The sequence below is a fragment of the Melanostigma gelatinosum genome, assembly GCF_949748355.1.
Source record: "Melanostigma gelatinosum genome assembly, chromosome: 18".
Lineage (NCBI taxonomy): Eukaryota > Metazoa > Chordata > Actinopteri > Perciformes > Zoarcidae > Melanostigma > Melanostigma gelatinosum.
In genome coordinates, this window is record NC_136651.1 from 18,132,951 (window position 1) to 18,204,593 (window position 71,643).

The 71,643-nt window shown below is 44.1% G+C and overlaps 3 protein-coding genes across 3 annotated transcripts in view; all 3 read left to right on the forward strand.

Annotated features, from left to right (window-relative positions):
- Positions 1–2,287: 2,287 nt before the first annotated feature.
- On the forward strand, positions 2,288–56,945 carry unc13bb (unc-13 homolog Bb (C. elegans); the record flags this gene model as incomplete). The annotated part of the gene is made up of 39 exons (XM_079289877.1): positions 2,288–2,321; positions 7,809–7,908; positions 9,877–9,994; positions 10,701–10,824; positions 13,403–13,476; positions 13,759–13,816; positions 15,421–15,646; positions 28,574–28,867; positions 28,987–29,077; positions 37,252–37,298; positions 37,522–37,600; positions 38,411–38,485; positions 39,083–39,302; positions 39,404–39,631; positions 39,764–39,905; positions 40,113–40,282; positions 41,955–42,070; positions 42,434–42,597; positions 42,708–42,858; positions 43,004–43,072; positions 43,558–43,647; positions 43,890–44,027; positions 44,113–44,243; positions 44,413–44,498; positions 47,119–47,245; positions 47,414–47,510; positions 48,200–48,343; positions 48,881–48,958; positions 49,258–49,335; positions 53,099–53,187; positions 53,281–53,427; positions 53,785–53,908; positions 54,010–54,063; positions 54,174–54,251; positions 54,897–55,044; positions 55,257–55,313; positions 55,565–55,657; positions 55,753–55,912; positions 56,660–56,945. Coding segments are annotated over 39 exons (4,785 nt in total), but the record flags the coding sequence as incomplete, so codon positions are not given.
- On the forward strand, positions 33,926–36,684 carry LOC306792254 (uncharacterized protein; the record flags this gene model as incomplete). The annotated part of the gene is made up of 2 exons (XM_079289327.1): positions 33,926–36,167; positions 36,635–36,684. 2 exons carry the CDS (start codon positions 33,926–33,928, stop codon positions 36,682–36,684), a joined length of 2,292 nt encoding a protein of 763 aa, XP_079145453.1.
- A 5,515-nt stretch (positions 56,946–62,460) lies between the features above and the next one.
- LOC306792359 (putative phospholipid-transporting ATPase IM) overlaps positions 62,461–71,643 on the forward strand; it is a gene marked incomplete at both ends in the record, with an annotated part of 10,033 nt that continues 850 nt past the window's right edge. Inside the window, 25 exons of the mRNA XM_079289430.1 lie at positions 62,461–62,515; positions 62,647–62,705; positions 62,782–62,895; positions 63,172–63,270; positions 63,386–63,447; positions 63,587–63,659; positions 63,800–63,870; positions 63,965–64,047; positions 64,551–64,709; positions 66,456–66,544; positions 66,638–66,831; positions 66,976–67,184; positions 67,268–67,311; positions 67,411–67,573; positions 67,849–68,037; positions 68,312–68,427; positions 68,519–68,683; positions 68,953–69,064; positions 69,236–69,368; positions 69,478–69,628; positions 69,713–69,896; positions 70,015–70,238; positions 70,877–70,960; positions 71,115–71,360; positions 71,588–71,643. The exon at positions 71,588–71,643 is cut by the window's right edge and continues 83 nt beyond it. Of these exons, the coding sequence (XP_079145556.1) occupies positions 62,461–62,515; positions 62,647–62,705; positions 62,782–62,895; positions 63,172–63,270; positions 63,386–63,447; positions 63,587–63,659; positions 63,800–63,870; positions 63,965–64,047; positions 64,551–64,709; positions 66,456–66,544; positions 66,638–66,831; positions 66,976–67,184; positions 67,268–67,311; positions 67,411–67,573; positions 67,849–68,037; positions 68,312–68,427; positions 68,519–68,683; positions 68,953–69,064; positions 69,236–69,368; positions 69,478–69,628; positions 69,713–69,896; positions 70,015–70,238; positions 70,877–70,960; positions 71,115–71,360; positions 71,588–71,643 (3,134 nt within the window). The remainder of the gene's footprint in view (positions 62,516–62,646; positions 62,706–62,781; positions 62,896–63,171; positions 63,271–63,385; positions 63,448–63,586; positions 63,660–63,799; positions 63,871–63,964; positions 64,048–64,550; positions 64,710–66,455; positions 66,545–66,637; positions 66,832–66,975; positions 67,185–67,267; positions 67,312–67,410; positions 67,574–67,848; positions 68,038–68,311; positions 68,428–68,518; positions 68,684–68,952; positions 69,065–69,235; positions 69,369–69,477; positions 69,629–69,712; positions 69,897–70,014; positions 70,239–70,876; positions 70,961–71,114; positions 71,361–71,587) is intronic.

Consider the following 71,643-nt stretch of genomic DNA (forward strand, 5'->3'; position numbering starts at 1 on the left):
TCTAATGTGAAAAAGGCCAATGAAGCTCAATAGGCTAACATGGAGGAAAAAAAGGGGAAAATGTTGACTCAGTTGTTGTGCAAGTTACTACAAGGATTGTTATTTAATACTGATGCTTCAATATGACCTGTATACATAAACGAGACCATCAGCGAGAAGATTGGCTGTTATGTTTAAAGGAACAATATTCGACATTCAGCACGTCAGTACAGCAGCAAACAACTATTTGCTATCTTAAGATGTAGTGGAGTAAAGTCCTCCGGAGCTCTTCCTGACAGCGTCGTCGTTGAAGGGTACCATCCACCCTCCGGTTCTCCCTCAGGTAAAACCGTGAGCTTTGTCAGCACGTTTGCCTGCAGTTTGTACTGTTAGCGCTGTTGGCACGTTGGCTTTCGCCTCGTTGAGAGCCGGCAATGCTCCCAATCTCGTATTATGCACCTTTTAAAAATAAGGTGTAATAATAATAATAATGTATTTTATTTGTAACGCACTTTTAATTTTTTTTTTTTTTATCTCAGAGTGCCACAGAGCCAGTACATAGTAAAAACATAGTAAAAAGCATAGTTAAAACATTAAAAAAACCTATAATAAAATAAAAACTCGTACAGCACAAAATAAAATAGTTGACGTGATGAATTGACGTCATTCCCTGCATGTCTGAAGTTGAACAACCAAAGGACTGCTCCAGAATCAACTGACCTAAAACATGCACATGCTTAAATAGGTGGAGGCACAGTAGGTTAATAGGGTATTTGTGCAACTCGCCCTGCCAAATAGTGAGCTAAATGGCCTCTAAAGCCACGGAGGGCCCAGCACAGCAAATGATAAGCATCAGTTTCCACTATTGTGGCCCCCCTGGTTTAATGCCCTCTGCTCCGTATCCCACGGACCCACGGCTGAAAGGCCTTAGTGGAAAGCCAAAAAAAATATCACACCGCCGGTCTCCCTCCACATTTCACTGCTCCCTTTCCGCTTCACAGTACAAGACAGGAAATGCTTTGGAAGAAGTGACGAGTTCCTCTTTTTTTTCTCCTCCTCCTTTTGTGATAACTGTTTTTCCCCACCACCGTTATCCAGAAAGACAAACACTGGGAAAAACATTTTTTGGTGAATGTTTGTGGCTAAAATTGTAAATCGCTGTTCCAGGAAAACCCAGTAACGACTTCCATCTCCTGCGTCGTCGTTTTAAGGCATGTTACATGAAAATATGAAAGCTTCATTTGTGCCTGCATCATCCCGTCCTGCCCATCTGCCGCCGCGGGGCTCCGGAGCTTTAGGAGTTTATATGCCTGAACACATATCTCGGCCGCAGCAATCACAATTAATCCCCTGCAAAGCGCTCGCAATCCCATAAACGTTATTGTATGCGTCAAGGGGCTAAAGATGATCTAAAAATACACCCAAATACACCACGAGGCTTGTTTTCCCGCTTAAATATCTTTTTTATTTTAGGTTTTACGTAATTGCCGCTTTTGCCAAACATTCTTAGTTTTATTTATTATTTATTTATTTTCTCATCTTAATACCCATCTGCCCTGGCCTACTTTTGGCATTGTTTCTTTGTGCGTTTTCTTGACCAGCTGTTGTGTTTTGTGATACAGCTGTCTGGGCTTATGCTCCTTTATTTCTATTAAAGTTGGTATTGTGCAATCAGATCAAAATGCATTCGTCATGATCAAAATGTGGGCGCCGATCTTCACTGTATTATTTTCCTCTCATGTCACGTGAAAGCTCTCACTCGATGCGAGGTTTATATTATAGCTTGATGACAAATATTATAACGCTCTAATTTCTACCTGAGTGTCCACGCTTCCCTTTGTGACAACACCAACTTCCCAAAGCTACACGTGAAGAAAGTACATCTGATGTCAGATGAAGATCATGTGAAGAACTATTTGACTTGTGAGCTCGAGCAGGGTTTTCACAAAGGGTTGCATTGGTGTATCACTGATACACAACAGATTGTGTATCAGTGAAGCTTAGTTCTGCATGTATTTTCTCTTTATTGCAAAGCGTTTTGAAAAACAAAGGGCTCCATGTTGATGGAGCCGCACACGGTGTTCTTCAGCTTTGTCCGCGAACAAATGAATCGGTCGGGCCTCAATAACGCGAGATCCTGTCTGCTGTTCATGACTCACGGCCAGACGTGTTTACAATTTCTGGCTTTTTTTTTTTCCTTCCACCGTTGCACTCTGAACATGACATGCGAGCGGAAGAATCACGTTTCAGTGGAAACATCCCCCCCCCCCCCCACCGATTGACCTAATCATTGTTTTTGTTTTGTGTTTCAGTGAAAAAAGCCAAGCTCCAAGGACCACCAGGTGAGTGCTTCTCTTTTCACTTTTGTTATGAATGTTTGCTGTGTTCGTCTGTCGTCCTCGTTGAGTTTTGGAAGCCTTGAAGCTTCCCGTTCAGGAGCCACATTATTCAGGAAACGGTGTCAGTACACGTCACGTGCACTCCAATGCGGGTTTATCATTCGAATTTTGTTGAGTCGGCGAAAGCTCGGGGTTGATTTTTGCATGATGTAACTCCAGTGTCCTTCTGCACAGGTGAGCTTAGATTGGTGGCCGCTAAATCCAAATCCACCTCAGCAAATCCCCTCTAGTGTTCAGCCTCCCACCTCCCTCTAAGCCCGGGACAGGAAACGCATTCTCAGACCCTGACTGAACACCCCCCCCCCCCCCCCCCCGGGGCTCGCTGAGGATAATTGCTAAAGTTAATTAAACTGCAGGTGTCTGCATTTGGTCAGCGTGGGACTTCCCTTAGTCCCTCTTCCGTCACCTTTTGGGAAAACATAATGATGCCTTCACGGTCATGAGCATCACGAGCGCTGAGATATAGTTTGTTTTTTTAGATCGTCAGCCTAATCGTCGGCCTTCTCTGCCCCCCCCCCTCTTGGCCACGCCACATGTGACACCTGTCCCAGAGCAAACATCAGGGGACTTCAGTTAAGCCTGTTGTCTCCCTTGGGTGAAATGTAAAGTCACGCTTTTTTATTTGTTTTGTTGGCTACAGGACAAAGTCCATCTGGCATGACGTTTAGAATACCAAAGGTTATACTTCCACTGTTAATTCGTGCAAATATGTACATGTTGCCGTGTGAGTGACATGAGCACTGTGCGTATGAGAAGCCGGGCCGGGGCCGCCTTCTCGCTTATTTTTTATTTTTCATTTTTAACATTTATTAGAGGGCCATTTCTTCCGAATTGGGGCACGGGGACAGGTTCCACTGTGTTGTGATGCTGCATATTCCTGCTGCCTCGGGTTCAGGTTAGAACATAATAACATAATCCGGGCACTTGTGATTCCTGATCACCCTGACTCAGCGAAGGGAGATGTGGGATTTATTAGAAGAGGCCTCAGAGTTGACACAGGGCTGGTCTGGGATGTGTGTGTTTGCCCTGCACTTTTCACCACACCTTGGTTGGACAGCTCTCAGGCCTCACGCTGAGCCCTTCCTGCAATGACTTGTTTGTGGAGAGTACTGCGTGTGAAGAGGTGAAGGTGCCCTTGGATGGGCTTTCCACTGATTGTCACGGGAAATTGGGGGATTGATAAGGGCTGTGTGTGTCGCTGGATTTGTGTCAGGAAGTCCGAGTGTTTGCCTGCACACATTTTCTGTCTGTCAGGATTTAGATTCCCCCCCAAAAACAAAAAAACACAAGCTTTTTCTTGCAACAATCCTCTATTTAAGCGTCCTGTTCACATTCTGATCAGTCCACAACTGTTGTGTAGTGAAGATGGAGAAACGTCTCCGTAGGTGGTCCCAACCAAAAAGACCTGCTCGGTTGATGTTCTTGTGTCACATGCAATATAGATGAGCGGTCTGAATTTGAAATGTCAGCCTTCCAGCCGCCTGCGTTTCTTTGACTAATTTATTGAAAAACTCATCATCCCTCAATAATGGATGAAGATGCTCGACCGAGGGCTCGGGGGCGAGTGGGTGCTTTGCAAAAACATGAAGAGCGCAAGCGGGGCGCCGCATCATCCCACAACTCTGCCTCCTCTTTACGACACACACACACACACACACACACACACACACACACACACACACACTGACTTTTGTGTGATGGAGAGAGAGAGAATGAGAGACGTGTGTGACGTCATGCAGCTCAACACGTTACGTTACACATTATTATGATCATCATTATTAATATTATTGGCATGTTATCAGTCACTTCTGCATTATTATGGATATATGATTATGAAGTGAGCCTGAATGAAGTACGATAACATTGTTCAACATTGATATGACGGGCGAAAAATACACAAAGATGAAAGTGTTTTTATATGACATTTGCTTTCCCAATTAATTTCAGTCTGGTTATCGTAACTGCGATTATAATTGCATCACTTAAATATAACTTGGCTGAATGTTGATTCTAGAGCAGCAACAGTGATGTTAGAAACAGCAAAGTCACGATATGAACTCATTAATATCTCATTAATATCTGTATGTCATATTCCGGAGTAAAGTTAGGAAAGAATAAAGAACACAGACATCGGTGGGTATCAGTCAATATTATGTGAGGATCATGTGATCGGTCGCACGAAGCGTTGGTCACACATGATGTGTTCGAGGACGCTCCGGAAGATACAAATCTGACGATTGTGAGTTTTTACAGCTTCTGGCTGTGATAAACAGTTTAAAGGAAACATGCTTTTCCAGGTTTTGTGGTTGAGAGGGTTAACGTGATGTTTTTGCCGGACAGATCCAGTATGTCAGGCTTTAGTGTGCAGGCATACACTCAGTGTGTTGGTTGTTTTTCCTGGCAGTTATTGCTGCTTTCTCCTCAACAGTGCAGATTGTATCAGCCACATTGTGGGCAGCACCTGCTGGAAACGTCCCACAGCCACTAAGTGGCTCTTATCTAATCCATACATCCTCTTCCCTTATCTCATCTCCTCTAATCATGGGAGCCGGCCCAAATGTAGCACAAGGCACGGACTATCGAATTAGGGGGAAAGGGTTTGAGCATGCCCCAGGCTCCTTTGTAATAAAGCCTGTGTTTTGTCCCAGTGCCCCCCCTCGGGACACTAATAAGGTCTGTCTCCTTTCACTCAGGGTGCTTGTAGGAGGGACCTTCTTTCTTGTTTTCTGGGGGCCTCGTTGAATCTTTATTTATGTTGCGTGTCAGCTGACTGTCGTCAGAATCCAGCTGTATCAGTTGTTTATTGTCTCATTGTGTCGCGCAGTTGCGTCGACTTATCTGGCTGCAGAGTAAATGTTTCAGCACGTCGCCGGGGCAACCAGGAAAATAATCTTTGTTTAGTGTGGTCAGGTGATCGGTCAAAGGAACAGCTGATGCCTTGCTTTGACTTCCCATAGACCCAAAGGTTGTGTGAGTGTGTGTGTGTGTGTGTGTGTGTGGAGTTTTTAAAGCTGATAAGATAATTGATTTATGATGAACTATTGTGATCATAAATTCCAAAAACATTCTAGTTCCATCTTTCAGATCTGCTGCTTTTCTTTGTCCCATGTGATGGTAAAGTGAATATTCTGGAGGTTTTGGACTGTTGGTCTGGTACAGCAAGCAATGAGAGGACCTCACTTTGGACCAAACAATGGAGAAAATAATCAAAATAATCTCGAGCTGTAGCCCTGATGATTCTACTCACTGATATTTTGGAAGTGCAAATCTCAAATTTAGTCATTGAAAACTGAAAAAACAACAACTGGTGAGTTGTTGTTTGGAGGGCTGGCTATTCTGGCGGTCTACTCTCTTTTAACATCACATACAGACAGGAACATGGATAGGAATTGACCACAGCGTTTAACCCACGCTAAGCATTTTGAGGAGCAGCAGTGAGCTGCTTACAGTGTCCTGGGGAGCAACATGGGGACACGCCGGGGATCGATCCGCCAACCTCGTGGTTGAAGGAGGACCCGCTCGCTCCCCTGAGCCACTGCCGGTTTATTAATACAACACCTCCCAATAGATCCGTCCTCCAGTAAGGCAAAAATGTTCTTTATTGCTGTTGAAATGTTTCAGAGACCTATTGAGTGCACGTTTTTGAGGCTACAATGTCTTAAATACATTGTGTTCTGGAATGAGAAGGTTTTCTGTTATTAAGCCCTTGTTGATAGAAGTGTGGAGACTTTACTACGACCAAGTTATCTGTCCCTTTGATATCTTTGGGCCTGTTAGAAGAAGAAGAAACCATTTTTATTGTCATATACATTTACACATACACGAAATTTTCTCTGCATTTGACCCATCCCTGTATATAGGGAGCAGTGGGCTGCCATTGATCGGGGAGCCGGGGGTTCAGTGTATTGCTCAGGTACACTTCGACACGTGACACGTCCCAGTCGGGGATCGAACCGTTGACCTTCCGGTTCCCAGCCGACCCTCTTAATTCAGTGAGCCACTGTGGCCCCCTGTTTTAGGCAGCCCTGTTCAATGTTTCGTGCCTGCTTACTTATTCATTCCAGTCCAATGTTTCATTTTATTTGATACATCGTCTATTGAGGTGTATGAGTGACATAATGTGGGATAATGACATTCCTGGTTTTGTTTTTCCGCCCTTTGTTTCAGTAAAGTTTTTGTTGATACAGGACTCTTGCAAGGCAGTGAGTAGCACTACGTTGCACTAATTTTGTCCTGATTTGCCACGTATTCAGTTGATCTGCTAAAAACCTATTTCCTCCACATAGATTTTGAAATTTGTAATATTTTTATATTTTATATATTTCACAGTATAAAGGTGCACATAATGTGATGGGAGATTTGATCCATACTGCCCATCCCAGTCTGCCGTACAACCCATACTCAAGATTCAGCCTTTCAATCTAAGCTGTTTCCTCCAGCTGCATGCTCTTGTGCCCCAGGTAGGGCGTCGGATTCATGCTGCTGAAAATTGTGTGTGTGTGTGTGTGGGGGGGGGGGGGGTCGCAGGGAGGACCACCGGCGGTGCGGTGAGGTCGGTTATCTACCAGAGCGAAACTGAGCACATCGGCAGGCACGTGTCGAAGCTCCCTCGCCCTGAGGGGAATGAAGCAGTTGCGGCTGTGTCACCGGTCGTCTAATCCTCCCCCCCCCCCCCCTCCCCTCATCCCTCAGCCATCACCCCGCCCGCGCTGTTTTGTGGCGCCGCTGATGGAGATCACCGGGTGGGGAAATTGTCTTTGCAGTGCCAGTTAAACAAACACCAAATTGAAAAAAAACAACGGAGTTCATTTACTCCTGTTTGTAAAGGCTGTCACCTTTTGACCTCACTGAATTTCCCTCCTTCAGCCTTGATCGTATCGGGGCTGACGGAGACCTTTTCCGCAGCAGTGAGAGGTCAGGAGGGACTTCCACTCCGTTGCATTACCAGCGGACCTTCTGCCTCTGAGACGTGTGTGTTTAGTGGGCAGGTATTAGGAGTGAGTCCAAGAGAGGCTGTGGTCCACAGTGCAGGAGAGTCATAACAGGCAGTTGGATCCTGTACTTGTATCCGCTGCATGGGGCTGGCTCTCTGTGGAGATTAACGGGGTCAGTTTGCTGGCCTGACCCGCCGGGCGTGACATAGTGAGAGAGGGGGGGGTGGGGGGCTTGGACTTATCCCTAGAGCTCCTGATGTCTTTTTCTACCACACAAAGCCAGAGTAGAACTGGCACGGTTAGTATTACTAAGTATTGAATGTTTTGTGGCTCAGGATACACAATATTCCTGCAGATATGTTCACGCTGTACCAACAGTGTATCTTCTCTACTGCTCATCTTCTCATAGTCACACACACACGTCTCTCTCTCTAATGCCGCCCCTCGTCATGTTCCCAGTTACAACTGCAATCTCCCTTCTTCTCCTTCGTTTCAGACAAGTTCAACACCTACGTGACGCTGAAGGTGCAGAATGTCAAAAGCACAACCATCACGGTGCGGGGCAACCAGCCCTGCTGGGAACAGGATTTCATGTTGTAAGTTAATAAACACGCACACGGCAGTGCCCTTCACAAGACCTGCTTGAGTGTTTATCTACATGCAATGTACACGGTGCGACCGATTTATGTCAAAACTTATGTCAAAAAGTTTTTCATGTATTTTAATTTCCCCACCCTAGTTCTTAAATCAACAGGAGAGGTGTCTTGTTTTTCAAGCTATGCGAGTATCATGTCAAACAGCTGCCGCTCATTTCCTCCCCGTGATTCGTTGGTTTAATTTCCTCATTTCACTTTCCCCGTGAAAGGTATCTATGGCGACGAGGCAGCCAGCGCGTCGTTGCGTGTGTGTCTGTCATTGTTTGTCTTTTGTGAACTCCCTCATTGCAACGCTGTTTGTTTTTCCAGACCTCCATCCTTCTGCTGTCCCATTAATGATGTGTCAGCGAGGTGTTACCAAACATAAAACACAACCATTCGTCGGCGTTTCCGGCCAATTCTCAGGACCACCTGTTACAACCAATTGCACATATTCAACGTAAATTCTATTCAAGGGAACTCCACATTTCCAAACCGTGAACCTCAGCAGCTAACTTGCTGACGCTGCATTCCCATGGCAGACGGCAAACCAGATATTATTTCGGTCCTCGGACTGCTTTCGTCTCGGAGGAAAACGGTGACTTGTGAGAATCCGGCACAGTAACCCCTGGTTCTGAAAATCAAAGCCCGAAAATACCGAACTGGAGCAGTCCACAACCCAATGGGTGGCGAATACGTCCACATCGTACATACTGTCTGTAATGCAGATGTTTTATCTTTGGACTGAGTGAAGCTCGCTGTTTCCACCTGTTCCTAGTCTTTGTGCTAAGCTAACTGGATACAGCTACATATCACACAGACCAGTGCTATCGTCTAACTCTAACGGAAATAAATTAAAATGGTGTATGGGGCGAAACAATTAAATCACTTATATTGTTTTGGACGCAGTGTTTGGCTAACACCACTCTTAATTAACCGGCTCCCGTCCAGCAGGGTGTGCCAGTATTAACACAGCTGAGAGAAGAGTTTAAAAAGCTAACGGATCTACCAGTACATTCACTGCCGAGTACCTCTCAGCCGCTGCTCTTCGGCTCACTTTTATTGTTTTTGTTTGGGCGGCGTGTGGGGCTAACGGCTAGCTTCCACTACACACACTGCTGAGTACGTTGCTGCCACTCAGCCGCTGCTACGCGGGCAGACAGATTGGTCTTTTAGTTTTTTGGCAAGATTGTATGAAGTGTCTTCCATAAGGAATTTGAGCCAGTAGCATTTATACATCACTGCTTGTAAATGAAGTGTGTTTTATGGCCCCTCAGAGAGGGGGGGGGGGTTGTATTGATTCAATATAGCAGTTGCAAACACACCTGGCGTGCACCTTTCTAGTTTATTCTGTGGCGTTTTCAATGAGCACATGAGTTAGAAAGCCTGCCCCCCCCCCCCCCCCCCTGCAGTTCTCTCAATTAGCTGCTGTCTTTGATTATCTTTTCTCTCATCTTCCTTTTGTGTGGCTGGTCGATAGTTGTGAACTGCCACAGATGAGAATATGCAAATGGCCTTGTCAAGCGGCTCCTTTCACAAATTGCTGTGCCATTTTGTTGCTGTCATCAAGCTGTTTTTGAGCCCTTTGAATAGCACGCTGAATGACACAAAACAAGGCCTGAATGTATTATGACAGCTATTACGCAACAAAAAGACGAGGTAGCCTTTGTTATGAGCCGCTGGTCGGGCCTGCCAGTAATTATGGAGACACTTTCAGTGAGTGCGAGTCGAGTGACATATTTAAAAGCTTTCTCGCTTTAAAAAAAAAGAAATTGGAATAACAAAGCCTCAAAACTACGCAGTCCTTGTTTTGCTCTTTTATCCGCTTACATTTCCCACGCTGTTTATAAGCGAGGGCTTTTTAACATGTTTTTTTATGGAAGCTTGACATTACTTGATACATGAATGCCACCCCTATTTTCCCCTTAGCGAGATCAACCAGCTGGACCTCGGCCTTATCGTCGAGGTGTGGAACAAAGGCCTCATCTGGGACACCATGGTGGGGACGGCTTGGATGCCTCTGAAGGGCATCCAGCAATCAGAGGAGGTCAGATCACCCACCCACCCACACACGATTCACATCGTCAGCAGAAAAGTAAAACATGCAGTGGGAAGGAGTTCCTTCCAAAACACTGATTGATTTTAATTTTTTTATCAAACAGTGGTGTTTTTTTTTTACCATTTCCCTGCTGGCATCCTTATAGACGATATTTTACCTCCATAGACATTCATATTCAATGTGGCCTCAGTGTTAATTAGCTTAGAAATAATACAAATGCTCAAAGATGTATGTACCTCAGATATATTACTTCAGGAAATGATGATAATGGTATAGAGTAGAGTATTGAACACATAGAAGGTCCAATTCTCTACCAAGGTCAATCTCATTATGTCTGTTTGTCATCACTTGCAATTGCCATTCAACCCTCATCTACCTGCATGCACGTCTTTTATTATTGCTCTGCTGTGTTGAAAATGTAGTGTGAGGGTGTCTTGAGTGATGTTTCCACTTCTGTTAATTGATTAATTCCCTCTTGTATTATAGTTTCTGCATGCTTATAAATGATGAATAACTTTGTTTGTAACTCATTTTCATGTTTTTAGGGGGACTTTGTAACATCTGTCCAGAGACTACAGATATAAAAGAAATAGCCTCTTGGCTAACTCTGGCGCATTGACAGTGATGTGTTAATAATGTGCACTGTCCCTACCGAAGAAACCAATCCAAAAACATATACCTATCTCCATTGCAGGAGGGCTCGGGTGACTGGATCCTTCTGGACGCGGAGGTCCTGATGAAGGCGGACGAGATATACGGCACCAAGAACCCGACGCCCCACCGCGTCCTGCTGGACACGCGCTTCGAGCTGCCTTTTGGTGAGACATCAAGAGCTACCAAACCGTTATTTATTTCACTTTCTCTGTGTTTTAGCTGCGAATCTTCAACGAATGAACCACACTTTTGAAAAGTTCAGTTGGTTATTTAAGATGTTTTCCCCCCGAGCTGTCACCTCAAGTACCTGCTCAGGACAGGCGTGTAGAGGGGGGGGGGGGAGGGGGTATTAGTGATTCCGGTTCCCTCGGGGCGAATCAAAACCTTGATCCGCTGAGTGACACAAAGGCCACACGTGTTTTTTTTCCTGCCGAAATGTCAGCGGCCGCTTCACGAGGCTGTGCTGGGAAGAGCCACCCAGCCTGGAGCGCTGTCAAACTAACTGATGAGGTCCTGTAACCCGCTGTCCTGTAGTCTAATGCAAGCATCGCCTCACCTCAAGTAAAGAAACAAAAGGACCACACGGACAACAACGTGCACGAGTAGAGGACGAGGTCACAGTTTCTCCTCAATGAAATTGAATCATAAGAAAATAACATTACCTCATTGGGTGATGTGAAGGAGGACACTTGAGTTGACCAGCTAAATGCGCTCTTATATATTCGTCCTCTATCTGCTTCCACTGGGGATTAGGACTTTCTGTCCTTTTTAAATTGAGGGCACTGATTCATCAATGGCAGATCTCCCTTTATTAACTTAGGTTCAGTAATATCATTTGGTCTTTGCCAGGTTGTTCCATTGTGGCCAACAGGATTAAAGAACCATTAGGAATGATTTTATATTTTTATATATATACATATATACCACAAAGAAGTGGAGAGTACGACTGTGGGACAGTTTAGGTCACTTCCTCACTTTTTTTCTGGAATGATCCACAGCTACATTTGTATACAACTAAAGCTGCATTCATTGTTTTTGGGTGTTTTTTCTGCCACTTGGGGCAAGAGGAAGTCGACAACAAGCTCACAGACACAAAAGCCTGGCATGTTATTGTCTCATACATTTGTAACATGTTGGCAAACAATTGCCTTTTTAAATGTCCGTCAACATGAGCCTTCATTTGGCGTAGGGCTGGGCGATACGGCCTAAAAATGAAGTCTCCGATTTTAATGAATGATTTGTCTCGCTCTTCAGCTGCTAGATGTTCCACAGGCTGTTGATTATAAGAGCTTCAATGTTTTCCATGGTGGAAGTCACTACGTACTCACTACACCTCGTTCGGTTTTCAGACAGCATGCTCAACCCTAGAAATTAATTAATTTAACAATATAAAAAACCCTATGCCCTGGATTTAATTCGATTTTATTGTTTCCCAGAGGACAGTTCAATGCTCTGCGAGGTCTCCTGCTCTCTGTGTGTTCCGGCTACAGCATCTCTGTTATTATCGGCGCTTCATATCGGGCTCAAACGCTCAAAAGGCATCAAAGCCGAAGCAGTGCTGGTGTGTTTTCCGTTTTAAGAGGAGGCCTTTCAAGGCAGGAGGCCACCGCGACTCTCTGTGGCACCAGAGCCATTCATTCAAGCTGCGGTCCGGTGTGTCTTTGAAGCCCTGGCCTTTGTGCGCGTGGCCTTTAATGTGCGTCTGTCTGCAGCGCAGGACTGGTCAGAGCACCTGGTCTGATACTTCTTCATTTATCTTTGTATTTATTCACATGGGACTTGGTTTAGCTTAGCAGCACATTTTTGCCCCGACACAACTAAAAATTACAAATGATGAAAAGCCTTTTCTGCATCATACAGTTTAATGAACATTTGAAAATGAAAAAAAGATAAGAAACTGAAGGAGATGTAACACATCTTTAACAACGTCAAATGACCTTTTCAATCAGACAACTATGAAATACAATCTCAACCATGCACACAATCCTAAAAACTTGAAGCTCATACACAAAAATACTCAAAGCACATTTCCACTGTTTTCTGTCCATAGAAATTATAAATCAACCCGGCCTGATGTTTCTACATCAGGCCTGGTTGATTTATAATTGAATGCAGTCCAGAACTGAGTAGATGGAGTTGTTCATGCTGTGCAGATCCTTCTTTCCAGAGGGTTTCTGCTCTCACAGAAAAGGCTCATTGTTCAATTTGTCTGCATCTAAATGGCACAATACAGTCTCCTCCTGCCCATGTTTTCCTGGAAGCACTGTCCATGAATTCATCAAAAAGAGAGATGCAATTTCATGTGGTTTTGAAAGCACAGCAGTACTCCAGTCTCAGATATGGTTGGAGAGGTTAGGTTCAGAGGGAAACAAGAACACACACTCCCGTCCTGTGCTTGGATGTGACGGTTGTGAGACAAATGTACACTTGATGTTCTTTATTTATATATATATATATATATATATAGTGTGTGTGTTATAAACTCGCTTGTAATACCTGTTTTAAATGTTTCCGATGTTTCCGGCCCTCGTCCTATACCTTTTGTGGCCGTTACTACAGTAACAGTAACTTAACTCTTTTCATTTCCTCCCCCCTCTAAGAGGCTCATGAGAAATTGAACGGGGCGTTAACGTGTTATGAAGGCCTCCTGGAATCTGATGCTTGAGATCAGAGGGAGCAGGATGGTGACTTCAAACTTTACATCCATGTTTATCTGCTGTGTCATACACATTTCTGTACCAGACATCCCAGATGACGAGGCACAGTACTGGACGGGCAAGCTGGAACGCATCAATACCATGGGAATCCACGATGAGGTGAAGTGCAACTTAACAACGTTTTACTAATAAATACACCGCACGTCTTGCTGGTTTGAATGTTTCCATTTCACAGTTAAGGAAGCAGATCACGTCTACCAGTTGTCTTGTCAAAAAGGACGTGCTTGTATGTTCCTGTTTCCTACTTGCTCTAATGACTTACAACTGCTTCCTTTATCATGTTTGCTGTGAGTGTTGATGAAGCTGCGCTCGTGAACTACTGTGAGAAGTAACAGCAGCACGAGAGACGTGCTTGACGCCTGCTGTTTGTCTCCTCTGCAGTACTCTCATCAGGAGGACGTTCAGAGTCGCCCGCTGCCATTTGCGGCCTCCCAGTGCTGTGAGTGTGCCCGCCCTTCTCCCCTCGGCCTCTAGAGGGAGCCGGCTCTCCACCGTTCTGCCTCTCAGGCTGTGATGTTATTTCCTCATCATGATGTCATGATGTTGTGACAGTTGAACACTCTTACTCAGAGTTGAAAACTGAGGACTAGACAAAGTCGATATTTCTTTTAGCAAACACAACCGAGAGCCCATATGAATGATAAACATTGTCCCTGTTGGGCTTCCCTCATCCTCCCACTATGACGACACAGGGACTCTTTTCTTTGTTTTCACAACCCCTGCATCTTCTGACTGTACCTCTCACTTTGTAACGTCTGCACTTCCACCAGGCAACTATTTCGGATGGGCTGACCCACTGAGTATGTAAAACAACACTTTGATGACATTCTCTCTTCCCGGCCAATCCTCAGTGCCCTCTGCATGTCCCACTTTCACCGTATTCCCCAATAACATGTCCTCAATAAGGCTTCAAAGCATTTTTTTTCATTATTTCACTCTTGGCACTTGATTTTCCTCAGTGATTCCCCTAATCCCCCTTTTGCCTTTTTTGTTCACTTCCAATCCCTGCTTTTGCCATTTTCCTCTTTACGCTCTGTGCTGATGTCGTAGAAATCTCATTTCAAATATATACTTCAATTATTGGTTTAGCACGCGCCCTACATCGGGACAACTCATCAAAGCAGTGATGTTTGTTGCATGTTTTTAAATCCAATGATAATACTGAGATCAATAATATTAAGATACAAGATATTTCTAGAAGTCCGCTTAACAACAGGAGCCCTTATCAAATGTTAAGGGGCCAAACTGATGGGTGGCGGTTTTTGCTAAACTGTATTCATGCTGCGCGTCACCTTGACATTTGTTGTCCTCCCGAGAGATATCAACAGAATCAGTTCATCCTTGGCCCTCTCACTTTATCGCTGTGAATAGATACACTCTGCTGTCCCCCCCAGCACACCGCAAACCGGCTCCTGAAAGAAGTTTTCATGGGGGAAGTATTAGGGTCGGCAAGGTCACTTTCAAAAGATGATGCGTGTGTCGGTGCTCTTCTTATGAGCGACACGAGTGTAACATGTGTAGCACAATATAAACGCTGTCAAAGTGTCCCGTTTGTAGTAAAACACATGCAGATTAGATTTCTACACACGCTCCTCCCGAACTGCTAGTCTAAACTGTTTTGCCACATCCGATTTCTATGAAGCTATTCTTGTGTCTGAACAGCATTTGATGAAAACGTGTTGTCCCTATCTTTCTTGTAGAAAAACAAAAGAGCACCAAATGACACATAACTGAAGCTATATCTGTGAATTATTGATGACACAGCAACAGCATCTACAGGAAAACACAGATTAACAGCAGCTCAACGTCTTCCATAAAGCAGGAGAGCTTGCACGCTTAAATAAAGGTGCACCACCTTTGCCCTCTCAACCCTGGAAGCTGGCATATGCTGACCCCAGTCTGTTTACTTCTTCAGCTCGTAATGGTTTTGTTATGTTGCCAGATTTTAAGTAGGCATGCATCCTCAGCTTTTAAAACGGGTTGACGATTAGCAACGATTATTTAAATGTCACATATTGAGCGCACCCTGTCTGCATGTTGCAGCTCTGGATGACCAGGACAGCGCCGTGGACGACCGGGACAGCGACTACCGCAGCGAGACGAGTAACAGTCTGCCTCCGCGTTACCACACAACGGCTCAGCCCAACTCCTCCATGCACCAGTATCCCATGGGGCCTCGGCAGCAGCACCACCACCACCACCACCCGGACTCCTGCACAGACTCTGTCCACAGTCTAGACCTGGACTACAGGGACCAGAGGGGAACCAGGTAGTCGCAATATAGAAAGTGTGAAAGCAGACAACCAATGACCACTTGTTAATCAAATATGTCAGGCTTATCTTAGTTCACGCAGTATTTTATATCTCGCTCTATAAGATATACACATCACAGACAACTTTCCGATTCACAGTGGCAGGAGAAGTGATTTTAATTCTCATGCTTCTTACATTTTATGTCTCTGATAGTTTGCATGACTAAGAATCCAACTGATGCCTGATGATTTCCTATGCGCCACAGTAGAGGGTTCATTTTGCTGCTTTAATCGACCAGGAGGGGTTTGTTCTGTCCAGGGGAACAGGGTTTTGTCACTTCCTGTTTCCAGCCGGAGTGCATTCATTCGTTGTTGTATTTGTCCACTCACTTGTACGTCACAAGGAATGTTGGACTATTTGTTTTGTATGACTAAAGTCAGAATGTAGTTGAGATGTCCACACGTGTGTGGTGACTGTTATGAAAGATTATTTATATTCAATGAAAATAACAAAAATTCTATTTAAATACAGAGGCAAAAAGAGGAAAAGACAACATTAGTGACACTATTGCTGTAGAAAGAATAATACATCGTTGTTACTACACAGCTATTTTGAGGCCAATTTTGGCCAATAAGACAAATGGTCTCTTTGCATAGAATCTACTTTTGTGCTGTCGTGGATTGTCACAGAATACATGTGTACCAGTGAGACTGCTGCAAATCTGCCTGTGTGGACTGATAGGAAGTTGATCCGGATAATTCGGCATCAGAAAAAAAAAAAATGGGATTACAGCCAGGGAAAGCTCATTGTTGGTGTTTCTTTTTGTCTTGAGGGTCTGTTGCGTTGGTTGAAGTTCAGTAGTTAGAAAGGCTTCGAACTTGATTTGGCCATATCACTGATAATCCCTCTGGAGGGAGTGGGTCGGTGACACACACACATACACATTTCTTTGGTGATTGAAAACACCATATGGCGGTGACTTACTGTAGTATGCTTTTCTCATGACTACTGTCGCAGGCTGAGTGTTGAAGCGCTGATATGCATGACTGTTGCTGCAGGGATTTACAAAGATCTAAATTCACAGAGGCTCATGCAAACATAGGGACACACAAACACTCACGCACTTCCATACACATTCAGTTTTATTTAGCATTTTACCCAAGCACACAAAAATGTCTATCGTAATTTTTAGGCAGCTTTTCTTTTCTTACTTTTTTGTTGCAATTTTTCCATCTAGCTTTGCTTTCTGATGAAATGACGGTGTCTTAAAACCTCACAAGATTAACAAAAACTGCTACTCTATACATTTGCATGAAGTGTTTCTCACCTTGAATTTAATTTATCGTTCTGCTTCATTTATCATTCAGCGTAACTTTTGTTTGCATCTTTTCTTCTTTGTTTGTTTGCTTCTTCTTTTCTGTCCCTGTATCCTTTCCCACCCTTTTGTTAAATCCATTCTTTAACCTAAATTAGATCATTAAACCAGAAAGGAAGGGTCAGAATTATACCTGTAGATTCCGGCATGGGGGTCGAAGATTGGGAAAAAAAATACATTGGGCATGGCAAGCCCCAGCTGAGTGACTTCCTGGATGATCGGGAAGACAACGTTCTCCTTCGCATGGGGAAACCCTACCCCGAGCCATCACATACCTCTAGTCGTCTGAATTCACAACACAGCGGCTTTCTGGCCCCCACCTACCCTGAAGGCTATGACACTATTGATCGACGGCGGAAGAAAAAGATAAGGGACCCAGGGGGATTGCTCAGTACACAGGCAGACAAAAACAGGGAAGAGGCTTTTCCTTCTGATCTTGCACTGCTCCGTGAGAAGAGAGGGGAGCTGTTTATGCGGCAGGTAGTTGAGATGCAGGAAGAAGAGGAGCGTATTACACCATGCCTGAGGCCACACCAGAATGCGCTTCTCTACAAGACACGGATGTGGGTGAAAAATGAGCTGGACAACACTTTGGGGAATTATGTGGCATACAAAAAAGAGCAAGACGCTAGAATGAGGGTGAGGTTTGACTTTGATTTCGAGAACTCTGAGGATCTACACTACCCCATTGGAGCAGAGGAGGACATTGATGACATTGCTTTTATGGCGGAAGACCTTCACCCAGATAACGCAAGGCATTACAAAGACGGGTATTCTTATTCCTGTCACATAGAAAATTGTCAGGGCCCTCGAGAGAAGAAGTGTGGGAAAGCTAAACTTGGAGGATGGGCTCCAGAGGCAATGCTTTCTCCTGTAGAGGAACCAAGTGATGAATATGTAGACCCAATGGATGAGCTTCAGTGTCTCGTTGAAACAGTTTCTGAATACCTTGCTGAAAAAGAGGAGGAAATTAGCAGGTATGGTTCCCTTCCTAAATCAAGCAAATCAAGGCTATCATCTCTGGGTAGCTATCGAACCGATTCTTTTGGAGAGGACCAAAATAGTTCATCAAAGGATCCTGGAGGAGAGACCCAATCAAACACCCCTTCTGATCAGGGTACATCTGGAGTAAAAAGTGCCATGACCTCATTATTTAGTTCTCTCACTGACAGAGTTGGAGGTGGATCCAAACAGCATGTCCCGTCTCCACAAGCATCCCCTGCACAACCTTCCAACCAATCTGGACTAACAAAACTGTTGTCCTTTATTCCAAAATCAAAAAGCTCAGCTCCTGTAGCTGTTGTATCTCCAGTAGAGAGTTGTCATGACAAATCATCCAGTTATTCGCCGACTCAGCCACCACATGAAGCCAAGACGCAAGGTCAAGAAACTCCAGCAAGGAGTCAGACTCAAACACGTACAACAGAAGAACAGAAGTTTGTAACAAGACCTCAAAGTGCTCCAGGAAACTCGGTGTTTGGGATATTGAATCCTTTAAAGCTTTTTTCAGCAGGGGATCATGAGAACTCAGCTGAACAGGAACCAGAGTCCACATATTCTCAAGGCCATACACAATGGGATGAGGATTATGTTCATCAAGGTAAACAGTCAGTGACGGAAGAGGGAAATACTAAATCAGAAACATTAAGAAGTTCCTCACAAGAGAAATATTTGGAGCAAAGACAAAATACAAATTTGTATGGCAGAGAACATCCGATAATTTACGACAAAGAAAATGTGCCAGCAAGGCCGACTGGCCAAATGCAATCAGCAAACACTGGATTCTTTAGCCCTTTCAAGAAGTCATTCGGTTCATTGATCTCACATGCTGTCCCCATTCCACCTCAGGGAGCTCCACCTGTGGCAGTTTATCCAGTGTTTAGATCTACAGAGAATCTCCAACTAGAGAAACCAGTGGAGGACCCATCATTGAGCAGTAAGCTTAAACTGCCTTTCCTCTCCTCTGAAAATGTCTCCACTCCGCAGCGTCCCAAATCAGAAGGAGGAATGCTCTCTGGTTTTCTAAAGTTTGCATCCAATGAAGATGTTAGTGCCTCCATAAACACACAGAATCCTGTGCAATCATATCAAGATTCAACAACAACAACCACAATCACACCAAATCCTGGTGTGCCCCAGGAAAACACTGAGAAAGGATGGTTTTCCAGTCGATTGAATCCTACCTCCACTCCCTCTGATTCAAACCAGAATTTTACTAGTAATCAGCAATGTCAGAACATTGTGTCATCTGGCTCACATGGACAAAACACATCAATTCAGAAACCAATAGCAGACCCCCATGGAATGCAGCATCAAGCTCCCAGTCAGCCTGAATCACATTTTTTGACAGGTCTTTTCAAAGGGAGCTCGGCTGAGGACATCTCTCCCATGGGCTCTAATCAACCCAAACAAGGACTTATATCTGGACTTCTTAAATTTGGCTCTACCAGTGACCTATCTGGCAATTTGCCACAGCAGGCCTCCCACAACAATCAACCACCCAGGAGCAGTAATTCCTCCCAGTCTCCCAATCAACCTCCCCCACAACAAAGTTATTCTGTTCCACGGATGGGGGGCCTTGTCTCGGGGCTATTGAAGTTTTCATCCACAGAAAATATACCACAAAATGCACAGCCTTCTGAAGCTGAAAAGCAGGGCAGCATCCCTGGAAATTACTCTCGTCAGCAGCAGACTTCAGATGAAACTCAGCAAATGCAATCTCAGCAAAAGGGGTTGTTGTCTGGCTTACTTAAATTTGCATCCTCTGAGAATGTTTCAAGCAGCCAAACAGTTCAGCACCAACAAAGCAGTGCTCAACACAATCAACAGGGTTTCAACCAACAGAATACTCAAGGTCCAAACCAAGGGCCTCATCTTAGGAATAGAGCATCAGGTCAGAAAGTTGTCCAACAGGAGGCAAGTAAACCAGGCTTTACTCGACAACAAACGGTTCCACTCCAGCGAACACCATCTCAACAAAGTGGTCTCTTATCTGGTCTTTTTAAATTTGCTTCAGCAGACAACATAAATGCACAACAGCAGCCACCAGCTCAACAGCACGGAATTATGCCAAGTAGATCCAGGCATGAGCAACCAGGAGCAAGGCATATCCCAATTTCCAACCAAAATCAACTACAAAATATCTCAACACAGAAAATTACTCAAGCAAGTGGTCTACTTTCTGGACTATTTAAACCCTCATCAGAAAATATAGCTCAACAGCCCAACATCATCCATGAGACACAACAACAAATCAAAGTGCCAAGGAGCCAGACCACTGCAACACAGGCAGAGACAGCAAGTCAATCTGGAGTGCTCTCAGGGTTGTTTAACAAGTTAACAAAATCATCTGAAAACGTCTCCTCAACCTGCCAAACAATGACGGGACAATCACTGCATCAGAAACCCAATAATAACGCAGTTACAATTAAGACCCCACTACAAAGACAGTTGCACACTAATGTAACACAACAATCCTCACATGAACATGCAGAGAAAGAGAAGAAGATTCCACGACCTGCCCAACAAGGGTTTTTATCTGGACTGTTCAGCAAAAATGTTACTGAGGACCCTTGTACTCATAAACAAGTAGAAACACCAAGTCAGATTACAGATCAAGCGATACCCTCACATTCAGGCATATTAAAGTGTGGTGCTTCCTCAGACTTTGGAAGGGACAGCTGTCAAAGTGTTGTTCGAGATTCTCTTAATCCAGGACAGAGCAGACATGCTTTTATCAATGCACCTGTCGCCATTGCCACTGAGAGCTTAAGAACATCAGCTACTTTTGCAAGATCTCTTCAGAGTCAGGCGCCATACTCCTCAATTAGCACAGGTAATTTATCTCAGTTATATTATTCTGACTCACTTCAATCAGTTCACCCAATGGCTTATAGTACAGGAAATATTCATTCCATTTTACAAAGCCATACACCTCCCTCAGTAATGGCCGTGCCGCCATACATTTGCAGAAGCACTTCCTCGTTGTTTGGAGCAACAGGGCATAATCTTTACCAAGGTCAGTCGTCCACTTATGGAACAAGTCCCTCTTATGATGAAAACCAGTGGATCCGTGAAAGTGCTCTCTGGCAGAATTTTCAGAACGAGTCACTGAATTATCAATTCCAGGGAGAGGATCAAGTGTATGGACAGAGCTGTGAAGGTGCGTCATTACCGGCATCTGCTATTCCCTGCAGCCCCTCAAATACATATCAGCCATTTAACTCCTCCACACCATGGCAAGATGTCATTTGCCAAGAGCAAATTCAACCATATCAGTTTGAGGGACACATGAATGACGATCAGTATCCCAGGAGGAAATTATGGAACAGCCACGAAGACTTGGGAAATCTCAAATATTCACTTAATAAGGAGGGAGCATTGAACTTAACTAATAAACAAAGTAATGCAAAGTTTGGGATATGGCACTCGTTTAGTGATGACAGCACTTACAGCTTGAATGGGGTTTCATATCACGAAGGTTATTACGAGGAGACTGCACCAAGCTTATCTTTTTCAGCTAACTGGCAATATGGAATGGATAATGCAGTCTTACAAAATGTTCATACTGATGGCATGCTCCATCAGAGTCAGTTTAATTTGAATAGACCAATAGATTCAAACTGTCCCCCAAAAACTGAGATGGAAGACTCCCTGTATCTCGAAGACACTGAATGGTATCTGCAGTGGCTTGCACTTTTGGAGCAAGAAATGTGGTGGCCAGCAGAAGATGGTGACTGTGGCTACTTTGTTTACACAGATCATGAGTACATCTATGTCTTGCTTACAGATGCAGCAGGTGAATATGTGTATGCATGTGCCCCTGAAGGCGAGTCTTGTGGAAATGCACAGACATCAGATGGTTTTCCCAGTGCTTGGCTACACAATGAAATGGTTTCAGTATGTGGCTTTAAAATTCCACTTTACAATGAGGATGAGCTTCTTTGGCTACCTGGTCAAGAGCACAGTGATTCTGAACTTCTAAATGCACCCTTAGATTTGTCTGCAGCCTACAGAAAAGGAAATCAGATCATGAATTTGAATCTTGAGCAGTTCTCTCAAATGTTTGAAAATTCATTTCAGTCACAAGGGAAACAAGGTTTAGATTTCACATCTTACAGATTAAACAAAGTCAGGATTGATCCAGGGCAGCACAGTTACATCTATGAAGACCAATGCACAGATGTTATTGACCTTTCCTGTCATAATATAGACCACATTGGCCCTTATTGGAACAACCAGGAAATGAAGACATTGCTTGCTCAAAAGGTTGCAGTTTCCCTGAACTCTACTCCAACTGCAGATTCTAATCAGCAGCTGCTTCACAACTGTTATCACCCTTCCCAACGGCGACATTCATCCACTGGGGTTACACTGAAGCATGTAGATGATGTATCAGAGAAGGAATGGAGGGACAGAGTGTTTCCAGGAGAGGAACAACCGAATCGTCAAGTCAAAAAGATTTCTTCCCTCATATCTTCTTTCGTGGGCAAAACATCACAGGCAGAGTTCAACAAAACTAGCATATCCTCCTGTGAAAAAGCTCCTGACAAAAATTCAATGAACATTCTTACATCAGGTTTCCAAAGTCTGAAGTCAAAGATAATCAAAGAGGAATCTCCTGCTGGCGTGACTCAGTCAGATTTAATTGTGACACAACAAAAGCAGGGGCCAGCTACCACACAGAGAAGAATTTTACCCACGGTACAAACAACTGCTCAATTGACTCAGCCCTCAATTCAATCACATACAGCTTCACAGAAACCTAGACTTTCACGTCAGACTACCTTGGTACAACAAGCAACCCCTCAAACAGTTACAGTGCCTTCAGCATCAAAAGAGTCTCTTATTAAACCTGGACAACTTGCAGCTGGTAAACCAGTGGATATACCAGTGGATAAACCATCTGAACAACAGCCAGGCTTCATGAACTTTCTGAAATCTGCAGTAGCAATAGAAGAACCTCTGACAGATTCACAGAAATTATCTCAGACATCTTCAAATGAACAGAGCAAAACTGGCAGTACTGTTTCCTTACCAGGCAGTGCTCCCACAAATAAAGAGGCCACAGGAGTGTCGAATATATTTGGATCAATTAGCAGCCTGTTTAGCATGGAGCCCTCTCCATCACAGAAACAGCAAATGAAACCTAGTTTTACAGAGGGCTCACTGACATCAGCATCTAGACCCAAGGGTATACAGAGACAACGAACAATGGACCAAAGTGGTACATCTCCGCCCGTGCAGAGCCAACCCCCAAACGAAAGTCTATCCCAATCATTTCCCCCCAGTTCTTCCACAGGCCATGCTACAACCCGATCACAAACTATGCCACTGACTGAACAGACAAAACAAGAAGGAGGAACTAAACCATCTGGTGGACTGTTTGGATTTTCAATTGGAGACATGCTTGCTGGATCAACAGCTGCTCAATCTGGACCCATCCCTCAATTGCCTGCATCAGCTACAGCTCCACAAGAAGAATCACTTGGTAAAAGTATATTATCAATTTTTAGTGGGCCAAATCCTACACAGGCTGCACCTAAAACTGGGCCCTTGCCTCAAGTACATCCACCAAGTGCAGCTCCACAACCACCTCAACAGGAATCACTCGGTAAAAGTTTATTATCTATGTTTGGAGGATCAAGTCCTCCTCATCCTCCCCCTCAAACCAAGTCTGCTGCTGATGTACCACAACAGGGAACTGCTCCTCTAAAAGACCCCCCAAATACTGGATTCCTTTCGATGTTTGGTGGTCCCAGCAACCAACAGCAAGCCCAAACAGGATCTCTTCTAGACGGTATTATGCCTGGGTCATCAGGTTCAACTGAAAGCCCAATTAAGGGACTGTTTTCAATGTTTAGTGATCCCAGTCCTCCACAACCTCAGCCACCAACATCATTAAATCAACAAAGAGGACCCAATTCACAAACTCAACTACAAGGGGAACCTCAGACACAATCTAAGCCACAAGGGCAGCCAGCCACCTCTGTTCTTGGGGGAATATTGGGTGGTTTGTCTACCTCTAGTGAAAGTCCAAGAAAAACTTTGTTTTCTATGTTTAGTGGCCCCAGTACTCTACAAACACCAGGAGCTGGTGGAAGAGCAAATCGGTCTACTTCCCCAGTAACTGCAGCACCCAAAGAACCTGCAAAGAGTATACTCTCTGTATGGAATGATGTTGTGTCACCTCCACAACAAACTCCTAATTCATCAACTGCTGTTGTTACTGATACTAAAGAGCCACTATCAGCACAAGGTTCTTCCCAAATGTCCTCCGTTTCCAGTAGCCATACCCCAGTGGCAGCAGCTGCCCATGAAATATCGAGTGAAGTGAATGTTAGCTTATCCACTGGGACTACTGTAGATACTAAACAGGATGCCAAAATTAAAGGCACTGATACTGTATCTATGGAGCCAAATTCTGAATGTGTTACTATGAAAAAGAAAACTGGCACAGAAGGTGCACCCCAAGACCCTGTTCCCTCTAAAGAACCACCAGCTTCTGGCCTTCTGTCTATGATCAGTGGATCAGGCCCACAGGCTCTATCCTCGCAGACAGCATTTGTTTCAGACAGTTCAGGAAAAGGTTTGCTTTCATTATTTTCTGGGCCCAGCATGGAACCTAGTGCTAGCCACATAGGTCCATCACCTACAGGGTCTGAGCCTGTATCATCAGGCCCCAAGGACCCACCAGCCACAGGTTTGTTCTCTCTGTTCGGAGGTTCTGGTCCTCTGACCTCTTCGCAATCTGGAAGTTCTCTATTAGGGGCAGTGTTTGGAGGCTCTTCACCCCAAACACCAGCTTCTCAAACAGGTGGGTCATTACTAGGTGGTTTATTTGGAGGGTCTGCTCCTCAGGCTGGTCCCACTAAGCTTGGAGTATCTGCTCCTCCGACAGCAGGTCCTCAAGCAGGGGCATCCTTACTTGGAGGCTTATTTGGTGGATCTGCTCCCCAGGCTGCTGGATCACAGACAGCAGGGTCTATTTTGAGTGGGATTTTTGGAGGATCAGCAGCTTCAACAACAGCACCTCAGACTAGTGGGTCCTTTGGTGGATTGTTTGGAAGGGCTGATAACCAAACTTCAGCACCCTCAAAAAGTAGCTCTATATTGGGAGGTATTTTAGGAGGATCATCTTCTCAAACAGCTACAGCGCAGACTGGTACATCTCTTCTGGGTGGCATTTTACCTGGAGCTTCAGCTCCTCATGAGATACCTGATATAAGTTTGCCTTCTATGCTTGGAGGATCTGTTCCACCCGCAACACCCACTACAGCAGCCGCACCAAAACCCAGCGATGACAAGAAAACTACTCAAGCGCTAGCTGGTCCTGAAATGTCTGTAATTGATACAGCTACCAAAAGCAAAGAGCAGGCAGAAACACTACAGCCACCTGACAATACAGTCCAGTGTCTTGAAGCAAGCTTATCCAAAACTGATGGCAATTACACAGAAGAAGTTCATTGTCGAGATGCTGACAAGCCAACTACCTTAGCTAATGATATTCAGTTTAAAGAATCTGAAATCTGTGCACAAGCAAAACAACTTGAAGGACCAGAGCTTGTGAGTGGCCAGTTAAGTCAAGATAAAATAACTCCTACAGTAGATGAGGGAACATCAGCCACTCAATCAAGTACTGTTGTACAGGGACAACAAAAGCCTCCAGAGCCAGACAAATCTGTTGGCGACTCAGCAGCAGAGACAGTTACAGGCTTTATGGCATCCCTTTTCAAACCAACAGTTGTTCCTACTGAAGGTCCTCAGCAACAGCAGAATAACTCGCTTTTTGGACTGGGAGGAATTGCACCCCAAGCTGCTACTGGTCAGAGTGGAGCATCCCTATTAGGAGGTATTTTTGGAGGGTCCAACACTGAGACAGGAACTCCTCAGACCGGGGGATCATTATTGGGAGGTTTATTCAAGGGGTCTGGTCCTCAGTCTGGTACTCAAACCACCGCCCCTACAACTGGAGGGTCATTACTAGGCGGGATGTTTGGAGGAGGATCCCCTGCAAAGTCTGTAGGTCCCCAGACTGGTGGATCGTTACTGGGTGGGATATTTGGAGGATCTGCGGCAGCGGCACAGCCTGGCGGTTCTTTACTTGGAGGAATGTTTGGAGGAGTCACTGCTCAGACTGCAGGATCACAGACTGGAGCATCAATACTTGGGGGCATAGGTGGATCTTTGTTTGGGGGTATGGGACAAACACCTAAGCCATCTGAACAAATGCCTGCTGAGCCCAAGCAAATGCCCGACACTACACCACAGTCACAGATTAAGAATGAAAGTGTGCCACCAAAAGGGGCACCATGTGGCACTAGCGCAAATAAAATAGTGGACTCAACCTTACCAGATAATGATCAATTAAAATGTAGCAGCCTAACAAGTTCTGGTGCTGTGGCATCTGAGGCAGTTATTTCAGAAACTTCTGCTGTAACAAATGCTTCAAGAAGCACTACATGTGACCTTACCCATCAAGTAGAAAATACTAAAGGAGAGATGGAGGCAGAGATAATACATGAGAATCCCATGGTCATTAAAGGAGATCGTGATAGTAAGGAAAATGACACATCAGCACCACCTGATACCAAGGAAGCAGATATTAATAAAGCATCTCCAGTTAATCAATTGCCCAACAATGCAGAGCCACCTCAAGCTAAGTCTCTGTTTAGTTTTATGTCGACACAGAGTGATGCAGGAAAATCTCTTGGATCCCTATTTTCACCAACAATGTCATCAGGTGCCCCATCAATGCCTCAAACAGAAGGAGTGAGTGGTTTGTTTTCAGGATTTAAAATCCTTTCTGGAGGCCTATTTCAAGAGGAAAAACCTGTTGCAGGAAAACGAGAGCCACCCACCACTTCATTATTTGGGACAAAAATAAGTTTTCCTTGGCAGACGGAGCCCCCCAAGCCACAGGCTGTCCCAGTTGTAACATCTCAACCTAAAACTAACAAGCCAACGAGTGGTCAAACACATACTGTACAAAAGGTTGCAACGTCCGATGCCCAAAAAACTGAATCGGTAGGTTCCACTGATGATATAGCAAACCCCCAGATTTGCGTCTCAATTCCTGAAGTAGATCCTTCAGCATCCCTCACCCCAAAGGAGAAGGAAGGGCTTGTAGAAACATACCCCTCTCCAGGTCCTACCTCAGGAATGCAGCTGGACAACCAGTCCAGGAAGGATCTATTGAATGCAAAAAGGCTAGTAGAAGCATAATAAATGGCATTCCCCCTCACCATTTATGATGCATTTATATTTTGGAAAAAAATGTATTTTCCTGTTCAGCTGTGCAATCCATCCTCACTAGACTACTAGATTTAATATTTAGCTCGAGCTAATGGCTATCTGTGTGTGTTGCGGACAATCTATAGAACTGTGTGTGTGTGTGTGTGTGTGTGTGTGTGTGTGTGTGTGTGTGTGTGTGTGTGTGTGTGTGTGTGTGTAGCATCTACATCATTTTACATGTCATTTCCAAACAGAATTCCAAAACAAAATTGACATATTTATATATTCATGGACAATTCACAAGTGAATTCATTAATGATAGTTCATTAGTTTATTAAAGAGAGGCAATTTCTTGTGCTTCCCCTTTTTATACAGATTTATTTGTTCGCCTGAACCTCTATACTTAATGATGTTCATTTTGCTTGTAGTCCTCATTTGTTCTGCTCTTACGAATCATTTAGTAATATCCTCCGTAAATACAAATGTCTCAGCGGATATTTACCTCTTTAGTTTGTTGGGACACATATTTGTACCCTCAAATATAAGCATGAATGCCTGCAACATTATAAATGATGTAAATTTTGTTTGAGCAAGGAATTCTGATTTGTGTTGTTTTATTGTATGTTGTCACAGCTATTTTACAGTTACCTTTTAACATATTTAGCTCATCTGCATTCTGCTCCTAAAAATGAAAGCAGTTATGAAATGACACCATAAAATGTAGAATTTCAAACACTCCATATCCATCTGCTCTTCAACCCCTTGTCTCTATAAGCTTACTTACCATCATACACCGTTTTTATGTATTTCCTCTTGTGGACCGGTGAAAGTAAAACATTGACAATAAAATATGCAGGTGTATGTGTGTGCAGAAATATACTCTTTTTAGTAATGACTAGCAGGAACACACCACAAAATGGAGCATACTTGTATTTGTGCCATTTCTATTTGAAAATGCAACTTCAATTTAGGAAAAGCATATGCGGAGTATAATGCACATTTTATTATTTTCCAACATGCAACAGTCTCCCTGCGAGATTGGGTATCTTTTTAGGGCATGATGTGGTGTGTATAGATTGTCTGCAGATTGGAGGGGCTTATTATAGCCTCAAAAACTAAAAGCATAATTATTGTGTTCATTGTTTTGTATTATATAGCATTGAAAAACTAGAAATTAATAGTCTCTAGCTTTTTATGTAACCATCCCCACTTATCTGTCCTTGGCTAAAGTAAAAATATAAACGACAAAATTATTTACAAATCATCTTTCACCCATGTTTTAATTGAAACAATCTGACATTGAATATTTTCCTCACTCCTCTCTCACCATTGTAGTCCAGTGGAAAGTAGTCGCTTTGGGTCATCAGGAAATCTGAGCCAGACCAGCTCCCAGCTTAGTGAGACTGGCCAGGAGAGCACTGGAGGGTCCGAACTGGAGGAGTCCTTCCACGCCTACCACAGTACCAGCTTTCATCCCTCCACCAATGGGCAACCACGAACCAATGGACATCCTCCCGCCAATGGACACTCTACTGTCGGTGAGCAGCAGAAACATGGGCTGTCCCCTGAAGTAGGAGGGGGCGTGAGAAAGGACACTCCATTAGAGCGAGGTTCCTCTAAACTCCAAAGGTGCGTTCTATGCACAGAATTCAACTCGGTTATATATGTCCTATAACGAAGATGCATTGCAACTGAGAAATTGTCTCCATCTCTTTCTGCGACCCTATTCTTAAATCCATGTAACCCAGGTTCCATGATGATGGGCCGCCTTTACCCTTTTCCCCATCCAGAGTTTGTTGGTTGAAGGCCATCAATAAAGTCAGGGTTCAGCTCCGGGAGGTAGGCAGCCCTTCACTTCAGTTCCTCCCCCAATATCTGATCTGTCATCACCTCCTGAAGTCTGACGTTCTTACCCTCTTTTATTTCAATTTCCTACCCTACCACACACACACGCAATTCTTTGTAAGTGGTTGAGTTTTACCTTGTTGGTTGTTTAAGACAATGCACACAGGCAAACCTTTGATAGCCTCTGGGCAGCAACAGTGGAACTACTTGGGATTCAGCACCTCAGAGGCACCCCACAAACTATTTTCAAGATGAGTGTATTTCATTTAGTTTCACCCAACCAAATTTAATTACAAGAGACTTGTCATAAACTCGCTCTTCTGTGCCACAGCTGCTCAGCAGACATGTGCTCCTCTGTTAGAGAGGTGAGATAGTAGTGTGCGGCTGTCCCTAATGTTATTTGTTACTGAATAACAAGCATGTTCCGAAAGGTGTGGTGTGCTTAATTCATGTTGGTAATTCCAAGGGGTAAAGGTTAAAAAACAAATATCTGAATCCTAAAATTGAACCAAATACCTATCCAACAAACCGAATAACCAAATAGTCGAATATTCGGGTCCAGCCCTATGATACTGTCCAGTTTTTTAAGTAACTGACACTGTGAGGCTAAAGTATAGTATCCCTCTGTTGACTTGAGTCCATCACAGGATGCCTCACGGGCCTATAGTTTGCCTTAATAGATGGTTCACTCATGGCAGTACTCGTGTTCTACTGTGAATGGTGACTCAGTGGTTGTCACTGAGTAATGTATCAGAATTGGTTAAAACAGTGGGTTTTTTTAGGGAAATTCTTGATGAACCAAACGCGGTGGTCCAGGGACAACAAGCTTGTATTATCAGACAAAGGTATTGACTCCCATCAGTGATGGATGATACTTTGAACCCATTTGGAGCCCTTCCTTTATCTAAAAAATACACTTGTACCTATAGGAAATCATATGTCATTGTGTTGATCTCCATCACGTCATATTTGGCTTTTGGTGTCAGAATCAAATGCCACGTAGCCTCATATTAAACCAATACCAATCTGGAGAATGTGTATTCAGCGCATGTAAACTGATGTTAAATCTAGTCCTGCATCTAATCGGGAATCTTTACAGGGTGGTCATAATAGAAACATGGGAATCTCTCAGCTCTAACTGGGATCCATCCCCTTGATTAAGCTTTTTATGGCACAGCAGTAAAGAAGTATATAGAACCTCAATTGGCTCCATTTTAATGATTGGTTTGCACAGACACATGTACTGAAAGTGATGGCTGATCGAAGACATGAGTATAAGTAGAATAGAATAAGAAGAAGAATTTATACTGTCTTGATCCCTTTAAGGAGGAAATGTTTCTCTGCATTTCACCCATCCCTGTATATAGGGAGCAGTGGGCTGCCAATGACAGGCGCCCGGGGAAAAAAAAACTTAAAAAAAAAGTAGAAAGCAAGGTGAAAGCTGTGTAAGTGCCATTTATTACAGGACAAAGGGGAACGACTGTAATGAATTCAATAACAGTCACCAGCATAATGAGACACTGTAAATCAACCTTGCATGCATGTTTAAATCCAGATAATAGAATGAGATGAGATAGCCTCAGGTACGGCATTTTGGTTGTCGCCATCTTGGTTTTTTTGCAACCAGAAGTGACATGACGTACAACCAAACGCTGAAAAATACCCGTTTTGGCAACCAAAATGTTACAATTAACTCGCATGAACTAAAAAACACACGATGAAAGGGTTAAAGTTCGAAGACGGACACACGGACAGCTTCCAGACCGGACAACGGCATGGTAGCCAACCCGTCAATCACCAGGTTGCCCCGCCCTAAAGCATGGTCTATTTGACTCTAAATGGATCATAATTTACTAAATGAACATCATGCTGTATTGAAGAAGACTTGAAACTAGCGATTGATACCAAAAGCTCATGATTACAATGTTTACTGAGGTAAAGAGTGCAAGTTTAAGGCACTTACACATTGGCTTTTAAAATAGAAATTCCGTCCTCTTATCAATTTTCCATTTACAAGCTAAAGGTAAGCAAGGAAATCAGTAAGTGCGGGTAAACCAGTGGTGCTGATATATTGATCAGGGGTTGTTTTCACTTTTTTTATGAATAGAAAAGAGAATAATCCAGAATATCAGCAGCCGGCAGATGTGAAAACACAGAAAATTAGTAAATGTGACTGAGAGCTGGCAGTTTCACAGCCTCAGAGCAGCTTTGTGCTGGAATTCATTGCCAGAGGAGAGAAGGAGAGAGCAGAGAGAGAATGCGAGAGGGTGAGAGCTGGGAGGGGGAGTAGGGATGGCTACTTAACCGAGAGTAAACTGCTGTGTGATCGTGGTCTGCTACTGTCACACTTGCAGTTCCAGGGGCAGAAATGAGTGCATCTCTGTCAATTGGAGAACATCTGCTGGTAGTGATTGAGGCAGAGCACCACTTTTGATACTACGCCCGGGGATACATTTTGAAGATAAACAGGGAAGTTGCTATTACTGATCTGCCGAGCGACCCTGATCTTGCAAGATGACATCTACAGGTTGTTCTTGATTGTCATTTTTTCCCCCAATAAGGTAAGGCTTACACTTCAATACATATTATTTAATCGTTTTCATCACTTAGTGTCAAGTTTGTGTAGACTTTGATCAAACAAAAAGCAGAAATGCATGTTAAACTGAGCAAATTTTGTGTTTGGCTATTGTACATAGAAAATATCTTATGTGGTAACAGAATTTTTGTTTGCTAATCGACTTAACAACCTCAAAAGAAAGATGTCCTCTGTCACAGACTATTTGGTAAGGAGAGAAAATAGACTATTACGATGACTGTCCTGAGAAAATGAGCCTGACCCCAACACCCCTTCTATGTTTCTTTACCCTGGACAGCCAGCTAATTAATCACCAACTATCTGTGTGCACCCATCACCGATCACGGCTGTCTGTAAAAAGAGCCAGTGGCCCTCAGAAGTGACGCTAAATGTTTTTTATTGTACTTGGTAGGAAATGTGTTAATACGGTCCAGATATTCCTGTTCATATTTGTTAATCAGAAATGAAAGAACATTTATACATATCTTAACCTCAGATCGTCTGCTTTCCTTTTAGCTGATGCGCTCATCACCTTGATTTCAATTCAGTAGCGATAGGAAATGACTTTTTTTGCCAGCGAAACTCTTATCAGGCTCAAGTGCTTATTGGAGTCCTCCAGTATAGGGCAGGTTAATTGAGTGTATATCATAATGTAAATGTATATCATCATGTTGTAGAATAAATGTACAAATATTTGCAGTGAGTTTGTTAATTTCAACAGAAATCAGATTGCATCCTTCATAATCCTTAATATGAGGCAGTTGATAACATGATTGTGTGTGTTTTGCTTAAGGCTGTAGTTAAAGCCTTTAAGTCTGAACGTTTGTAGGAGACCTCGCTAAGGTTGTAGCCCCATTTTTAGTAACGGAGAAAAAAGCATCTAAAGAAACAAAAAAGAGATTACGAGTTAACTTTTGATATTTAAAGTCCAGGTAATTTAGATATTATATACTATATTTATATACTTGACAATTATTATTATTATTAGTATTTTTGGTCGTTCAAATTTGGCTAGATGGTGAATACATTTTTCTGTGGTATGACAAACACATTTATTTTTTGCTTTTCCCAGATTGTAATATTCTTGGCATTTTGAACGGCGAGTTTAAGTGTCAAGAAACTCCAAGTGCTTCATAATCACCAGTTCTAACCAATCCTACTGTGTCCAGTTTAAAGCAGCAGTGATCCTACATCTCTCTGATCTTTAGGGGCGATCAGCACCATTACAATGAAAAGATTCTCCAAATTCCTGATCTGATTTTCAAAAATGGCGATGCTCAATGGACAAAGTTGATATCACTGAGCTGTGCCAAATATATACTCTGACTAAATGGAAGGAGCACGTACGACATATCCATATAATTGCTAAACTTAAAGACTATTTTATGTTTCAGATGCATGAATTAATTTTGATGCACATTTATACAACATATATTCCTGCAATGTTCCTGTAATGCCATCAGATACATCTAAGTTGTATTTTGTGGGTATTCAATAATCCATTTAGTGTTTACACTGTAGGCAATGGCTCAGAGCTACAGTGTCAAGCCATGCAGCTGGTATGGGTGTGAAAGAATGACATGGCCTGAGAGGAAAGAATTGATCTATCATCTAATTACCAAGCTGCCTTTCCAGAGCATCCTAATTACAGAGATGTAAGCAGCTGCATGGTGTTGCTACTCTGACTGAGCGGTCAGTTATAGACATTGTCTTTCCTACTTCTATACTGTACTGAGTAGTGTAGACTCTCAATGTGACCTCAAATATCAGCAAATGCATTTATAGCCATTATTTGGCCAATGTAGCATTATTTGCTACTTAGTAATCAGTGTGTCAAATGTTAGAATTGTTTTTTCTTTCACAACTGTCTGGTCTGTTTGTCATAGTAATAGGATTTTTGTAAATTCAAAAGAAATGAGAAATATGAATTTGATAAACGAGAAAATGCATTTCTCTTTATAAGTAGCACAGAAAACATTTTCTTCATTTTGCAGTTGAACACTTAAGTTTGATTGCTATTTCATGGCAGAGTAATGGCTTAGCAGAACCAACCAAATGAGATTACAATAGTAACACACAACAAGCGTAGATCAGTTTCCACTGCTTTTTCAACCAAATAACTGTTTGTTTTTTTCAGTACAGGTACTCAGTCATTTAAAGTTTAAAATATTGGCTTATGCTATGCCATACACCACCCTGAGGAGGAGTCACTGAGGCAGCGATTTGTCCATGTGCGGGGACAGCTGACAGAGTGCCACTTCTCAGGGATGCTCCCCAGAGGACACCTCAGTGGACAGGATGAACCCTACAAATCAGAGCTACTCCCACTGTCGCCCAAGAGGCGAGACCTGCAGGAGAAGAGCCCCAAAGTGGGGCGAAGCCTGCACAGAAAGCTGCAGAAGTGCCTTCAGGGACCAGAGGACAACTCCCTTCATGATCTGTCGTCAGTGGAAACTGTCTGCACCAAAGCTGACCACAGCAGTTCGGCTTACCAGGATGGCATTGGGGTTGTGGAGGATACTCTACCCAGGCTTATTGAAAAGATCAGAAACATAGAAGAGAAAAAGGAGAGGGAAAATGCGGAGGCAGAGGAAGGCTCTAGAAACACTGTGGATCATATTCTTAAAGAGTTGAAAGGTATCAACAAGATCCAGGAGGAAATTTCTGACCTGAGGCAGTATCTAACATCTGTGCGAGGCTCAGTGGATGAAGTATCTTGTTGTGTCGATGCGGTGCTCAGTGAGCTCTACTCTGGGGCTTCAGCTGCACCTCATCCTAGTCCTAAAACACCACACATCAGGCGAGGAAGCCTGGGGAGACAGAACGCCATCACATCTCTTCAAGGGAGAGACACCAGTCCAATGTTGGATCGCAACGATTGTGGAAAAAATTCAGGACATTTGCCATCTCACAGATCACCTAAACAGTGGTACGTTGACAGAGTCACCCTCCAATCAGACCAGCAAACCGACCAACAGAACTCAAAGCAGAGTTCAAACATGCGCATGCTAGGCCCTACAAAACCTGACCCTTGCTACTTGGAGCTTCATCGTGGCCATGACTACCAAAGCGACTGCTCTTTGTCATCGTGCCACAGTTCTAATTGTCAAGGAGCAAGCCTACTCTCTGGTGACACAGAATATGACAGGTGGCCTTCCAGTGATATGCAGCACAGCGTTAGTGGGGAAGGAGGTTGGAGTGAGGAGGATATCTGCTCTTCTGCGAACAGTGGAGAAGAGCTAGAGAATTGTCGCGGTGTTTGGAACAGGTGCACCACAGAGGAGACACAAAGCAGCACCCCGGGTCATTCTTCACACACCAGCTCTGAGCATCTCTCATTGCTGTTTGGACACCATTACAACTCTCCTTCGAGTTCTTCCAGTATGCTTGACTGGAGGCCCCCCAGACTACCAACTGAAGAAGAAAACCTGGAGTGTGACTGTTCTGCAAACTGCCCATACTCCCGTAGTTCTGGTTACCACACCATGGATGCCTGTGCAAATGAACTGCATAATGAGCCCTCCAGGAGTGTGAGTTGCTCCACTGTGCTGTTAACGGACTGTGATGATGGTTACCTGGAGCCACATTCACTGTGCAATGACTGTCCATCGTCGGGTGACACTCTTGATCTGGGGTCTGCTGACAGTTTGGACAGGGAGTGGACTGATCACAGCCTCTCCAGGGATGAAGCAGAAGAATCTTTGTCACTAGAGTCTTCTGAAATAGATCCTGATAGTGCGGCCAGGACCCCCAACGTAGGTTTTGACGTAACAACTTTTAGCAAGGCTGTACTCACTTTCAGGTCAGCTTTGAAAGGTGCTTTGAAAAAGTTGGAAGGATCCAACCCTGAAAGTGTTAAAGATGATGGTGGATCAGAAGCACCTCCATCCCCGGTCGGAGAACCCAGTGAGCCCAAGGAGGAGCAGGGCGTTTCAGATAATACAGAGGGAGATGTCAGACTGACAGAGAATCCCACTCAATTTGGCTCTCCAAAGAAGCAGAGTGAGGCTTCGGTCTCCGTGGATTGTGATGAGACACATGAGGACAAGTCATGCTCCCTTCAAGCACCCCCCCATGAAGCAATCCACTCTCCCTGCACCCTGACTGAATCTCACTCTGTAGAGATTTCCCAGGACGAAGGAGAATGTCCAATATATGGGGAACTGTCCACCATTGACTTAACACCAGCAAGGCAGGGCGAGAGTCCGCTGGGCTCAGGGCTCAGTACAGATGAGGTGCGGTTAAGTCCAATTATTGAAAACCACGTTCTTGACGAGGAAAATCAAGGAAAGTCTACGGATGCTAGTCATAAAGAGCGTATAGCTAATTTCCAGCGCATTCTGAGGGAAAAGCGGCAAACCCGTCATAGACTATCCAAATCTGCTCAGGGCTCTCAGGGGTCCCATGGCTCTCAGGGGTCCCATGGCTCTCAGGGGTCCCATTGCTCTCAGGGGTCCCATGGCTCTCAAGGGTCTCAGGGATCGCAATCTCAAGACGAGTTTAACCCAGGTATATTCCATACTTCAATCGCTGGCAAGCCCAGTAATAACAGCAAAAACATACATCTTAAAGCATGTACATTTTGCGATGAAATTTGCATATATAGCATTGATATTAAATATTATATCATTATAAATGTATCTGTTATCAACATTCGTACTTTCTAATCCTACTGTCTTTTTTTTTTTTTTTTTTCTTTTTTTTGCAGAATGTGGGGGAGAAGATAATCAGGTTACTCATATAACATTGGCTATTTAAGTTGCTGTTGTTTGGCTGTTGATTTTGGTCATTGTGGGGAAATTGTTTATTTCATTTTTTTCCATTGCTTGTCTTTGTCAAAGGGAGTGCTTGTGTGCGCTCCAAAGCACAATGCACAACATGCAAATGATACAAGTTACCTTAGGGTTGATTCTGGAAAGGATATTTGTCCCATCACTTTAGTTTTTCTGTTTATTATGGTTTCATTCATGTTGTAGCTTTAGAGTACAAATCCCCAGTTCTGTTTCTGGTGCTGGCGTTAGCGTAGCTGCTTCCCCAGAAGTTTATCAGAAACTGTCTTTGAGAGTTAACCCCAACGGGATCTCCACAGATATACAGACACAGATAAAAGACTTTTCCATTGAGGGAAAAGTAAATTAATTTATGTACATGTTTAGCCCCCCCCCCCCCCCCCCCCCCCTCCAGTCGTAATGTTGGTGGTTTTACGAAATCCTTAGTGATTTATCTGCTTCTATCTGGGATGTCTGTTAAAGCAGTCCATGGGCAAACCGATTTTACTGAGGGTTACTTAACCCTAACCCTGTAAAATTGAACTAATTATGTTGTATTTTGTCTACATAATGTTGGTCCACCATTATATTTTACATAACATCTTTTACAATTAAAGAGTTCAGCCACGTTTCTTTGATCTTGTGTTCAAAAGGCATCATCACTTTTTCTTTTGACTTTGCATGTTCTGTAACAAGAAGGTCAAACTCAGCCAAATACAACTTTCCATTATTCCAACTTCCCTCTTCTCATGCTCTACTGTGCAATATGATGCAAACGCCTTTTTTGGTCGTCAGCCTAAATTCTCACATTTGAATTCTTGTAGGTCCGAGATGAAGAACCCAATGCCAGACAAGCCTGGGTCAAACCAGGGTAAGTCATGTATACAATACTATATATCATTTGGTTTGCTTAACGATTATCATAAGTATTATTTTTGGGAAAATTCCGTCAGTAATAAGTAGCACAAAATTCATTTTTTATATTATAGTGACTATAATCATTTGACCATTGTGATCACAGTGGAAATGTCCTGCTGTGCTGTTGTATGTGGGAACCTTTTATTCACTGTTGTTCTATCATTGTCGGTGCATAGTGGTGGATCTGGTCTGTATGGGATTGACAGCATGCCAGACCTGCATAAAAAGAAGCCCATTCCCTTCGTCAGCGACGTGGTCAGTACTAACTTGTCATTCGTTATTAATACCGCACGTCATATGTCATCTTGTTTGTTTTTGTTCTTTGTTTGTTGAGTACACGTCTTTCTATTTGTGCGACCGCCACAGAAGTCGCAGTTCTCATTTTGAAGACAAATATGAAATCAGCCTGCTAATTTCTCTCTCCCTCCTCTCTTAAACCCAAAACTATTTCCCCACAACTCTCTTGAATGCATTCACTCTCCTTGGTCAGGCTATGGTAAGTTAATAGAACCCAGTTGCCACTCCCTTTTCTCCTGAAGCTGAAAATATCAAGTAGGACAAATAAAACAGTACTTGCCTTGAACACGTATGTCTACAGCATGTTGATCTCTTTGATCGCAAACCTCTTGTTTAATACAAATGAAAGCATTTGCATGCATCTTTGTCACGGGTAGCTTTTTCTTCCTAGTTGATATTATCATTGCAAAATGTCATCAACAAATCATTCCCCCACCTTTTGGTTTGTATTAACACTTAACATGAAAATGTGTGGCTGATGGTCCTGGTGTTGTTTGATACAAGCAAACATTTTAGTAATCTCTTCACTAGTCTTAAAACTAACTAGCACTAATACTACTCACATGGGTCTTCTGATCATCTGGTAAGAATTCCATCAGTGGGACAAAATAATAACCCTACTCACCACCCTTACAACTACCCTCACCACCTTTTTAACCGTACTGACCTTCATTGTTGTCATATTTTGAGCTGTGCTTGGTTGTGGGTTGTGTATGCGTTTGATGAATACTAACTTTGCTGAAATTTCCCGTGTCACGCGTTGTTTAGTCTCTCGTCCAAGCCAGGAAGGCGGGGATCGCATCTGCCATGGCCGCGCGGTCCTCAATCAAGGATGAGGAGCTGGTGAGTGTAATTACGCATTACACTTTTAGTTCCACCCAAAAAAAAAAATTGTATGATTCAGGGCTCTTATGTTCTTCTAATTCCATGCAGTTAAGGGTGCTATCACAGCTGTAGTTGGGTTCATTTGGTCCACACCTAAGGTGAAAATGATACATTGTTGCATTTTGATTCTGGTGGCACAATGCGTATTACTATGGGATAGCTGTCACATGCTCAATTCAATTGTTCAATAGAGTTAATGAACTGGCTAAATACACAGATTCGGATACAAGCGCAGCAGTTTTAATCACGGAAAATACGTGCATGTGTTGATTTGCATGAATAGGTTATATGCATAGTCTTAAATACAGATCAATAAGGATGATTCCTGAACAGGATTCCTGATCAGCAAATGGATTTACTAGTTGTTTAGCTTTTGAAATCAATACTCTACGATGAAATCCTGTGGTTGATCAGTTTGCTTTCACACCACAAAAGAACCGCACCAGAGTCCGCTTGGAAGCCTTTTCAAACGAACCGTACTTAGCAGGGGCAACCGGACCAGAGTTTATATTTAGATGTGAAAACTCCCGAAAAGAAAGTGCTCCCCTTCTGTAGAAAAACCACGTGTACAAGAAGACCCTGCAGGCTCTCATCTACCCCATATCCTGCACTACGCCACATAACTTCGAGGTGTGGACCGCCACGACGCCCACATACTGCTACGAGTGCGAGGGGCTGCTGTGGGGAATAGCCCGCCAAGGCATGCGTTGCTCCGAGTGCGGGGTCAAGTGCCACGAGAAGTGCCAAGAGCTGCTGAACGCCGACTGCCTACAGCGTGAGTACTAACCAGAAAACAATTAAACGTCACATGCGCCACTACAAGTAGTAGTTGTGAATGGATTTGAATCTGTATATGTTTTTTTGCTAAATGCATAGGTGCTGCGGAGAAGAGCTCTAAGCATGGAGCTGAAGACCGAACTCAGAATATCATCATGGCCATGAAGGACAGGATGAAGATCAGGGAAAGGAACAAGCCGGAAATCTTTGAGCTCATCAGGGAGGTGTTCATCATCAGCAAAGCCATCCACGCGCAGCAGATGAAGACCATCAAGCAGAGCGTTCTAGACGGCACTTCAAAGTGGTCAGCCAAGATCACCATCACAGGTGAGATTCGATGAAATTCACCACAACTTTGAAAGTGAAATCCTCAGCATGAATCTCAGCAGCAGTCACATGTGCTTCTTGTTAACACCAGCGGTTGTTCCTCACGTCTTTGTTCCTCTGTCGTCGCGCTAGTCGTTTGCGCCCAAGGACTTCAGGCAAAGGACAAGACAGGATCCAGCGATCCATACGTCACCGTTCAGGTGGGCAAGACCAAGAAGAGAACCAAGACCATTTATGGCAACCTCAATCCTGTCTGGGAGGAGAAGTTCCACTTGTAAGTCACATTTCTACACACATTGTACAACACTTTCCTGTCCAAGTGACTTTCTAATGGTGCGAGTGCTATACAGGTCAAAGTCTCAAGTTTGAACTCTGAAAAAAGTTGATGCTTGCTCTTCATCAACACTAGAGCAACTCTATTGTTTTCTATGAAATTGTACCCTATTCTTTCGTTTATATATGTGTTTATCTTTTCCGCTAGCGAGTGCCACAATTCCTCGGACCGAATTAAAGTGCGTGTGTGGGACGAGGACGATGACATCAAGTCGAGGGTGAAGCAGCGTCTGAAGAGGGAGTCCGATGATTTCCTGGGCCAGAGCATTATCGAAGTGCGAACGCTGAGCGGAGAAATGGACGTCTGGTACAACCTGGGTCAGTACGCTGTCAAGTCATGGACTCACAGTAGGACGTATACTGTTGGGACAACCAAACACTTGATAGAACGAGGCGATAACGCCATCACAAACCTAGAAACGCACTCGGAGCAGTGGAAGTAGAATAACGTTTTTGGCCGGTACTACAATCCCAACCGTCATCGCTTCATATTGTTCGTCGTAATGTTGTAACAACACGGACGCTACACGCACGACGTGTTTTATTTTATTGCTTCAACAACACCGTAGCTGCTTCTGAGTGGTTGCGACTTGAGATGGCGTTCGCGTACATTTGTTTTACGATTATTCCGACACCACATTGAATGCAGGATGGATCTTGCAACGTTAATGAAAGTGGAACATAATGCGCGTAAAAAACTAACCGATGAACCGATCCGAAAACAAAACAAATGTTAGCAGATGTTTTTTATGATTGGAACTGAGATTGAAGGGGTTGCCTTTCTGTTGGTTTTGGTAGACAGCTGCCGTCCCCTCTTCCAACTCGTCTTTTAGTGGTATGGAAAACCAGATCGTCACCCCACCGGCCTGCTTTCACCCCTGGCTACATGTTCTTCCTCATTTACCATGTCTGCTTCGATTAGTTCCACCTTCTCTTACTGAAAGATTGATCGACTTCTGAAGAAGCGTGCATTCTTTTCATATGTGTGTGTTTCCAGAAAGTCCAGTCAGATGTTTGTTTCAACCTCATTAGCCACGTCTCCTGTGCCTGCAGGTAGCTCGTCTTTTTTCTTTTTTTTTTTACACAGGCATTGAGTGGCCCCAAGGCCCAAATAGACCTGCATGAAAATACCTGCAGTTCCTTTGCACTTGCAAAAAAAAAAAAAAAACTTGTTTCGTGAAGGTTTGAAGATGACACCTGAGTCAATATAAAAATACACAGGAGCTGATTTTATCGGTGCCTTGTGCTACAGGTTGGACCCCCCTCTTACATGATGTCATGTTGCTTTGATTGATCGCTATCCGTTAAAAGCACTCCATCCTCCCGCCCATGTTGTATGTGAGAGCGAGGCGTTCACTGGCTTGTTTCCACTTGATTAAAAGTGCTGGAAATGGCACTGATCAATCTTCCACTGGGACAGCACTGAATATGAATGTGCCGAATAAATCTGCCGTTGTTTCTTGTCAACCGGGGAGACATGAAGTGCTCGATTTTAATATCCCTCTGATGATTACATCAACAAAACATTCCTAATGTTGGGAGCCGTTAGCAATATGAATGATGATCAGTCGCATAATGTGTGCTTAGCCATTTCCATCTTCTTCCGTACAATCTACTCCCTTCTACCGATGTGTGATTATCAAGAAGCAGCACTCCAGTCCCCCCCCACGACACGTACAAATTACCCTCAATGATGCGCCTGTCAGAGCAAATAGCAGGGGTGAAGTGTCTTTCTGCGATCAGGAGCACATCCACACAGCCCCTCTGCCATTGTCTCCCTCACTATCAGCCAGAAGACTTCTATTAGCGTCGCCGGCTCTGCGCTGCCGTCAAACCCATCCCCCTGCTGTAATAGAGCTGCCACGGTAATAGTCTGTAATTAGCGTTATGTTAACAAGGCAGGCTCCCGCGGGCCTCCTGTGTCACAGATTGGTACTGTGAGTTATGAGTCGTTGTATCTGCATGATGCATCTTTGTGTTTGAATTACAGAGAAGAGGACGGACAAGTCGGCGGTGTCGGGGGCCATTCGCCTCCAGATCAACGTGGAGATCAAGGGCGAGGAGAAAGTGGCTCCGTATCACGTGCAGTACACCTGCTTGCACGAGGTATTTGACTCTCACATCGCCGCAGGGTCGCGGCAATGAACTAAACACACAGGATATCAATCGAGCCAGAAGTTGTCGGCCCCTGTGTCAGTAAAGCAACAGCCATCTGTGATGTGGACGGCTAGAATTACATGTAATCTGGATCAGTGATTTAAAACGGGATTAAAATCACAAAAATACGCTTGGAACAGTTACATCATCCCACTTTTACCCTGGAAAAAACAACAACTTTCCATGTAGAATTTTGCATCGGTTTTACTCCCTCACACACCTCACATGAGCATAAACCTCCACATTCTATATCGTGTTTTGTTCAGATCTACAAAGGGCATTGAAATGACCCAGTGTCTCTGTCCGTCGCAGAACCTGTTCCACCACTCGACCGACATGCTCGGCCAAGGCACGGTGAGGATCCCGGAGGCCCGCGGGGACGACGCCTGGAAGGTGTACTACGACGACGTGGCCCAGGAAATAGTGGACGAGTTCGCCATGCGCTACGGGATCGAGTCGATCTACCAGGCCATGACGTGAGTCGGAGAGTCTTTCTAGCTGTCTGTGTGTCTTTTTGAAGAGTGACAGGAGGAAAAGGACGCCCAGGTCTTTATCAAGCTGTCCCTGTGCTCCCCTGTCTCTCCAGGCACTTTGCCTGTCTGTCGTCTAAGTACATGTGTCCCGGGGTTCCCGCCGTGATGAGCACCCTGCTGGCCAACATCAACGCCTTCTACGCCCACACGACCGCCTCCACCAATGTGTCCGCCTCCGACCGCTTTGCTGCTTCCAATTTTGGGGTTTGTGTTATTGTAGCATCACACACACACACACACACACACACAGGCAATAAGTATGTCTTGTCTCTGTGTTTCTGTGTCTCTGTCTTTTTCCTTCCACTTCCTGTTCTCACTATTTTCTTTTTTTCTTTTATTCACCACACAGAAAGAACGCTTTGTCAAGCTTTTAGACCAGCTGCACAACTCCCTGCGCATCGACCTCTCAACCTACAGGGTAAGATTGGGATTGTATTCAATAAATATCCATTAATGACTGGTGTTGTTTCTCAAAAGACATATTGTTGCTCTGACGTTTAAATATATATCGTTATCCGCGTCATTAATTTTTTATTTTATTTTATTTTATTTATTTTCACTCGATATGCAAAGTACCTGTGCGGTCTCTCGTTTTCATGAATTTTGGGGATAAATTACCCCATTTCACCACAGAATTTACTCCATTATTCTACGACCATAGGTTATTGTGTCTGCTTGTGTAAAGTTAAGCAAACGCTTACATGGGAAAAATCTAACGTTTTATTCTACATTTTGTGACTCACATTTTGAATCTGTCATCATTTCATATCACTTAATGTCCGTCTGCATACACAAACTGACAGTCATCCTATTTACAGTTACTGTACAGCAGTGGCGATGGCCTGCTGCACACCTGTAATATTTCTGTTGAATTGTATGTAAGTGAATGTGTCGCCTCTGTAGAACCACTTTCCTGCCAGCAACAAGGATCGCCTGCAGGATTTGAAATCCACCGTGGACCTTCTAACCAGCATCACCTTCTTCAGGATGAAGGTAGCTAACAGCGTTAGCGTTATGTGTCTTCATTTTTTTCTTTTTCTACTGTAGGATCTCAGCAAATGTTTATCAAATGATTTTTAAATGGAACACTTTGCCATAGCTCATTTAGATGCATAGTATTCCATTTACTTTGTGTAACTTGTTCTTTGCAGATTAACCCTGTTGTCAGGTGAGTGTCAATGATCATTTTTGCAGTCATTCACCGCCCGTGTTGCTATCTCCCGTCCGGTGGTCAGGTCCAGGAGCTGCAGTCTCCGCCGAGAGCCAGCCAGGTGGTGAGGGACTGCGTCAAGGCCTGCCTCAACTCTACGTACGACTACATCTTCAACAACTGCCACGAGCTGTACAGCAGACAGTACCAACCCGTCGACGCGGTAAGTCGCGGACCAGCTGTGCATCGGGAAGTAAAAGCACTGTGAGGCTAGATCTCTCTCTGACCCGTGTTGCGTTATCACCCAGAACAAGGAGGACCTCCCTTTGGAGGAGCAGGGTCCGAGCATCAAGAACTTGGACTTCTGGCCCAAACTCATCATGCTCATCGTCTCCATCATCGAAGAGGACAGGAACTCCTACACGCCTGTGCTCAACCAGTAAGCAATGGGCTCGCACTCCCTCTTATCTTTTACTGCTTTTATTTGAAATAGCAGGAAATACACTGAAAAGTCTGAATACATCTTGAGTTTTCCTGTTATCCTGTTTTTTCAGATTTCTTTTAAGGTTCCAAATGTTCACAACACTTAATCATTGTCAAATTGTCAGGTTCCCCCAAGAGCTGAACGTAGGGAAGGTGTCAGCGGAGGTGATGTGGACATTGTTCGCTCAAGACATGAAGTATGCTATGGAAGGTAAGTCAGATATCCATCAGCCCACTCATGACCACTTGTTGTGTTGTATCGACCCAAATCTTTCTTTATTTTCGGCACCTTCAACCTCTCCCTGTCCCGAACACACCCACCATGCGCTGCAGGCGATTTTGCGGGTCCGGTCGGGCTCGGGTAGCTCCTTATCGCATTTTTGTTTGTTGCCGCAGGTGGATTGGCAAATTGTATCTTTGCTTGAAATTCCCACCCTTACAATGCTGCATTCTTAATCATTCAACCTGTGTTCAAAATCTTAAAAATGTGAAATAGGTTCGACTAACATGCCAACATTCTTGTTTTGGCTCGACTAGCTTTACGGAAATATTCAACATGATTTGATGAAAAAACATTTGACACAGGACAAGGACTAAATGGAGAAAAAGCTGACAAAAGTAAGAGAGAAAACATTTGGACTAAAAGTAATGACTAAGATGTAATAACTTTTCATCGACCAAAACTATGAAGGATATAAATGACTAAAATCTGACTGCAACTAATAAGCATCTTCGTCTTGAATCTGAAATCGACACGGTGACTCACAAATTGAAATATGATAGAACTTATAGTATACTTAAAGTATTATTCAGCTGTGTTGAATTGTGGTGGTAAATGGACTTGTACTTGCACTTTTCTAGTCTTCCAACCACTCAAAGCCCTTTAACACCACATGTCACACCGATTCATACACTGGTGGCACAGCCTTCGGGAGCAATTTGGGGTCAAGTGTCTTGCCCAAGGACACGTCGACATGGACTCGCGAAGTCGGGGGAATCGCCGATCCGCTGATTGAAGGACGACCCGCTCTACTACTGATTCAGGCGTTTTTTTAAATCGGGAACACATTAGGGGGTTGGAGGGAAAGAACAAGGAGAAGAGAAGCTCTGATAAAGCTGGAAATGAGAAGAAGACGGGCTCCTGGGTAGAAGCGGTACAGTGAAAGAGGGAATTAATAAGCGAGCAGCGTGTGAAAGCTGCTTATGTCTCCCAGGAGCCTCTCTGTGAATTCTCTCTGCTCCACTGTACTGTTCAGCACCATAGGCCCCCAGAGGCTTTCATCCCAGCCCCCAGAAATATCTCTTTCACATACCGCAGCACCGAAGTGACGGCCCCTTCATTTCCAATCCGCATGAATATAAAAAGAGACGGAATGAGTCCTGAGAGATTTTGCTGAAGAAGCACTACCAAGGAATACTTCAAATTTAAGAGCAGAAGTAGTTTTTAGTGGGTCACTAAAAAGATACTCCAGTGCCTGGTTAGAATTGAGCTGAGCGTTACTATTGCTGCAGGGCTGCAGTCCAAGACCAGGTCCAGTCCAGTCCGAGTCAAGTCCAAAGGCAGTTAAGACCGAGTCCAGAGCAAGGATAATAATCTATCGACAAACAACATTGATCAGTCTTCTAACATCAAACTAATCAAAAGACGTTTCTTCTCCAGGACCACCTCCAATGTCCCAACATACGGGCATTTTCATTCAATTTTCATTTTCTATTTATTCACTGAGATTACTGTTATTATCATTGTTATCATTATGCAAATAGGATGGACGCAGGAAGTCGGGGTGCTGCACCACATCCTAAAACAAATGACGATCAATTGATGAAGTTGAAACTTAGTGTTAAAGTAGACTGTTCTTGGTGGGAAAGAGGATTTGCTTTGTTTTGTGTCTGTTTTTTATGATATGCATTAGTCCATTATTCCTTGTGGTGCACACTCTATTGTGCACGGCAGCATTGAGAGAGAGAGAGAGAGACAGAGATGATGCAGAAACTTTCTTTGATCAGTTCCTACGCTGCAAGTCTCTGCTAACAGTGACAGCTACTCATTACTCATAAATGATGAATATCCGGTCACTCCTCTGGTCCAGGCACCGCCTCACTCCGCCTTCTTCTCCTTGCATTTCTTGCATGGAGAACTACTTCTTTCTTTTTTTTGCCGCGGAGGCCAAAATTGCCTCGTTGATTGCCGCTGTTGAATGCAAATAAGAGAAACGCTGTGTCGGTACAATTCAACAACATTTTGTACAACTGATCCCAAATCAGCAGCCAGGAACAACTGGACCTGTTCTCGATAGCAGAGCCCGGGACCAAGACCATTCCAAGTCCATCAAGGGCACGACACCAGAACAAGTGCAAGACTTCTCCAAACCGGACTCGACTACTACAGCCCCGTTAATGCTTATGCAACATTTTTCCAATTACTTTGAGCGAGTGCATCTTTAGCTCATCTAAAAACGTTGTCTAAAAACAATGCCTTGTATTAGCTTTGGCAAAACTTTGGAATTCATTGTCTTTGCAGCCAGTATAGACATTTCTTTCAATGCATATATGGGCATGGGAGTATTAGAGACATACTCTAAAGAATGTCAACCCATCTTGTCGTCTTGAAATTAGGTTCAATTTAGCCTTGCACGACCATTAAGTCGGGAGGTCTGTGAGAAACACATTAAAGAAAGTGTGTTCTAAATCCTGATGCGGAGGTCTCCTGACTTTTAGTCCAGTTATGGCACAAATACCCTCGATGTTCCCCATGATGCAACTCATTGCTGTGACTCTCCCACTCTCTGGCACAACCTCATCACAGCCTCTTGTGTCTTTTGTATTTGCAGAGCACGAGAAGCAAAGACTGTGCAAGAGCACCGACTACATGAACCTGCACTTCAAAGTCAAGTGGCTCAACAATGAATATGTCAAGGAGCTGCCAAACTTCAAGGCCGTCGTTCCCGACTACCCATCGTAAGTGCTATTGACTTATTTAAATTACATTCATTTTCCCAAAACTTCTTTGTGATTATCATATTGATTGATTGATCCCTAACCTAGGTAAGAGTTAAGGATATCATACCAATACAATATAAATGAATAAAAAGAAATAACTCATCTTGTCTTTATTTTCCCTTGCAGATGGTTCTTACAGTTTGTGCTACAGTGGTTGGAGGAGAATGAAGATGTATCCATGGAGTTTATGCATGGAGCCCTCGAGAGAGACAAAAAAGATGGAGTAAGACCATTAAAATTGCCCAGTAAACTTGGCCTTTAGGGTTCTAGATCAAATCCTTGGAACATAAAAGGGTTCTCGGTAGAACCCCTTGGAGGGATTCTAGATGAAACCTTTGGAATTTAAAATAATTTTAGTTGGAACCCTCTGGGCGAGTTCTAGATAGACTCTGTGGATTCGAGGATGAAACCCTTGGAAATTGAAAGTGTTTTTTGGTAGAACCCTCTTTGTGGGTTCTATGAAGTGCCTGAAAAATATAATTGTTGGTAGAACCCCCTCTGTGGGTTCGAGATAAATCCTTTAGAATACAAAAGGGTTCTCGGTAGAACCCCTCAGTGTGGGGTATTGTTAGCAGTCTTAGAAGGTGGAAAGGTTCTGGATAGAACCTTCCAGAGACGGTTCAGGGTGGAACCATTTCACCAAAGAAAGAGGTCTTTGTAGATCATCTCACAAAGGGTCCTGGATGGAGCCTTTCACAGATGGTTCAAGGTACAACCCTTCATGTTGGGTTCTAGGTAGAACCCTCTGAAAGTGTTCCAGGTGGAACCTTTCCAAAAGGTTCTACCAGGATCCAAAAGGGTTCTCCTATGCGGACAAGCCAAAGAACCCTATATGGTTGTAGTAAGGACCTTTACTTCTCAGAGTGTGAGTGCTGTGAATGTAATTGTTTGTGTTTCTTTCCCTTGTCTCAGTTCCAGCAGACGTCTGAGCACGCTCTGTTCTCCTGCTCTGTGGTGGACATCTTCACCCAGCTCAACCAGAGCTTTGAGATCATAAAGAAACTGGAGTGTCCCGACCCTAACGTCATGGCTCAGTACAGTCGCCGCTTCTCCAAGGTACACCCACTGCACGGGATGGTGACACTTTAAAAGCTGCTCCCAAGTACAACACACAGGATTTGACTTTGGAAACCTCAAAGAGCTCTTGTTTGTAACTCAGGAGCTACATGACACGTGTCAATGATCACAAAGCAGCTTCTCACTGTGGTTGATATTAGAAACAGTATGAAGATATGAGGTGAATTACAAAACAGCATTGGCTGGGCTCTGGAGGGACATTCACTTTTTTTTCTGAAGGGAATTTGATATTTCCTCATTAAAAAGGAATGTTGAGTTGGACATAACACTCCCCTCGTGGGGGACGAGGGACAGCACAGTTTTGTGCTTTGGGATTTGCTGTCCTGCATGTCAAAGAAGAGACTACACGACGTTTGGGGATGTTTGTAATATAGCAGTTAGGAGAGATCTTTCTGCCATACTCTAAAGTCCCCACTGGGAATGGTTTTATGATAAATAAGTAATTGGATTTTAAATAGTTTCAAATTAAATGTTGTGTCATGCTGTTTTAATGCATTTCTTCCTCTTCACCTACAGACTATTGCCAAAGTTCTTCTGCAGTACAGTGCCATACTGACCAAGAGTTTTCCTACTTATATCGACAAGGAGAAGATTGTGAGTTGTCAACACCGTTACCATCAATTTGTGATTTACATACTAAGATCAGGCATTTTAAAGTCACTGCCGTGGTTTAATTATGAATTCACATTTCCATTTTGAGGACAGTTTTTACACTTGACAAACCCTCCAGTGGCTCCACCATTACATGAACAAACTTCTTTTTAAGTAATACTGGTGTTTCCAACGTTACGTAAATATAAAAAACTAAATATTTTTACACAGCAGTGATACTGCAGAGCTCCTGCTACATGTGTGTAACATCTCTGTCTGTCTCTTCCCGTGTCCTCTGGCAGCCATGTGTCCTGTTGAACAATGTGCAGCAGTTGAGAATCCAGCTGGAGAAGATGTTTGAGTCGATGGGTGCCAAACAGGTAAGACGGAGGGCGTGTCATGGATCGATGACAATAACCGTATGAAATTGTGAATCCCTCAATGGCTCAAACAAAGAAACACAAACTGCCTAATCAACTCAACATTTCTTACTGAAGCATGAAAGGTGTGTCTTCGAGAGGCGGTTGCTGGTACAACAGCTGTATTTGTGTCTCTGGTGTATCAGATTGCAACAGAAGAAGCGCTGGTATGTACAGTCGTGGTAGTTGAGACCATGTGAAGTAGATTCGTAGTAGCGGAAGTTGTTTGAAAGCTCTGGGTTTTAGATGAAACCCTTGGAATTTAACAGTGTTTTCTGAAGAACCCCCTGGGTGGGTTCTAGATGAATCCACTAGAATTCTAAAGGGTTCTCTCTAGAACTCCTTAGGTCGGCTCTAGATGAATCCCTTGGAATTGTTTATTATTTAGAGTTTTAGTATGTAGTGCTCTATCCTATTTATTGTAGCTGTCGTGTTTATTATTTAGATTTATTTTTTTTAGTATGTAGTGCTTGGTCGGCTGTAGGATTGTAGCGGTTGGATACTGTAGCTAAAGTTTCAAGCAATGCATTCACTTTACAATTAAAGCAAGATGAAGTGGAAGAGGAAGAAGAGGAGGCGGGAGAGATGGAGGAGGTAGGTTTCCATCGTGGTCCGAGCAGAGCGGATATTTGTTCATATTGAAACACATCTTTTGGATGTTTAACCAGTGTGATGGTGCGCCGCTGTATTGATTATCTTCCTCTTGCTCTGGCTTTGACAGCAGGTCGTGACTGAGGATGAGGAAGCGAAGGCTCCGGTTGGTACTGTGGGTGGTAGCAGATTAGCTTCACTGATAGTAGACTGGTAGATCCACCATCTTACATAGACAACCCCTCTCTAGCATTTACAGAAGCCTGTTCTAGTCTAGTAACTTTGCAGACGTTGATGGGAATAAACCAAGTATTGGACAGTAAGAGCTCTGACCTGATGGTGCCGATTTTATTCAGCACCACGAATGTCAGCTCCATGGTGGTGCTGGGGGAAAAAGTGAACAAATTGCTGCTTTCAAAATACAAAAATACTTGACCAATGGTAGGAAGTTGGAACAGTTACTGTACTGCTGATGTAGCTAGCGATCCCACACTGCACTCCCTGGGTGGATCATTTATCAGAATAGTTTTTTCCTTTCCTCCTTCCTTTGACTCAGTTTCTCTCTAATTTAGTAATGTGGGTTCACAAACTGAATTACCACGACTTCGGTAGTCCATCAAACTGATGGTCATTTTATTTTTTTGGACGACGCCTATGGAAAAAAAATCAACCTACAAGTTTGTTTTCAGCTGGAGCTAAGGCTAGCTGAGGCAGCGCGGAGTATCTACGCTCCCAGGGTCCTGTGTGACACACCAGGGGGACGTTTCTATGTTGTCGTGTTGTCGTCTAATTATGTTTTCTCACGAGGTCAAATGTTCCCCGAGTCAGTGTGTTGAAATCACCCGCTTGGCTTCTAGCTTACTGGTGTTCTACTCCTCCGTACGCCCTCGTAGGTCATTTTCTTGACTTCTGACATTGATATCCCCGCAGTGGCTGAAAGGATTCTTACCGTTCGAACCGTGAAGATATCCCTCATTAATCTCTTCTGAAGTTAGTTGATATCTAGAGACACACATGCCCTGGAGGCCGATGGTTGTAGCTAGCTCGAGTGTCTCTCTGTGGCAGAGAGTACAACGTTAGCTTTTAACTCGAGTCTCACCAAATATGTAGTTCCTGTGTTTTAACCTTGCAGGGCCTCTTAAACTTAATGTATTTCTTCTGGCAGAGTAAAGTCACAATCCTGTTTTTTTTTCCTCTTTTCTAGCACAACGATAGAATGCTAGCATGGCAGGCAAGTTCACCGTACATGCAAACATGTTTCATGAAGCATGTTTGCATGTACTCAAATGTCCGTCTCGCCGAATGAAATATTGCATCACAATATGTAATATTTTGTTTCTGGAAAGAGAGGCGTTGAAGTCTCCTCGAAAGAGCCAACTTTGTTGAATGTAGTTGTTTTTTTTGCGGCAGCGACATTAAATGATGTTGTGTTGTCTTTTCGCTGCCACGCCTAGTTTGAGGAGAGTGAGGAGGAGGAGGAGGAGGAGGAGGATGATGTAGGGGAAGATGTGGAGGAAACAGAGGTTGAGGTTTGTTGCAGTCATCCTCAGGAGTCCCAAGTCCTTCTCGTTTGCCCTGTTGTTCCCACTCACAGCATCTCAGTGACACAAGACGTCCCTGTGGTTGTCATGGTTTATTTTAACACGTCATACGTGGTGATTCCCACCTTTTTTCCCGCTCTTTCCGTGGCGTTTTCCTTCCTCAAAACCGGTCACTCATTTTCCCTGAAAAAAAGGTTATTTCTGAACTTTTTGTTGTTCTTTTTCTTTAATTTGTGTTTCCTTTCTTTGTTGTTTTGCAATAGACCGATAAGGAGAAGGTGGGTGTTACAAAAATCAACACGTGCTTTCCAATGTGGAAAAACCTGCAGTAATTGTTCATTTCAGTTTTAATTTCAAGTGGCTTAGAGTTACAACAGAATATTCTTTTAACAGTTCAGAGACAGGAAGTCGAGTTTAGGCGCACAGACACACAAATATACTCTCAGGGCAAAACAAAACACATCCAGCATATCACAAACAATCCATTTCTAGCCCCCCCCCCCCTGAAGCCTTCCCTTTGTACTCTGTCTCTCCTCACTAATGCCCCGCCCCCCCCCGGCGATCCTGACAGGCCATAAATCAAAATGGCCATTGGATCTTTGGCTTAATGAGCCGCAGCATGGCTTCATCCGTACGGCGTAGCTCTCCTGCAGGCTGTGCTTATTTACATGAAGCCACCAGCATACCTCTTGGAGGTAGTTCACTTTCCCCCACTTGTCCCCTCGTGAGACTTGTAAAGACGCACGTCTCCTGCGGTATTAAACTTTTATTTATTTATTTTTTTGCTCCCTTCAAAAGTTGGAGACTGCTGATAAAAAGGTGGGTTTGCTCAGATGTATGTGTTGACTTTATTAGTTTTCTTCTACTCTTCATGAACCACAATCATGGTGTTTTTGCTCAGTAGTTTTAAATGGATCACCAGGAAATACACACATTATGTTCACTATTAAAGGATAATGCTTGCCATTTTGCAATTTGGACCTTGCCAGGAGCATCAATTAGTTTTGATTTGTGATGAGTGAAATATTCAGAGCGTTTCTGTTGCCTCTCACGTGGTGTAACGGCTGAGTAAGACTGGTAATACGCAGTATTAAACTTCTTTTTATTTTTGTTGTGCTCCCTGCAAAAGTTGGAGTCTGCTGGTAAAAAGGTGGGTTTGCTGGGATGTATGTGTTGTATTTTAAATTTTTGATAACTACAATCACAAAGTTTGTGATGGACATGTCTCTGCCACAGGAGATCACAGTACAGCCTGCCTCTCTCATCCCTTTGGTGTCCCTTGGTTTGATGGTTATTGTAGTTTTTTTCAATAAACCTTGAATTCTCTCTGCCATGTGTAGCCTCTAACTTTTGCATTGAAGTGCTGCTTTCTAGTTAATTTTGGGTCAAATATGAAATGAAAGCCTTTTCTGAATTGCTGTTGGCGAGTTGTATGTCCTCAGAGAGATGGAATATAACATGATATTATACTTTCCCTGCATTTTAAAGAGTTTCCATTTGACATATTTTGAACTTTTTGTCTTTAATAAATGGCGCTCAATCAAATTGTAACAAATGGCCTGCTTGGATTCTGTCTCCCTGTCTGTCTGCAGATGGACCCCGAGGCCAGTGACTTACTGAACGACCTGCAGGTGAAGCTCAACAATGTGCTGGATGAGCTCAGCAGCACGTTCGGGAACAGGTAGCCTAATCCCGACCGCCGCGCATTTTTCAGTCAAATCGGTAACCGCACGTGCGCTGGTTCGGACTGATCGTGTTCTTTCTTTTCTGGTAGTTTCCAGACCCGCATCAACGACTGCATGCGACAGATGGCGTCGCTGCTTTACCAGATGAAAGGGCCGCTCAACGCCAACAACAAGAACCAGGTGGATGCTGACTCTGACAACATGCTGCGGCCGCTCATGGATTTCCTGGATGGAAAGTGAGTGGATCGAGATTTTCGACTGGCGTTCTCTTGACGATGATGTTCTCTATTCATTCATGTCCTTCTTTCTTCTTCTGTGTCCTAAAATCTGTGTCCTGCGCAAATCAATTCGGTGAAAATCATAAATTAGAAGTTTTTAACAACTTTCAACAACACTAGCACCAGTTAGGATTAACACACCTCAGCCCTTTCTGCGGTCCACTTGTCCCATCAACGTGTGTGTGTGTGTGTGTGTGTGTGTGTGTGTGTGTGTGTGTGTGTGTGTGTGTGTGTGTGTGTGTGTGTGTGTGTGTGTGTGTGTGTGTGTGTGTGTGTGTGTGTGTGTGTGTGTGTGTGTGTGTTCGTTCCCCGCAGGCTCACACTGTTCGCCACCGCGTGCGAGAAGACCGTGTTGAAGCGTGTGCTCAAGGAGCTGTGGAGGATCGTAATGAGCAGCCTGGAGAAGACCATCGTCCTGCCACAGGGCAACGATACCTTTGTAAGCTCAGCGACATTTGACACTAATTTGGCTTTTCGGAGCAGAAAAAAAGGAACTGATAAAGAGCAGCAACTCAGTTTTCTTTCTATTTTCTTCCCCAGGGAGCACAGATTCTCTCGGCTGCGAAAGAACTGGGCCACCTCTCCAAACTCAAGGTATCACAATGTCTTCGTACGTTTGACACCGTGTTCAATTCCCCCGGTGTTATACAAAGATCACTCATCTATGGTTGTGCCATCTCTTTGCTCATCATCCGGATGTGCAGGATCACATGGCAGGGGAGCCTAAAAGCCTGTCTCCCAGGCAGTGTGCTGTCATGGACGTGGCACTGGACACTATCAAGGTCAGCCAGTTTATACCGCGGGCTTTGGTTTCATCAGTAGACGGGTCAAATTAGCCTCATCAACTATTCATCCATTGATCAGGTACCCTGAGCGGTCAGGCAGGCAGCCCCTGACCATAAGTTGTCTGATTTAACAGGCCGGGAAGGGAAGTGTGTGGAGGTTAAAGTGGATGAAATGAGGGGTGGAGAGAGCCAGATCATTCTGGACAAATGTTAAATTGGTTACGTTGTTTTTGCTGCTTTAGTTTCAAATGGATCACCAGGAAACACAGTGATTGTTTGCACAACTAAAGGATAATTCTGGCCATTTTGCAATTTCTACATTGTTTTGAAAGTTTCTGCTGCTGTGATTAAATTCATTTTTGCCAGGAGCAAAAAAAACAACTCACTTTAATCACTTGAATGAACTTGTTTAGATTTTCAAATGTGCTAAATCCAAGATTGGGAGCATTTCTTTAGCCTGTCAACATGGCGGCGGCTGAGCGTGCAGGCTCGCAGCTAACGGTGCTAACAGTGCAAACTACGGCAACAGTGTTTACATGGGGGAGAACCGGAGGGTGGGAGCTAGGTTCCCGCATAAAGCAAACCTCCAGTTGTTCCTCCAGATGTTTACATGGCCGACTCACCCTCTTGTTTCGTCCGTAGCAATACTTCCATGCGGGAGGCAGCGGGCTGAAGAAGGCGTTCCTGGAGAAGAGCCCCGAGCTGTCCTCGCTACGCCACGCCCTGTCCCTCTACACCCAGACCACGGACACACTCATCCAGACCTTTGTGACCACCCAGCATGCACAAGGTAGTTCAGACCGCTGCCTAATGGCCCATCGATAAGGGTAGAGGAAGAGTGCATTTCCCACGGTAGACCAGCAGAGGGCAGTATGTGTGCATAACAAACAAAGAATGAAAAGTCCCTCTTTTTTGGGTTTGCACATGTGTTTGGATTGCTGGACATTTCGTTGACGTGTCATTGCTGTCTTTTCTTTATCTCCCGTGCTGCCTCTGTGCCAGTGCACAACGGGAAGGGAATAAGGTTAACCCCCAGTGAAAAAGTACAGCCCAGCAAGGGTAGGTTTGTTTCAATTGGAATCATCCGCCAGCCCTTCCTCCCCCCCCCCCCCCCCCCACCCCACTCCACCCCACCCCACTCCACCCCACCCCTCCCTCTCTCTTTACACAGTTTCAGTTCCCGGACCCAACCCCTCCCCCTGCATCCCCGTCCTCCTCCTGACTGCATTATGAATCAAAGTGTATTTTGCTGCCTGCAGCGGCCACGTGGAAGCTCACTGGTTGTGTGTGGGTGTGTGCGTTTGAACCAGGTTCAGGCGTGGACAAGCCGATAGGAGAGGTGTCCGTCCAGATCGAGCTGCACACTCATCCTGGGAACGGGGATCGGAAAGTGAGCGTCAAAGGTGTGTTTGAGTTTTCTTAACTTGATGCTAAATATGTGTCTTTTTATTTGACCCGCGTTCTGATTGCGTTCTCACGCGTTTTTGCTCACATTTAGTCATGGGAGCCAACGATTTAAAGTGGCAGACGTCCGGCATGTTCCGGCCCTTCGTGGAGGTCGCCATGATCGGGCCTCACCTCAGCGACAAGAAACGCAAATTCCAGACCAAGTCCAAGAACAACAGCTGGTCTCCCAAGTACAACGAGACCTTCCACTTGTAAGTGCTTCGGTTTTGTTCGTCCATGAATGTGGAAAAGAACAAACACAGAAATCTTTCATTTTCATTTCTTTGTTTCATCATCATTTTTGTGTTGCTGTCTAACAGCAGCTGTTACTGTTTCACTAGAAAACCCCAAGTGCCATCAAAAAAAAATTTTTTTGTCAAAATAACATGACATTACATTTGTTTATTGGTGTTTGCACAAAGTGTATCTGCCGCTTCTAAATCTAAATCTAAAAATTAAAATGAATCTATAATACAGTGCAATTCAAATATTATGATGTCAATTTGTAAATAAGTCAATTTAAAACTGGCAGAAATGGCCAAGTATTGGCTTCCCTTCAAGGCATAAGGGCCGTCTCTTCATATATTATGACGCTAATGTAAATCTAAAGTCCAATATTATTATGTAACAAAAGGAACAGGCAGAAATATTGTTTGTTTTGTGCCAGAAGGTTAAGACAGAGACCATTTCACAAAATGTAATATGTATCTAGTGTTTACACCAGGATGTGCAACATACATCTAGTGCAGCATTGTAGTTTATTTGAAAATAATCCACTTTGGGCCACCGTAGGTAGATCCAGAGCGTCCACAGTAAGTTGATGGTGCGTCCACTAGATGGTGCGTCCATCTAGAGCGTCTTCAAGTTGACCAACCTGCTGCCGTGTTGAACAACAGCGTTGCTCAAACCTCTGCATTCTCTCTCTCTCTCTCTCTCTCTTTCCCCCCCCCCCCCCACAGCGCCCTGGGTAACCAGGATGGCTTCGAGTGCTACGAGCTGCAGGTCTGCGTCAAGGACTACTGCTTCGGCCGCGTGGACCGAGTGGTCGGCTTGGCCGTGGTGCAGCTGAGGGACATCGGGGGGAGGGGCAACAGCGCGTGCTGGTGCCCGCTGGGCCAGCGCATCCACATGGACGACACGGGCCTCACGGCCATGCGCATCCTCTCGCAGCGCTCCAACGACGACGTGGCCAAGGAGTTTGTGAGGCTGAAATCGGAGACTCGCTCGGCCGAGGAGGGCAGATGAGGGGGAGCTGGAAGGTGGGGGGGGGGGGTAAAGACAGGGACGAGAGGTCCCCTAGTTTCACCATAAGAGAGGAGGGCCTCATGCGACGGCCTTTTTTGTGGCTGTAGATTGGCCACGTCGACTCTTTTCTTACACCTTTGGTGTGTCTGCTGCTGACTGTTTTGTCACTTTCACACTCTGGGTATTTTTGGACAAACTCTCACTCATCGCAATCCCCAAAACACTCACGTTATTCACCGAGCTACTCAGCAGGCAGTGACCGCTTACTCATGTCAACCTCTCACCTCTCACCACTCTCTAACCTCTTTGCTCCACCCCCATCTGCTGTTGTTGTGCAATAACCAACCCCCCCACCTGGACCCTGAACCCCCTCAAACCCTGGCCGTGGGTTTTTATGCCTTACGCTCTGCAAACTGTGAATGTGTGAAGTAAAAACAAAAGTGACTTCCACTGCAACGCCGTGTGGTTTGATGTCATCAAAGGGTTCTTGAGGTTGATGAATGAATGTGGCTGGTGGAAAGGAGACAGTCTGTCGATTGTTGAATAGAAGCTGATGAAATATCGTACTGTTTTCACGAGTCATGTCTCAAGAGAAGGTACTTCAACTTATAACTCCTCAGTCGAACCCCTTTGTTTAAATGATTCAGTTAAATATGTGCCTTGCCATGTTCCCATGTTCCCACAGTGATATAATCAGTGTGTAATCTAGTCTGCGGCGATATCGACGACGTTGTGATTTCAAGCGAAACCTCGTGAAAAGCGACTCCCCCAGTGTTGACCCATGATGTGAGAGGTGAACCCTGTTTCGGCCGTATACGTCCAAACTATGAGCTCCGTCCGCGGCTCCGGTGTGACCAAGACGGTCTGCGGCCACTTTATCTATTTATTTTTATACGTATTTATTTTTCGTCCGTGCGTTTCCGAAGATGGCGGTTTAACAATGTCGTTTACCGCCGGGCGGTCAGTCTGACTCGAGCTGCTGCCGTTACTGCAGTCAGAGGCACGTTAAAAAGTGTCCAGTCAGCGTCTGTTGGCGGCGACTCGTGACGTTGACCGACGACAGCGATGGCTGTATTTTACAATAGTTAATTTATAGTGAAGAAATACATGTTAAACTTTCAGGTAACAACGTTTTCTTCCAAAAGAGAAAGGACATCTGAACATTGAGTGTAGATTTACTTCTGGTTTATCACTGCTCTGTCTATGAGTGGCCTTACTTACGGGGAAAAACTAATGTTTCTCTTTTTTAATTACATTTTTTATTTCCTTGTATCTCTGCAATGAGGACAGTTTTGTTTTTTTTGCCCATAATGATGTCAAATACGTTTTCCAAGTGATGTACCTTATCATTTTTTCTACTTTTTATCTTTGACGATATTGCAAAAGCATCGTAACTGTTACTAGGCGGGTTTCTTTGCAGCCATGTTGTTTATTTCGATTGTAACGCTTCCTGTGAACCCTCTGTCCTGATATACAGTGAGACGTGTGCCAGTGAAGTTGCTCCTAACTGATGGAAGAATATTAAAGTGTTACTTTTAATGAAGGATGGATATTGCGGTAATATGAGAGTGTGTGTGTGTGTGTGTACGTTTTTAACCGCCTGTAGAACCTCTCCTCTTTGTTACAGGAACTGATCCATTGTGAATACAGACGTCTCATAGCCATTCTTTGATAAACACGTTCCTTGTGCCAAGCTACAAATGTTCTTTATGTTCTTTGTGTTCTTTATGTCTATATTTTCTAAGTTTGTTAACCCTTGCACTGCCACTAAATCACTGCAGTAGTTAACAAGAACAGTATACCGGTCATTGTAACTGCATCCTTGTGGTGTTTTCTTTGTAAATGTTGACGTCACCATGTTGAGCGTTGTCGTTCATGAATTTTGTATAAAGTATTTGAGAAGTATCTCTAAATGTTTTTACCCGTTTGGTTTCTTTCCCCAGTACAATACGACATTGACTGCTGATTGTTTATGGATCATTTTGATCATTTGAAAAAACTAATTGAAACTGAAAGTTCAAATTTTGGTCTTTAACGTTGAAGAATACAACAATGTATTCAAACTAAAAATAAGTGAAGAAGACGTTTTTTGGGGTTAACTATAACTTTTATTCAGTTTTGGAATTGTTTTGAATAAAATATTTATTTTTCACTTTCATATATATTTAGATATTTGAGGTCTTATATTTTTCAGATTCAGATCTTATATATTTTTTTGTTTCAAAATACATTTTTTTGGTTTCAAATCTTTTTTACAGTTTCAGATCTTTTTATTTACCATGACTCATGGCCTTAATCTGGGGGGGGGGGGGGGGGGGCGTGGCATCAACTGAGAGGGCCGTGAAATCATGAGTGATGGCAAAACAAAGATGGCCGAGAAATGTAGTGTTTCGGTCTCATCAGTGTTTTAATTATTTTTCTCAAAGTTGCAGTGAGCGATTCTCATCCAGCTGTGTTTGTGTGATTAAGTGATAAATGTCCTCTCGGTCCGCTGGCTGCTGGTAGAATCATTAAAACAGACGAAGTGGGTCGGGCCGAGCCACGCAACACGGCCCCAGCCAATCAGCAGCAGGTATCGGTTGTACAGGCGCACAGGACAGGGGAAAGGTTTCATCCATGTATAAAAAGAGTAAATCTATTTCATTATTATTTTATTACGTCTTATTTATTAAACCAAATTGAGAGCTATTGTCTGGCCTTCACGAGTTACTGTATAAATCCACAACTTCTGGGCTTTAAATCATAGCATTTTTTATTTCTTTTTTAAATCACCTTTTTTTTTTCCAGGGTCAATGTATCCTCCATATCTGTTGTTTGAGCCGGTAAAGCTGTGATGCGACAACCGAAGACTGAAGCATTTTGTTTTCAAGATGTCCGTCGCTCAGTTCTCAGCAACGCCTTCAACGAATCTCTTCACATTTGTCACAAACGTCCACCAAGCATGCATTCATTTCAAAGAATTTCAACAGATGAATAAAAATAACATTTTACAATTAAAATGAAATAAGTGTTTTACTTGAATACCAATTAACAATTTAACGTGTGGGATAAAAAGTGATGACATCTAGGAAAGACATGAATGTAAACTGCAACGTGACAGGTTGGTAGAGGTAAACGTGTACAAACTGACGACAAGGTAGCGCCTCATCTTAGTGAGAAAACCTGCTGGAGAACCCTCACTAGATGAGAAGCACCTCGTGGAACTGGCTTACTCACTCGGGTATCTCGGATAAGAACAAAAATCGAATAATTGATGCTGTACTGTAGGCGAACTGTCCCTTTAAAATGAAATCAAACGACAGCATGGGAGAGTTTCTAGTACTAGTGCATGCTGTTTCTAGCTTTTCTTACTGCAGGCAGTAAACAAGCACTCACTGTAACCGTAGAAAGTTCAGTCGTCATCAAACTGAAGACTAAATTGTCATTGGACGAAGGATCATATTTCACTTGTCTGTTTTCTTAAAGAGACACACACTTAGATTTACTTTTCATTGCTTTAATCAGTATAAACTAAAATCATGGAGAGTTATGCACCAGACTTCCTATGTCGAATGAGGAAATGACAGCATGATTTCTCTTGTTGGCAGCAACTGCAAACGTTATGAAACGCAATATGTTCTTTGATTCTCATCACACTGGGTTTCTTCTTCTTTTTCCACTTTGACTCATCCACGTGACATACTTTCAAGTGTTCTCTGTTGAGTTCCATCTTCTCGAAAAAAACAATCATCAGGTCTGTTTGACAACATCCATGCAGACGGGTTCATGTGTGTTGTACGTGGTACACACACACACACACACACACACACACACAATAACTAATTCAGCAAGCTGTTGCTGTTGAGGTCCCCTGGACATCACACAGCCCTCCCTTTGTGTTCTAGTCCAGGTATTCAATTCCATTTCTATCAGCCATGAAGTCACAATATTTGGAATTGACATTTTAGTAAATCATTTAAAAAAAAATCTCTCTCCTTCAAGTAACAGAAGTCCTGCGTACGCGTCACAGGGTGTGTGCTACCTGACCGCCGTAACGCCGGCCCCTGATTGGCCGGGGGCCCGTGCACCTGTGCTGTTGTATTTTTTACAGCCTCCTCTTTCCACTCCTCCTTCTGCATCCAGGTCCAAAGATCGCTGCACTGTTTGCTTTAGGCCTGAGCTGTTAGGCGTCATGGGGCGGGCAGCTCTTCCTGCTTCAACCTGAAACCGAACCACTGTTAGGCGCCTCTCTATCACCACCACACCGCTTCACCTGTCGTCCATCCTGCACGTCTTTCACCCCTGCTGGAGGGCCACCGGTCAAGCCCTGTTCTCCGGCGGTGCCTGGGAGTCCAGACAGAGCACAGACGAGGGGGGGGGGGGGAGGAGGGGGGGAGGGGACTGGATTTACTTCACCTGAGGCGGAAGCAGAGGGAGGATTGAAGTTTGTCTCTATTGTTTTCCATTGAGGGCCCGTGTTCCTGTGTCTCTGTGTGTGTGTGTGAGCAGGACCGTGCACAGGAAGTCACTTTTTATTTGTTTGAGGTATGTATGTGGCTGCTTTTTCATTTGTTTTGCAGACATTGCAGAAATGGTGGCTGTACAGCACTTTAGGGGGGAAAAAGAGACTCACATTTCAAACCCTTTTGTAATGTGAGTCACATTTTCAATCAAAGTCAGAGCCTATTTGTTTTCATTAGTTATGCGAGCGTGTCACACTTGCCCGACCAATCCCTTTGGTTTGGAGCAGGCTTTAGTGGTCTGAGCCGTACATAGAGTCAGGACATTGCTAAGCAGCACAGCATAACGATGACAAAACATCTGCTGCACCTGAGAGACGACTTAATATCTTCTGTTTTATGTGGACGACATCCAACTCTATTCGTCTTATGTTGAAAACGAATACAGGGGAATAAGTTGCCATGTATCCGATTACTTCTTCATGTTTTATTGTTATGGAGTTCACTGTCGACATTTTGCATTCTTCCTGTTCCGTTTTGTTACTTATCCGCAGGTGTAAAAAAGCACAAACACCAAGCAAGAACTACCGATTTTCTGCTGCGTATTCAAAGACCATTGTGAGCAAGTCAAACGTTCACGGTCACATGGCTATCTTGATCTTTGTGGTTGTGGATTATCTGCCGTAGACTTCCCTCTGGTACAAAGGGTTGAGAAGGGAGTGCCTCCATGCATTTACAGCTCTGCAGAGCAGATAAAAAGAAGGTCTCAAGGATGTCGCCCGATATCACCTCATGCAGGTTTTTGTTTTCCCGCCTGGACCTCATGGTGCCTTCCAGCGTTTATCGAAACATCCTTTTTTTACGGCTGTAAGAGCGAACTAGAGTCTTAACCGTAATCGTACGCAAACAAGACCTCCAATAAACAAACCGGTTCCCCCTTTCAGTCGCTGAATCTCTTTTTTTCGGTCCAGCTAAGAAGAAATGTCTCTCGGCCTCGCTGGCTACCCGTCCCTCTGTGATCAGTGAACGTGATGCTCTTTCTCCAGGCGTGACATGTGGAGACGCTGAGCTTAAAGATGGAGTCGCTGACGTCGTACTTTGGCCCGTTGTGCGGGAAAGAGGAAAAGCCAGGTGAGATCTGGAGCTCACAACTTGCACATTGAATGTTCTTAAAAGGTTCTTCTGGTAGCTACACAGTGGACAAAGTGCACACCTTAACAATGAAAGAGACCCATTTGTCCCATCGTTATTTGTTCTCACAGAGGAGGAGAGACACTTCCGAGCGAACGACAGACCTTTCAACCTGTCTTACCACTATGCCGTAAGTATGGACGTGAGGCAGATAAAGGGTCGTCTGCCTTTGCCACCTCTCATCTGTCACTTCCCTCTTCCTCCAGGACAACACCATCAAGACCTCCAAATACAACCTTTTCACCTTCCTGCCGCTCAACCTCTTCGAGCAGTTCCGGAGGCTCGCCAACGCCTACTTCCTCTTCCTCATGGTCCTCCAGGTAGACACTCTGCCTTTGTTTCGGGTCAACGTGGACTGTGCATCACAAATGTAGGCAGTGGGGGATTATGGGTATGTATGCTCACTGATAGCGGCGTGATAGACCGATGTCTTTGCAAAATATTGGGGGTAGGACTTTAACGTTTTGACCTGACGGTATTTAGCTTCCAGAGTATTTGATGCACGTGTAAAAAGAGGATTATATAATGCAGACGCATTATAATACAGATAATGGTATTAAAGCATTTTAAATGTGTGCGTTGGGTTCCGTTGACAGCTCATCCCGCAAATCTCCTCTCTGTCCTGGTTCACCACGGCCGTCCCTCTGTTCTTGGTGCTGACCATAACGGCCGTCAAAGACGCCAGCGATGACATAGTAAGAAGGAATCGATCTCCTGGCGCCTCGTGGGGGGATTCCGCTCAAACGTTGAGATGGAAAGTAGTTCAAACGTACAAATTCAACCGCAAATGTTTTCACTGTTTTTGAGTAGAACCGGCACAGAAGCGACAAGCAGGTGAATAACCGCATGGTGGACGTCCTCATCGATGGAGAGTGAGTCATTTGCCATGCGAATCCCACACTGTATACATCTAATAAATGATAGGAAGTACAAATATACAGCTTTTTGAGCTTCAAAAGGTCATGTATGTAAGTGTTGTGATCTTGTCGTGTGTTTTCATTTTTCTGGCAGACTGAGAAATGAAAAATGGATGAATGTTCAGGTCGGAGACATAATCAAGCTGGAGAATAATCAGTTTGTCACAGTGAGTATGAAGACACCACGACAAAGATTCCTTTACAGCACCTACACTTTGATGATTTCAGTGATAACAACGTTCTATCGAGTGATAATAAAGTTTATCTGTGACCTACTTTCTCTGTCTTCAACGCTTTTGTTTTTAAGGCCGACCTCATGTTGCTGTCCAGCAGTGAGCCTCTCAACCTGGTCTACGTGGAAACGGCTGAGTTGGACGGGTAAGTGCGCATGCGTGGCTGCCGTGCCGATGGTGTCTTGGGTTTCCCGCCCTTCAGTCGGGTCCTGCTCACGTGCTCTCCGTGTCTCCCCCAGTGAAACCAATCTGAAGGTGAAGCAGGCCCTGACTGTAACCGGAGACATGGGGGACAGCACCGACTCGCTGGCCGGCTTCAAGGGTGAAGAAACAGTATTTATGCTGGATATTTGGTCAAGATATGGGGGATTTCTCTGTATTAATTTTCATTCAAATTCATCCTTTTTGTGTGAGAGCTGTGGTAAAAAAATGAGGGACAAACAATTACACAATGAAGAGTAGAACTAAATCACTACTTTTCCTCATGAATACATCACACTATCGAAGTGTTAACTTAGCTGTGTCGCTGATGTCTCTCTCTCTCTCTCCACTCTCTCCCCCCCTCTCTCTCTCTCTCTCTCTCCCCCTTTCTCTCTCTCTCCCTCGCTCTCATCTCTCTCTCTCTCTCCCACACTGTTTCTTTAATTGTTTTTAAATTTCTCTTTTCATTTGCCTTATGTTTTGATGCTTTTAATGGTTTTATGTGAAGCACTTTGAATTACCTTGTTGTTGAAATGTACTATACAAATAAAATTGCCTTGCCTTGCCTTGCCTCTCTTTCTCTCTCTCTCTCTCTCTCCCCCTCTCGCGCTATCTCTCTCGCAGGTGAAGTGCGGTGTGAGCCTCCCAACAACCGTCTCGATAAGTTCAGAGGAACCCTCTCCCTGGACGGACAGACCTACTCTCTGGACAATGACAAGGTGCTGCTCAGAGGATGCACCCTGAGGAACACCGAGTGGTGCTTCGGTCTGGTCATCTTCGGAGGTAAATTGTTGATCCCACCGGAAATATTATGTGGTCCAAAAAAAGAAACCTGCACGTGGAACAGATGAACTTGGGGGCGCACCACTCACGTCTGCAGGGGCCCAGCAGAGTGCGCTCGCGCTACACAACACCGACCAGTTCCAGTGTGTGTGTGTGTGTGTGTGTGTTTGTGTGTGTGTGTGTGGGGGGGGGGGGGCAACAATAACAACGTCATGAATTGACATGACAGTATATATGACATTGAATAAGAATTAATAACATTTGCAAAGATAATGGCAAGTATTGGTAAGTAGAATAGTATTGGTAAGTAGAATAGTATTGGTAAGTAGAATAGTATTGGTAAGTAGAATAGTATTGGTAAGCATAGTATTGGTAAGTAGAATAGTATTGGTAAGAATGGTATTGGTAAGAAGAACAGTATTGGTAAGTAGAATAGTATTGGTAAGTAGAATAGTATTGGTAAGAATAGTATTGGTAAGTAGAATAGTGTTGGTAAGAATAGTATTGGTAAGAAGAATAGTATTGGTAAGTAGAATAGTATTGGTAAGTAGAATAGTATTGGTAAGAATAGTATTGGTAAGTAGAATAGTGTTGGTAAGAATAGTATTGGTAAGAAGAATAGTATTGGTAAGTAGAATAGTATTGGTAAGAATAGTATTGGTAAGAAGAATAGTATTGGTAAGTAGAATAGTATTGGTAAGTAGAATAGTATTGGTAAGAATAGTATTGGTAAGAAGAATAGTATTGGTAAGAAGAATAGTATTGGTAAGTAGAATAGTATTGGTAAGTAGAATAGTATTGGTAAGAATAGTATTGGTAAGAAGAATAGTATTGGTAAGTAGAATAGTATTGGTAAGTAGAATAGTATTGGTAAGAATAGTATTGGTAAGAAGAATAGTATTGGTAAGTAGAATAGTATTGGTAAGTAGAATAGTATTGGTAAGAATAGTATTGGTAAGAAGAATAGTATTGGTAAGAAGAATATAATTGGTAAGTAGAATAGTCTTGGTAAGAATAGTATTGGTAAGTAGAATAGTATTGGTAAGTAGAATAGTGTTGGTAAGAATAGTATTGGTAAGAAGAATAGTATTGGTAAGTAGAATAGTATTGGTAAGAATAGTATTGGTAAGAAGAATAGTATTGGTAAGTAGAATAGTATTGGTAAGTAGAATAGTATTGGTAAGAATAGTATTGGTAAGAAGAATAGTATTGGTAAGAAGAATAGTATTGGTAAGTAGAATAGTATTGGTAAGTAGAATAGTATTGGTAAGAATAGTATTGGTAAGAATAGTATTGGTAAGTAGAATAGTATTGGTAAGTAGAATAGTATTGGTAAGAATAGTATTGGTAAGAATAGTATTGTTAAGTAGAATAGTATTGGTAAGTTAAGTTAAATACCAACAGTCTGTTGAAGTGAGAGCAGGAAAACATATTGAACCTAAACGACTCCAGGGCAACAAAAAGTGATGTTTTTAGAGCAGCTACTGAATTTGATTTCAAAACGACTCAATTAAACTATCTCCACTGCAGCTTGCATTTAACAGGCCGGCATGCACTTGTTAGGGAGCCGCTGAGTAAAGTACAAGTTATAGTTCGTTACATTGTAACGGTATAGGCCGACATGTGAGAAAGTGAATAAAAAAAGTAAATCACAATACTAGAAGTACAAACTTCACTGCGTATTAATGACAGATCAAGATTTCCCCTTCGGCGTATGGATAATAACAAGCGATGGAATGTCTCCAGGTCCCGACACCAAGCTGATGCAGAACAGTGGGAAGACAACATTGAAACGGACGAGCATTGATCACCTGATGAATGTCCTGGTGTTGTGTGTGAGTTTCATGTCCGTGCCCACTGCCACATAAATACATATATGCATGTATATTTTTGTACATTGAGATGTGTGATATCTTGACTCTTATCAGATCTTCGGCTTCCTGGCGTCTATGTGCACCGTTCTGGCCATCGGCAATGGAATCTGGGAGGTGAGGGAGGGCTCAGTGTTCACAATGTTCCTCCCCCGTGAGCAAGGGGTTAACGCCGCCCTCTCCTCCTTCTTCTCCTTCTGGTCCTACGTCATCGTGCTCAACACGGTGGTGCCTATCTCTCTCTACGTCAGGTGCGTTTCCGGCGAAGAACGACGACGAAATCGGAAAAAAGCGACGAAAGTTATCGCGACGAAAGTTATCGCGACGAAAGTTATCGCGACGTAAGTTCAAGAGTCGTAGTCTCACCCCCCCCCCCCCATGTGTGTCGATGGCAGTGTGGAGATCATCCGTCTGGGGAACAGCTTCTTCATCAACTGGGACAGGAAGATGTATTACCCCAAGAGCGACACCCCGGCTCAGGCGAGGACCACCACGCTCAACGAGGAGCTGGGCCAGATCAAATACATCTTCAGCGACAAGACCGGCACCCTGACGCAGAACATCATGACTTTCAACAAGTGCTCCATCAATGGGAAAGCTTACGGTGAGCTGCTCGGCTCACATACAAAGTTCAGTTGCACCGGCGTGGGCTGAATGATTGATTGAGTGTATGTCTCTGTTCTTCAGGGGAGCTGTTTGACTTTTCTGGACAAAGGGTAGAAATAACGGAGGTGAGAGAAGAATACTGACACACCGTTGTGTGTTTTTGTGAATTGTGCGTACCACTCCAACTCTTTTGTCTCTCTTGTCTGCTTATTTGAACCCCTCAGAAGAGTGAGAAAGTGGACTTCTCCTGGAACCAGCTGGCCGATCCAAAGTTCTTCTTCCACGACCACAGTCTGGTGGAGACGGTGAGAGAGGGGAACCCGGAGGCTCAGGCCTTCTTCCGCCTGCTGGCTCTGTGCCACACCGTCATGGCCGAGGAGAAAGAGGGTGAGCGTCGCTTTGTTGCTACATGGATGCAGAGCTTTAAAACAGAAGAATTACAACGTGTATGTTCTGTCTCTGGTGATGGAATGTGTGTGAGCTCAGCCCTGAATTATACAGATTCCGTCTCTTTCTTTTATTTTTCCTCCTCATGTTAACCATTTTGAATGGCAGTGTTAAAAAGGACCCAGTGTCTGACAGCAGTGCAAAACCCACTACACACATTTTCACATCTGAACCTTCTCTCTTCCCTCCTCTCTCTCGTCTTCATCTCCTGGCAGGCAAGCTCAACTATCAGGCTCAGTCTCCCGACGAGGGCGCTCTGGTGACCGCGGCGAGGAACTTCGGTTTCGTGTTCCGCTCGCGCACGCCAGAGACCATCACGGCCGTGGAGATGGGCCGACAGGTGGTCTACGAACTCCTGGCCATCCTCGACTTCAACAACGTACGCAAGAGGATGTCGGTCATAGGTGAGAGACAGCAGTAATTCAAACTATGTCTTTCATGTCGCCAAAATAGGACGTTTGAGTCTCCATCGATTTTTTGAAGAGGATTTTCTTAAGTTATTTAAGCCGCCATACAAAGTCATTTGTTGCCTTCATGGTTTCAAATCCCCATTGGTGCATTCAAGGACGATCCGATAACTGAGATGTATGTGTCTTTTACTCGTTAGTAGAAGGCACATCATGTCAACCTAAACTGAACGTCTATGTGTCGCCTCACAACTTCCAACATGTGTTCCAGTGCGTAGCCCCGAAGGCAAGTTGACTCTTTACTGCAAAGGAGCCGACACCATCATCTATGAAAGACTGCACCCGTCCTGCAACAAGCTGAAGGAGGTGACCACCGGACACCTCAACGTGAGTGATGCCGTGGGGTTTTTTTTTCGCACCGTGTTTACCGATTTTGAGTTTTTTTTAATTCAATTTTTGATTCGTCCAACTGGAACAGGAGTATGCAGGGGACGGCCTTCGCACGCTGGTCCTGGCCTACAAGGACTTGGATGAGAGCTACATGGATGAGTGGAAACTGCGCCACCACGAGGCCAGCACCGCAATGGGGGACCGAGAGGAGAGGCTGGATCAGCTTTATGAAGAGATAGAGAAAGACCTGCAGGTTAGTCCACCCGCTGAATGCCTCGACACGTCGCTGCATAGTTTGATTTGCTAAGCAAAAAGTTTAAATACAGATATATGGCAACCAATGAAGACCTGCCTCAGACCAACAATAATATCTCATATGCAGATTTAACGGCAAATTAAACCAGCATTGCTTCATTTCAATGAATGTAGTTATTTGTGTTTTAATTCTGCCAGAGAAAGAAGGTTTTTACACACAGAATAAATCCTTTTTGACACGTCCGTCCTGTACTCCGTGTGTTTTAGCTGTTGGGAGCGACGGCTGTGGAGGACAAGCTGCAGGACGGCGTTCCACAGACCATCGAGCAACTGGCTAAAGCTGACATCAAGATCTGGGTGTTGACTGGTGATAAACAGGGTTAGTGTCACACATTTCCTGATCCTGTTCTAATCACACATTTCAAGACGGGTAAAGTAGTAATGAGGAATATTGTCTCCTATTCTCTCACTGTTGATCTGATCATGTGTCAGGAGCCATAAACACGCTGTGTGAATGTTTGGCGTGTCTGCCCGATGATTTGCATCACAGTAACTGTTGTGGACGGTTTAAAAACAGAGACGGCGGAGAACATCGGCTACTCCTGCAACATGCTCAGAGAGGAGATGAAGGAGATTTTCGTTGTGGCGGCCAACACGGCTGAAGCAGTCAAAGAGGAGCTACGGTGAGTCGGCCCCAAAGACATGACAAAGAGAAATGTCTTTTCTCAAGAGACAATGGTTTCATTTCGTGGGTCATTGTCCAACGTCAACATATTGCCCTCCTGTTGTCAGGAATGCTCGGAGGATAATGTGTCCAGACTCAGCGGAGGAGCCGTCTGTGATCAAGGCTCGAGCCGGCCTGTTCTGGCTTCAGAAGACGGAGAGAGTGGAGGACGAGAAGGTGGACGGAGATTATGGCCTCGTTATAAACGGGCACAGTCTGGTAAGAAGGCTTTTTTGAAGTGGGGTTGTGTTGACTCATGACCTCGTCGCGGCCCTCTCATCCCGTCTTCCCTTTGGTCCTCAGGCCTTCGCACTGGATGCGGACCTGCAGCTGGAGCTGCTGAGGACAGCGTGCATGTGTCAGACTGTGATTTGCTGCAGGGTCACCCCTCTGCAGAAGGCCCAGGTGGTTAAGCTGGTCAAGAAATACAAGCAGGCCGTCACTCTGGCCATTGGCGACGGGGCCAACGACGTCAGCATGATCAAGGGTGAGCTCATTCATCTCAGCGCACTATTACCAGAATCAGACAGACGTATGTGCAGTAAAAGCAAAACACTTGGTCGATAGTCAGAACTGTGTTTTTCCGCTTCCTGTCCGGCCTCCAGCTGCTCATATCGGTGTGGGTATCAGCGGTCAGGAGGGCATGCAGGCGGTTCTCTCCAGCGACTACTCCTTCGCCCAGTTCCGTTACCTTCAGCGCCTCCTGCTGGTGCACGGTCGCTGGTCCTACCTGCGCATGTGCAAGTTCCTGCAATATTTCTTCTACAAGAACTTCACCTTCACCTTCGTGCATTTCTGGTACGCCTTCTTCTGCGGCTTCTCTGCTCAGGTGAGGGACATGTTTTGGTATGATGTCACATCATGTTCATGAGTTACTTGCAGAGTGAAAAAAATGTGTGATCAAGTGAGGCCCACGATTCACTCTCAGAATAATGCATGTTAAAGAAATGTAAATATATTTTATATGTAATAACATGCCAATATTAAATAAATCTGATGCTTTATTAGCACAAAAGTTGCATTGTGAATGAATATAAGGTTAGAAAATAATATAATAATATCCAGGTGACTTCCAGAATAAACCACGCCCACTTCCTGTCCTCTTTCTGAATACAGAGACAGATCATTCTGTTGGTTTAACAGACACAGATAAGCTCCAAACCTCTCATGTGACTTCTGGTTGCAAAAAAAACAAGATGGTGACGGTCAAAATACCGAAGTCGAGACTTCAAACGGCAATCCGCAAACCAATAGGAGTATATATAACATATACATATAAAGTATATGGGAACAACTCAACCGATATGCTCTATAAGCTCAAATGAAACTGGAGAGACCTGTACGGACACCTGAACCACACAATACAAACAGTTCCCCATATTTAACAAATGTTCAACGTCAACAGATACAATGTTGTTAATGCTGTATTTCCATGTTTAATGTCCTCTTTGTTTTTCGTGTTCACAGACTGTGTATGACGAGTGGTTCATCACATTGTACAACCTGGTTTACACCGCACTTCCTGTCCTCGGCATGAGCATCTTTGACCAGGTATATGCACAAAGGGGGGAAGTTAATATTCAATTACTTTGAGATAGCTCACAGACTCAAACTCAACATGTTCTTCTGATTAACATCATATCATGTCTCAGTACTTCACACCCCACCTGCATCCTCTTCTGTCTCCTCTCCTCTGCGTCTGCAGGACGTGAATGACCGCTGGAGCTTCCAGTACCCTCAGCTCTACGCTCCGGGCCAGCTCAACCTGTACTTCAGCAAGAAGGCCTTCGTGCGCTGCACCATGCACAGCTGCTACAGCTCCCTCATCCTCTTCTTCATCCCGTGGGCCGCCATGCACGACACGGTCCGAGACGACGGCAAAGACATCGCCGACTACCAGTCCTTCGCTCTGCTGGCGCAGACCTGTCTGCTGGTCGTGATGAGCGTGCAGGTGAGGAACACCGAGGAGCAGCACGGCACGCGGAGGTGCCACCATTTCTGCATCAATGACCGGATTAGCCCGGATGTGCTCATTTCAGTGTATTTGTCAAATTGCCATTTTTGCTTGCAGCAAAGTGACTTGTACTGTGGAGGATTTTATTCACAGCACCCGCCCTTATGAATGAGTGAATATGTGCGGCTGAATTTAAAATAGAGAGTGCTTTTGCATCGCTGCAGCTGTGTCTGGACACCGCTTACTGGACGGCAGTGAACCAGTTCTTTGTGTGGGGCAG